The sequence below is a fragment of the Pinus tabuliformis genome, chromosome X, assembly GCF_031772625.1.
Source record: "Pinus tabuliformis cultivar Carrire ecotype Pingquan chromosome X, CPIR1, whole genome shotgun sequence".
Lineage (NCBI taxonomy): Eukaryota > Viridiplantae > Streptophyta > Pinopsida > Pinales > Pinaceae > Pinus > Pinus tabuliformis.
Window position 1 is genome coordinate 1070851038 of NC_142308.1, and position 72089 is coordinate 1070923126.

At 37.0% G+C, this 72089-nt stretch overlaps 1 protein-coding gene across 1 annotated transcript; it reads right to left on the reverse strand.

Annotated features, from left to right (window-relative positions):
- Nucleotides 1–41262: 41262 nt before the first annotated feature.
- On the reverse strand, nucleotides 41263–51108 carry LOC149143527 (uncharacterized). The gene is given in 7 exon segments (XM_089451860.1): nucleotides 41263–41430; nucleotides 41568–41962; nucleotides 42115–42551; nucleotides 42553–43206; nucleotides 43341–43610; nucleotides 43788–44200; nucleotides 49993–51108. Coding segments are annotated over 7 exon segments (3453 nt in total).
- Nucleotides 51109–72089: the final 20981 nt, after the last annotated feature.

The window sequence follows — 72089 nt, forward strand, 5'->3', positions numbered from 1 at the left end:
TTGTTTGTTTTTTTGCTTGTTATGCACCCATAGGTTTATCTCACATGAAACCATGTTTGTCTCTTGAGTCAGGCAAGGTGAAGTACAAGAGGAATTTTATAGCTATCAACGATTGGTTATCTGTTGCCCTGTCTTTTTATGAAGAGCTTATTGTTTTTAGTCGATGATACCCTAATTGAAAATACATTCTGTTTAGAGTGAGTCATGGTGAAAACACAATGCTTGCACTTTTAACTAGTACCACCTACAATATTCGATTTTTATATAATTCGGTTAACCCTTGTTAGCTCAGTCAAGTAGAGTAAACTGGGGGGGGGGACCTTAACAAGTATGTCAGCGGTATATATAACATACTTCTATGAAGGGAAAACTTCTTCTTCTCTCAATAAGTCAGGATCCCTCTTCTGCCTCTTGAAATAAATAAGTGCCTATGCACAGTTCTCTAAAAATAAAAAAATGAAAAATGAAAAATAAAATAAAGGCAAAAGAAGAGAAAGGATTCCTGCATAGCGAGGCGATGCAAGTAACTCCGTCAGGGTACTCACCAGGCTTGCTAGCAACAGAACGATGCTTGTGTTCCTACGTGACTACACTAGGGTATTGTCCAAGCCTGCTAGTGGCAGAGCAACACTAGAGATGAAACTAAAAATCTGACAGTTATATTACTTGTGCATCAATATACCCTTGTTCCCAAATCAAAACAACTCAGTTAACTTGGCTTGGTATGTGATGTAGGAGAATTAGCTCGAAACTATCATTGTATTTTAGTAGACATAAGGGGTCTTGTGTTTTCAAGGAAGTTGGATTCCTATGTATGTAATTATTAATGTTTTGAGTGGTTAAATTAGAAATTAATTAGATAAGTGTGAGGATATTTGTAAATGGTCTCAAGTGTGGGAGAACATGAGTGGTTAATGATGACGAGAGAGTTAGAAATCAATTGTAACTCTTATTGGCCTCATGATTTGAGGAACTAGAGAGGACTCTTAGGGATAAGTAGGAGTTAAAAGTGGACTTAGAGAATATTGAGGAGTTAGTTCAACAAATTAAGGATCTGAACTAGAATTAGTTCAACAGAATCTTTTTGTATAAATGTAAACCTAAAAGGTGAGAACGAGTTAGTCAGTTAGTAGTTAGAGAAATAGCTAGAGAGTAGGTAGTGAGTCAAAGAGTTAGATTGTAAGCCTAAGAGCAAGAGAAGAAAGGCCACTGACCAGAAAATCAGGCTAGAGAGAGACTCTTGTGTGAATACTTGTTTATTAATACAAATAAATCAATTTAGAGTTTGTACAATGTGTACTGTGTAATTGAATTATAATCTGTGTGTGGCTAGAGTGTTTTTGCGTAACTTATGTTGCAGGTGCAGAACAAAGGCGAAATACAGAGAAGCGTAACAGAACAAATTCCAGTTGGAGTGTTGGGTAGAAGTTGTTGAGGCAACTCCACAGTTGCGATTGTGGGTAGAGTTGTCTTAGAGACAACAATTCCAGCAAGAGAAGTGTTGGGTAGAATTGTTTGTCAACTAGAGGTTCAAGGAAAGAATAATAGAGAAGTGTTACGGCTTTGTATACATGGATAGTACATAAGAAAGCCTTTATTGTTACAGAGAAGGTGGAGGAACATAAAGGCACAAATGGAGTTAAAATAAGGATAGAGTTGTGGCGGAACGACGAAGGACCAGAACCTTGAAGGAAGCGAAACCACAAAAGAACATTAAAGAATTGGCATAAAAACCCAAGTGAAAAGAAGAGTGAAGAACGGAAGTGTTGATGCACAGTAGCTGTTGGATCTAGAAGATCAATGGATGAGATTTGTTCGTGATGAGTGGCTAGGATTTAGTCATAAGATAGAGCTAAGAAATGAACAATGGAGATTCAATCTAAGTATTGGCAGAAGGAGAAAGGCGGGAATCAATCTGGACCGTAGGATGGCCTCGTCATCCAACAGATATCGGGCCGTAAGTTGATCGGGCGTTAAATGTAAAGGTGGACCCAAACTTTTATAGGTTGAGAGTTTATAATTCCCATTGGGTCCGAAAAGGTGTTAAACCTCACGTAAGTGTCCCACCCGACATCGTTTTGGATCGTCAGGTCAAGCAGATCGAGATCAACGGTCACAAAGCCTCAGCTAGTTTGGTGATCAGGAAAAGACATTAGCTGTCGGATCGAAGACAAGATCGACAGTGGAGAAAGGCCACTATAAAGGAATTGAAAAGGTGGAACCAAAGAGGTTATAGGTGTTGAAAATGGCAACAAGAAATGCTAAAAATATAAGTGCTAAAAATAGCATTACTATAAATAGTAGTTTGGGTATTAGTGCTGGATTGAGCAACAGGGAATGAAAAATGGAAGTGCTAAAATAGCATTCTATTTTTAGTAGTTCAGGATGGATTCTTATTTTAGTGAGTCCCTGGACTAGAAATAGGAAGTAAAATTCGAATTTGAACTTAACAATTGTTTGAAAATAAATTAATTAATTCACCATGAGTTAATTAGTTGTGAAAAATCAAACATGAAGTCTATGTGAGGACATGAAACAATTTATCTATTAATTGATGAAATTATCTATCAGTTAAAGAGATAAGGATGATTTGTAATATTGAGTTGTAATCAGTTGACTTAGTTTAATTTAGTCAAGTCCAGTTAGATTAATTTAACAGTTTGTTAAATTAATGAGAGTTTAGTTAGTTAATGATTGCATGCATGTAACTACTGTATTTCATATAACTGAGTATTCACTCATGGATAACTCATGCATGTTAGTTCAGATAGAGATCCAGTTGAGATCAAAGAAGGGACAATGTACTATCAGTTGGATGAATATTTTTCCTATAAAGGAAGCTCATCCATGATGAGGATTTATCTCCTTTAGGACTCCGTAGTTGGATCAGAGGTTAGTGAGTGTGTGAAGAGGAAAATTCACACAAGTGGTTGCACTAGACCCCAATCAAAATTATGCAAAGAAATAGGAGGCTTGGAGGGCAGAACAGAGGTTAGATAGAGGCCTTTGACTATCTATGAACATCAGAGGTATTACAGAGAGAGCAAGATAGCTTTTGAGCTAATTCTTTTTGTAATACTGTCTATATTTCCACTTGTATGATAATATAGAGTTGGGGTTTTAGGCCGAGGCTTTCCCCGGGTTATATCTTCGGTGTTATGTGTGATTGGTTCCTTCTTATTAGTTATATGTATTCTTATTCATGTTGCTCATGTTCAATTAAGCTTCCGCTAAATTGGTTGTAGAAGTAGATCAAGTATTTTGCTTTAGTATATTGCATTATCAGGTGATCTACAGGTGGGAATTTCTACATGGTATCAAAGCTAGCTGATTTGTAGAAAAATTCTACAATAGGCGCAGTTAAATTTTATTTCAAGTCCAGTTGTAATCGCATATCGCATGCGAGAGGCAAAGGAGGCACATAATGATTTGATGCGATAGTGCAATAGCCATTGATATGGGTGAAAGAAATCAACGATGGTGAAGATTGTTGCATATCGCAAGTTGAAACCCTCGAAGGTATACTCTATTGAGTTTAATGAAGAGTTAAGTTATAAAGTTCTGATAGGGAGACTAATGAAGGGTTAGACTATGGGAAGTCTAATGAAATGTTTCTGGTTGAAGATAAAATGAAGGACCTTAACCTTAGCTTATGAAGGGTTTGACCAAAGTGGTCATAGGAATTCCTGGGTCTAAAGCATCATTTGAAATAACAAAGGAAGGTATGGAAAATTGTGTGAAATTTCCAAATTCTACTCCAATTGAAATTATCAAGTTATATGGAAAATTAGACTTTCAAAGAAGGGAGTTGGAAAAACAGAAGATATATAATCAAGATAGACTGTTGAAGAAGGAAGACAAAAAATTATCATGAATGACAATCATAAGAAGAAAGAGATGGTAATGGAAGTTCAGCAAATTGACATTATAGAAGGAGGAGTTCATTACTGTGAACCAGAGTAGAGAGATATCATTGAAGAAGATGGTATGGAGGAGAGACTAGCTGATAGTCTCATGAATTATTTTGAGAAAAAAGAGAAACATACTGATGTGTTTCCAAAGGAAGAAGAGGCACTGAGGCCTTATGTTTTCTATTTTAATAATTGTTTTGTGAGTGCAGGTTTAGTTGCAGATGCTGGAGAAAATTTGGCACAAATGAGAAGACAAATAAAAATGAAAGAAGAATATTATGTGGAAGTATTTAATCCATGGAATAGAGATGTTAGATTACCAGAGAGAATGCTGAAAATTCAGGATTCAATGCAGAAAGAGATAATCATGAAAGATGGTAAGGATGAAAGGGTGGCAGTAAGAATCTGACAACTTCAAAGAGAAGATAATAAACAACAATTTGAAGAGTTAGTGGACAGCAGCAACAACCTGAAGCAGAGAGAAAGAAGTAACAGTGAATGGTAGAATATGGACCAACCCAAAGATATGCTAGATATTGAGATTGAAGAGTTATGGCAATTAATGATGAAGCAGTCCATATGGATGAGGTTAACAGCACCAGGAAGAATGATCAATCAGAACTTGAAACTGATTGACAAGGAAAGGAAGATGAAATAGGAGACAGGTGACATACAACAACAACAAAGGTGCAAAGCATTCAGACAACTACAAACTAAAGTTTGGGACCCTGGAGGTTGCCTATCAACACATGAAGACACATGATCATGCGATCATGAATGTTTTATACTTTCAGAGTCTGATGTAGGAGCATTAGCTCGAAACTATCATTGTATTTTAGTAGACATAGGGGGTCTTGTGTTTTCAAGGAAGTTGGATTCCTATGTATGTAATTATTAATGTTTTGAGTGGTTAAAGTAGGAATTAATTAGATAAGCATGAGGATATTTGTAAATGGTCTCAAGTGTGGGAGAACATGATTGGTTAATGACGATGACAGAGTTAGAAATCAATTGTAACTCTTATTGGCCTCATGATTCAAGGAACTAGAGAGGACTCTTAGGGATAAGTAGGATTTAAAAGTGGACTTAGAGAATATTGAGGAGTTAGTTCAGCAGATTAAGGATCTGAACTAGAATTAGTTCAACAAAACCTTTTTGTATAAAGGTAAGCCTAAGAGGCGAGAACGAGTTAGTTAGTCAGTAGTTAGAGAAATAGCTAGAGAGTAGCTAGTGAGTCAAAGAGTCAGATTGTAAGCCTACAAGCGGGAGAAGAATGGCCTCTGACCAGAAAATCAGGCCAGAGAGAGACTCTTGTGTAAATACTCGTTTATTAATACAAATAACTTGATTCAGAGTTTGTTCAATGTGTACTGTGTAATTGAGTTATAATGTGTGTGTGGCTAGAGTGTTTCTGCGTAACTTATGTTGCAGGTGCAGAACGGAGGCGAAATATAAAGAAGCCTAACAGAATAACTTCCAGCTGGAGTGTTGGGTAGAAGTTGTTGAGGCAGCTCCACAGTTGCGATTGTGGGTAGAGTTGTCTTAGAGACAACAATTCCAGCAAGAGAAGTGTTGGGTAGAATTGTTTGTCAACTAGAGGTTTGAGGAGAGAACCATATAGAAGTGTTATGCCTTTGTATACATGGACAGTACAGAAGAAAGCCTTTAGTGTTACAGAGAAGGTGGAGGAACATAAAGGCACGAATGGAGTTAAATTTAGGAGAGAGTTGTGGCAGAACGACGAAGGACCAGAAACCTGAAGGAAGCAAAACCACATAATAACATTAAAGAATTGGCGTAAAAACCCAAGTGAAAAGAAGAGCAAAGAATGGAAGTGTTGATGCACAGTAGCCGTTGGATCTAGAAGATCAATGGACGAGATATGCTCGTGATGAACGACTAGGATTAAGTCATAAGATAGATGATTCGGATTTAAATAGGCACACAACAAATTATAGAGATAACCATAACCACAAAGATGCAGCGGAAACAATACTTCATTTCATTAATATAAAATACTGAAATATGCTTACAAACAGAAATGGAAATAAACCAGCTAGGGCGATGGTAGCTTATCTCTTAGAAGAGGTGTGGTGGCTACATGCCTCTAAATTGTGTTACAATGAGGCTTGAAGGCCTATTTATTGTTTAGAAATAATGGAAAACACTAAACATCCAAAATCCTAACCCTAGGAGATGAAACGCTAAACTGTGGGCCCCATTTTGGGTAAATTGGTACACCAAATTCCTGGGGTCTTAACTTTGGCATATGATCTCCGTTTGACATGCACAATAGCTCGTTAGAAAGATATTTCCAAGGAATACAACTTTGGGAACAGAAACGTCAGTGCATGACCCATGTTGCTCCCATTTTCCCCAAAAAACGTCGTTTAGGGCCTCAAAATGGCTCCGGAAGTTCAGGACCTAAAAAAACTGCTAAAAATAGTAAATTGTGCTACAATTACGGAAACTAAAAAAATGAAAGAGACAGTTGTGGGGGTCCAAGTGGGATAGGTGGGTGGCCACCAACGTCCACCTGGATCATTCCTCCCCCCTTAGGAAGTAATGGTCCCCATTGCATTGAGTTCCTCCATCTGCTGAACTTGGTCCCTTGTGAGTTGTTCTACAATCTCTGATGTGTCCAGTAATGGTGGGAAGCATGGTTGAGGGAATTCCACATTGAACGCTCGGTGCAAGCGAAGGAATGGAGGAATTTTGTGCTCCAAAGCATTATTTCTCACAGCCTTGGTAACGATTTAAGGACCATGTCGGAGTGGTCTGAGCTTTTGATGGGTTCTTGTAAGGCGTTATTTCTACCGATGCAACTAGACTTTGTTGTCCACCTGAAACTTGTGTGGTATCCCTGTGGGGTGAGGAGAAGTTGTTCCTTTCTTCTTTCATGACCGTATCCCTATGTTGTTGTTGTTGCTGCGTGGAGGAACCCTTTGCGAGGGTCATGGATGTGGCGATGTTATGAAACCAGCTCACAAAAGATAGAAAAGATAGATCAACGCCTTAGAAATAAGCCTCTTCGAGGGGGAAACCTCTTTTACATTACACAAATAAACAATTCTTAGATCATTCAAATGGAAAAACCTCCTTTCTATATATAGGAGTCTACAGGGTCACAATATAACCAAGCCGACCTAACAATAATAATATAAAGGCACAAAAATAACAAAAGAGGGATTCTATGGGGCACAATAATAATAATATGGGGACAATAGGGGCACAATAATAACAATAAGGGATACAATGAAAATAGTAATGGGGGGATCACTAATATTATAGGGACCTAACATGCCCCTCTCCTTCAAAAAAGTGTTGTCCTCAATGCTTGAGTAGTTCTGGATGCTTCTGTATAAAATTCTCATCCTCCCATGTGGAATCTTCAATGGGTAAGTTCTTCCACTTGATGAGATACTCTGAAATTGATATATTTCATAGCTGTCGAGTTCTTGTTTCTTTGACTGCTTCAGGTTCCAATATGATTTTTCCTTCCTCATCAAGTTCTAGAAATATTGTCTGAATTGGAAGCTTGTCACCTATAACCTTCTTTAAGCATGAAACATGGAAAACTGGGTGCACTCGAGAAGCTGTAGGAAGCTCCAATTTATATGCCATAGTACCTATCTTTTGCAACACCCTGTACGGACCATAATACTTTGGTGATAATTTGTTATCCTTCTTAGCTTTCTTGAGGGAAATTTGTTTATATGGTTGTAGCCGTAGGAATACACAATCACCTACATCAAAACTTCTTTCGTTGTGATGTTGATCTGCCTACCTTTTCATTCTATTTTGTGCCAAGGTGAGGTTATCCTTTAAGAGTTGGAGAACTTGTTACTGATGCTCGATGTGATCTACCACTGCTTCAACCTTAGAAGTTTCTCTTAAATATGATGTGATGAATGGTGGATGATATCCATAAAGTGCCATAAATGGGGTCATTTTTTCTGAAGTATGGAAGGAAGTGTTATACCACCATTCAGCTAGAGGCAACCATTTGATCCATTGTGTCTGTTTATCAGATACAAAGCAACGAAGATATCCTTCCAAACATTTGTTTACTATCTCAGTTTGCCCATCAGATTGAGGATGATAAGATGAGCTATGAGCTAATTGAGTACCAAGACAAGAAAATAATTTTTTCCAAAAATTTCCAGTGAAAATGGGATCTTTGTCACTTACAATAATCTTAGGGTTTCCATGTATCTTTTGAATTGTTTCCATAAATGCAGTAGAAACTGTACTCGCCTAAAATGGATGAGATAATGTACAAAAGTGTGCATACTTGGTAAGTCTGTCCACTACCACCATGATAACACTCTTTCCTTTGGACTTGGGTAAACCTATGATGAAATCCATTGAAACCTCCTACAAATGTTGGCTTGGAATGGATAAAGGTTGTAATTGTCCTGTAGTCTTAATTGTTTCAACTTTATTTTGTTGGCAAACCAAACATTCCGCCACAAACTTTTAAATATCCAATTTAATTCCATCCCAAAAAAAATCCTTCTTAACCTTGTGGTGGGTTTTTAGAAATCCTAAGTGCCCTCCTAAGGGAGAGGTGTGAAATTCCCTAAGAATCTTTTGTTTGAGTTGGGAATTCTAAATTCTTACATAGGTATACCCAATCCTTGTACCAGATAAATGTATCAAATGTACTGGGATCATGTTGTATATTTTGAATGAGTTACCACACTTCCTCGTCATTCTTCCATTCATCCCATGCTTCGTTTATCCAATCTGGTTGGATAATAGAAATAGCGCAAAGAAATGCTTCCACATCCTCATCCTTTCTTGAGAGTGCATCTTCTACAACATTTTGCTTCCCTTTTTTGTAGATGATTTCAAAGTCATAACCCAACATCTTTGTGACCCATTTGTGCTACTCTTTTGAAGATAATTTTTGTTCTAAAAAGTATTTAAGACTATCATGATCTATTTTTACCTTGAAGTGTCTTCCCATTAGGTAGAGTTTCCATTTATTAAGTGCATGTAGTATTGCCAACATTTCCTTCTCATAAATAGCTTTGTGTAAATACTTTCCTTTGATCGGACGACTTTCAAAAGCAATGGGTCTTTCTTATTGCATTAAAACAACACCGATTTCATTTCCTGAGGCATCACATTCCACAATAAAGGTTTTTGTGAAGTCTAGTGTAGCTAAGACTGGCACTTGGCGCGTTGCCTCTTTAAGATGTTCAAATGCCTTTGTTGCTTCTAGAGTCCATGAAAATGCATCTTTCTTCAATAATGCTGTTAGAGGTGCTGCTATTCTCCCATAATTCTTAACAAACTTGCGATAATACCCTGTCAACCCGAGAAATCCTCGTAGATGCTTTATGGACGTGGGGATTTTCCATTCCTTAATGGTTTTAACTTTGCTAGGGTCTACCTTAACACCTTCATGAGATACAATATGACCCAGATATTCCACCTCTTGTACTCCAAAGAAACATTTCGAGATTTTTGCATATAATTGTTTCTCCTCCAATAGTTTGAGCACTATGTCAGCATGTTGGACATGATCCTTCCAAGACTTGCTATAGATTAGTATATCATCAAAAAATACTAACACATATTTTCTAAGGAAGGGTTTGAAAATGGAATTCATCAAACCTTGAAATGTAGAAGGTGCATTAGTAAGGCCAAAAGGCATGACCAAAAATTCATAATGACCCTCATGAGTTTTAAATGTTGTTTTTGGAATGTCTTCAGTCTTCATTCGGATTTGATGATATCCTGAACGAAGATCCAACTTGGTGAAGTAAATTGATCCATGCAATTCATCCAATAATTCATCAATGACAGGAATGGAAAATTTATCTTTAATAGTGAGCTTTTTGAGCTCCCTATAATTTGGACACATGCACCATGATCCATCCTTCTTGCGAACTAATACTATTGGAGCAGAGAAAGAACTTTGACTAGGTTGAATTATACCAGCCTCTAGCATTTCTGCAACCATACGTTCAATTTCACTCTTTTGGGCATAGGGATATCTATACGGCCTGATGTTTGGAGGAACACTTCCTGGAATCAAATGAATATCATGATCATGATCAAAAATAGGTGGGAGACCTTTGGGAGTCTCAAATACCTTGGAATGATTGTCCAAGAATTTTTAGAGATATGGAGAAATAGATGATTTCGATGTAGGAACCTTTTGCAAACATAATTGTGCCATTACACCTCGTTGTTCCTTCTTTAGAATCTTTTTCATACCGTTAGAGCTGACTATCTTTCCTAATTTCCCTACAATACGCCTTAATTCAACTTCCTTTCCTTCCGCAGAAACTTTCATGAAAAGTTCTTGAAAATAAAAAGCTATTGTACCCAAGGATTGTAGCCATTGGACTCCTAGTACAACATCAGCACCACCCATTGGAATGGAAACCACTGGGCTATTCAATACATATTCTCCCATGGATAACTTGATATTATGGCACTTTCCAGAGAAATTTATGGTTCCTCCACTTGCAACCATCACTTGACACTCTGGTGTTGGATATAGGAAGCAATTCAATTCCTTTTCTATCTTACAATGAATAAAATTATGGGTACTTCCCAAATCAATCAACACTATATCTTGTAATGCATTGGCTAGAATTAACACTCCTCAAACTATCAAGATAGAAGGACATATCAAGAATAAAAAGGTAATGTTCGGATTCATTTCTTCTTTATCTAGGGCTTGTTCTTGGAGTATATCCTCTTCTTTTGACATTTATTGTTCCTTTTCTTCCTCCTCTTCACAATCTTTGTAGAATAATTTCTTCTCAGCACACTTATGACCTTTAGTGTATTTGCTATCACAACTGTAACAAAGCCCTTTTGCTCTTTTCGCTTCCAATTGTTGTGGTGTCAACCTTGTAGGTTGTGGAAGGTTAGGGTCAACAACACTTCCATCTTTATAATTGTGAGTGGTAGGCTTCTTGGTTGCCATAATTTTGCTTTCCATTTTTCTTGCTAACCTGAATGCCTTCTCCAATGAATCAAGTTCCCAAAGGTGAACCTCATGTTGGATATTATCCTTTAATGTCCCTAGGAACACATCAATCCTATGCTCCTCTGGAATATCTTTTACCCTTATGTTCAATTTTTGGAAGTCCTCAATGTGCTCCATCATTGAACCCTTTTGTTTGAGATTTATCAATTGGCTAAAAAAGGTGTTTCTTTTTGTATCCTCATAATGTGCTATCGTTTCTTCTGTAAAAATTGGCCAAGTGACAATTTGTTTACAAGAGCAAAGCCATCGATACCATACAAACTGGTTTGGTTCCAAATATAAAGTTGCAATACGTATCTTTTGTGTGTTTTGCACATTATGGAGATCGGAAAATTTCTCCATCTGTAGTATCCATGTTCTGGGATGCATGCCATCAAATTTCCTCATGTCGAATTTTGGAACATGGTGGGTCTTCAATCCAACATTAGAGTCTATGAAACCATGATTAACATTTATTTTTTTCTCATCATGAGTTTCCTTTACTACCCTTCCACCATTAGTGACTATTTCTTGTAGCAACTTCTTCAAACTTATCTTCAATTCTTCCATCTTATCGTCTATGCCATTCATCTTAGCATCCATGCCATTCATCTTAGCATCCATGCCATTCATCTTATCTTCCATCTTAGAGTTCATTCCATCCAACTTAGCTTCCACGTCGTCCATCTTAGTTTCCACGCCGTCCATCTTAGCTTCCAAGTCATTCATCTTAGCTTCTACACCTTTCTTTAAACCATCCATCTTAGCTTCTACACCTTTCTTTAAACCATTTATATTAGCTTCTACATCTTTCTTTAAACCATCCATCTTATTTTCTGTTACCTTTTGTGGGAGTGAAATTTGTTGCACTTGGTTTCATAATATTGATATATCATGTTGCATTTCTTCCTCTTCTTCATGAGTCATGCTAGAGCTTTCAAGTTGCTTACTAGGTGTTTCCATTTTCTTTCTTCGGGGCATCAATTACCGATAATAATGCTTCACTATTCCCTTTGAATTCCTTCAAACTAATTTTTCAAACCAAGCTTATGCAGAAATTTAAAAAATATACACCTTTTTTCACTTGTAGGAGCTCGATATCAAATCTGATGTACCTCTGTAATTTTGGATCTCCCAGTTCTGAAATTGTGACCTGCAATATCCCTCTGTGTGCTCTTTCCAATGCCACCAGTCTGATCAAAATTGGATTCTCCAAGGAAGAGTTATGCCAAATCTCCCACGGTGACCTGATTATAGACTAATTCAGTAGAGCGAACTTGTACAACGTGCCACGTGTCACTGTTTCGACCTTAGTACCTGAAAATGATACATAGAAAACTAGAGGCCATCCCCTTTCTGAAACTTCTTATGAGATTTCAATCTAATGCTCAAAACAAAAGTTATGATGATTTTCCCAAAGTCACCTGTTTGGAATGTAATTTGGGAGTCTCCAAAAACGCTGAATTCCGTAGATCATATCTCTGAAAATATAGCGAGAAAAGCTCTAAAATTTGGACCCAAAGTTCAGAACTATTTCGGCCCAAATAGGTTTTTTTTTTAGCTTCTAAAACATTGCAGAAAACAAGTTATAGTGAAAATAGCACGATGACCTGTTTGGAGCAGTGAAACCCTAGAATCCAAAGCTCTGATACCAAATGTTATGGAACCAGCTCACAAAAAGATAGAAAAGATTGATCAACACCTTAGAAATAAGTCTCTTCGATGGGGAAACCTCCTTTACATTATACAAATGAAAAATTCTTAGATCATTCAAATGAAAAAACCTCCTTTCTATATATAGGAGTCTACGGGGTCACAATATAACCAAACTGACCTAACAATAATAATATAAAGGCACAAAAATAATAATAGAGGGATTCTATGGGGCATAATAATAACAATATGGGGATAATAGGGGCACAATAATAACAATAAGGGATACAACAACAATAGTAATGGGGGGATCACTAATATTATAGGGACCTAACAGGCGACGCTCTTCCCCTTACTTTAGGAGTGAACCAGACAGAAAATAAATTTTCTAGTCTGTGAGATGAGCTTGCTGCATTTCCTAGCAGTCATCAAAGAGGTGGTGATAGGTGGGGCTACCTCTGGTATCCTGTATAATGAATTACACAAAGAAATAATGACAACGCGAGGCCTTGACTCATACACAGCATGTCACCTCCACAAGTATGGCTGGCATAATAATACATCACAAACATCTAGAGGTTCAACATCATACAATACCTCGTCTATGAAGGGTTTGATGCTGTGGGGAAGGCAACACTTCTAGGGAACTCAGAGATCTTGTCCTTCGTGAAGCCACCCAATACTGTATGGTTGTGGGTGTGGTGTAGTCAGTAGGTCCAACTGCTTCACTACCTCTACTGAAATGAGGTTCTTTTGGCTGCCAATGTCGACAATGAATTGCAGTAGCAAACCCTTCACCCACATCTATGAGTGGAAAGGATGCTCCCCCTCCTCTGGATCTTCGGGTTCATTCATCTGGATCTTTGTGATGGAAACAGTGATGTTGGGCTCTGCATCAATGATATGATTCCCTTTTCCATTCCCATTGTCTGGTTCTGACTCAGGGTCGGAACATGCATCTGATTTTGAAGCCTTCAGCTCGACCACTAGAGACTACTTGGTTAGACACTCACTTGTGTTGTGAGTGGGGCTCTTATGGAACTCACACCTCTTTCATGTGTCCTTCTTTGAATTTGTGGTGTTGTTATTTTCTTGTGGTTTCGACGGGTTGTCTTGGTTCACCCCGCCTTGTATTTTTCCTTTGGTCTTCGGATTTGCAGATCCAAAGTCTCACTTCTTCTACTTAAACTCCTGCTCGATTTTGACAGCGTATCGGTACGCCATGCCAAGCAAGGAGATGTTCAGGAACTCCATCTCTTCCTAGATGTATCTATGTAGGTAGTCGTGGTATTTGAGTACTAGATGCAACTCAGAATATTTAATACCCAACTGTGTGCGAAGGGTATGAAAAATGTTGGTGAACTCCGACACATCTTGGTCCCTTCCCTACTGCAGCATGGTCCACTTTATGTATTTGTCCTCATAGCTTTTGATAGGATAGTAATGCTCCTTGACGGCATCCCAGAATGAATTCCAAGTGGGTGCAGATGAAAATAGTGAGCCTGTACTTTCATCCTTCTGCTCGCAGTAGGTTTCCCACTAGTCCTTGACATGGGGGGCTGCTTTGAGAAGAGCGAAAACAATCTTTTCCCGACTCGAAAATTCATGATCAAAAAAATACCCTTCTAGTAGATTTAACCATTTATCTAAGGCATCTGTGTCTATCTGACCCTCAAATATGGGGATTTCAAAATTAACTTGTACCTTAAATGCTGTGGCGTTTTTAGAGTAGCTATTGGAAGCCAATCTGTCACATTTGGGTATTCGCTGAAGGATCTGGGTAAAGTTGTCCATCATCGAGTTCCTTTGTCGCTCGAGGGCTTCTTCGAGAAATATTTTGATAGGATCTCCTGATCCCTCGTCTTTCTTTTCGTTCGCCATGGGAGGCCATAGGGGTTTGTGAGGCTGGTCTTGCAAAGGTTCGACCAGTTCAAGCCCTAACTCCTTATATACTGACCTCGTTGGGGACATGCAAAGAAAAAATGAGAAAAAAGTAAACCCCTCTGATAGCACTGATCCGACTTTAAATAAGAATGCAACAAATTACAGAGATAACCATAAACGCAGAGATGCAACAGAAATAATACTTCATTTCATTAATGTAAAATATTGAAATATGCTTACAAACAGAAATGGAAATAAACGAGCAAAGGCGATGGTAGTTGTTTGTTCAATTTAGTGTCCTAAATTGCTCTACATAAATTATCAATCCGGGTATCGTAAACTCATGAAGTGTAGTGCACTATCTGTGCTAGATGACCCTTCTTACTTCGTTGTTTTTGTGTTTTATGTTGTTTTGGGGGTTTTTGGTCCTTTAGTTCCTAATAAATTGCAATGTAACTGTCACAATCCTAAATCTGACTTCTATAAAGACTGCTAAGAATCTAAAAAGAAGAAATAAAAGTGCTTTAAGTAAGATTTGGAAGTAAAGTTTAATCAATAAATGAAAACAAAGTTTCTATTTCTGCTCTTATCAATGTTTCCAAGTCATGAACTAAAATAACTAAAAGTGAAATTGAAACTACTGTCTAATCAATTACAAAAACAAGACTAAATGAAATACTAAAAAAAACTGAAAGTGGAATTGCAACAAAACTAAATGAAATACTTAGTTACCCTGCCTCTCAATTTTGGGAGAAAAATCTCCCTGGGATGACATTTTGAGGAATTTTGTACTTCATTATTCTAAGAGAAGATAAATGAAAAAATGCAGAAAAGACTCATTGCATGAATGAAGTATTCAACCACTTAGTTTAAGATGAGTTATCAACTAGAAGGGCTTTTCAAAAACATTCATCTACACCATGAGTTACTAAACTAGTAATAAAATGGCAAGAACAGTAATGGCACTAATCAGTCTAATTGAAAACTTAAAGACTAGTAAAACAGTAAATGAAACAAACTACATTACACTACTAAATTCCAACTTCTAACTACTGATAAGAACTTGAAATAAAATTAAACAAAAATAAGTTATTCCGCAATGAAAGAAGTTATCCTGCATTAGTAAGAAGATGAGAAAGATTGCATTATAAACAAGGTTAGTATGAAAATGAGTATGAACACTGTGAGAAGAAATGATAAATTTACAGTTTAACTAGAAAAGACAAAACAAAATGAAATAAAACCTCAGTCAGCGCGGGGGCCTTTGCAACTAATCAGGTTATGCATGCTTAATCAATCTCCAAGAAACTCTTTCACATATCCATAAAACTTGCAGTCTTCATATTAAAATAGGAAAATGAGTTTTTCAAAGTTACAACACAGTAAGTCTAAGCTTAATACATGAGGAAATTCAAACTCCTTCTGAGTTCTTTACACAGGTATTTATAAGAAAATTATGAAACTGTTTGTGGAGAAAAATAAGCTACAACCAAAAACACATAGAAGACAAGTATAGGTAATTTTATTCCTCGGCTGCTGGAGACATAAATCCAAGATGATGGCTGTTGGATGCAATTGCACAGACGGCTATTGGAGTTTGAGGGTTCAGGAAGTTGTTTCAGATAACGCTTCCCATCACTGTGAAACGTGTTGATTATCCATGAAACAGAGTCATGTTGCCTTCGGTCTCTATGTTTGACTTCTCCATTGACCAGAGTCTTGTACCATCTTCTTTATCGACCTGGGCTAGGTGAATAGGACACAGTCCATGTCATGATGTTTTCCAAGATGCCCATGTAGCTAGTTTCTACTTCTGACACCTGAAACATATTAAATCATGGAAGTAACTGCGGAACATCTGATTAGTTGTAGAATAGGCTGTGTTTCGTAGCTAAAAAACAAAAACTTATTCAAACAACAAAACATAAAACATAATATGTAAATCACTAAATGCCCGCCTTAAGGCAATGTATACTGGTCATTGATGATAGGAATGCATTTCTTCATGGAAAAACAAAGAAAAAGGGATGAGAAGAGTTGCTAAGGAAAGAGCAGTTTTGAGGTTCAACATACCCCCACTACAAAACCATTGCATGTCCCCATGCAATCAAAATTGTGAAATTCTTCCTCCTATCACATTTGTTCTGATACTTCTGCCAACACATCCAACTTTATCTTCTTGCTTTTCTTTGCACTGATTGCCATCCTTAGCTTCCTCATAAGAAATCTGTATTTAAGGTTAATAAGTGTTTTGTTCAGCTTCTTATTTTTCCTTTTCAGTTTCCTGTTCTGCTTGTACCATAATCCCAAGTGTAGCATAGTGTTGTCATGAATAGCTCTATCCAGCTTATTTTGTTCCCTCAAAGTTTCATTTTCTTTTTGGATGTGCCTATTCAGAATTTCTAGCTCAAAGATCTCCTGTTTGAGAGAGCTAGTTAGAGTTTCTTATGGGGTGATAGGTTGTTCTGGATTAGCTGAAGTTCCTGGGTCTACTGAGGTACTCTTTTTCTCTAATGACTCTATGTAGTCATACATTTGCTGTTGTATTGGATCTATGCCAAGAGAAGTTCTACTTGGGCCACCTTCAAAATTCTGTGGAGGAGAGTTCTATAGAATTTGTTCATATGGCATACTGTTAGGGGACTTAACTGGGGTTTCTTCCTCTAAGTTTATAAACTGGGTCTCTTTTGATTTCACCCTCTTCACCTTACCTCGGAGTCTAGAGCTCCTCCTCAAATTTTGGAAACTTATGGTTTCTTCTTTTGTGTCCTTTTTCCTCTTTCCTTTCTCCTTATTTTTCTTGATTTTCTCCCTGATCTTGGTTAGTCTTTCAGAGAGCAATTGTTCATCCTCTTGAGGTGATGAAGGTTTAGGAATATCCCTATCAATTCTTCAACCCTTTCTTTCATTTTTCTCTTATACTTAGTCTGCTTTCTGATCTCTGTTAATTTTTTAGAAATTGGTTCTTCTTCATCATTTTTCTGTGCTGAAGGTTCAAGATTGCTTTGAATGGTGAGATTTGTATTCTTTCTCCTACTCTTTTTGACACTATCTTTTCCAGGAGATTCTAGTGTCTCTTGGAAATGGTTTCTTATCAAAAAGTTTTCCTAGGTGTCCCCTATTTTCTTGAGATGATATTCAACCAGGATCTTGACCAATCCATGGTGATACATGGTTCTTTCCAAAGATTCTATTTTCTTCTGTACATTTGAGGCCATTCTCCTTAGACTATTTAGGAGGAAGAAAGGGAGGTTAATGTCCCCATTATATAAAAAGTTCATCAATAAACGTATATGATAACCATACATACATCCAAATCTTCCCTTACAGGTAATAAATTTTTTCAATATCAAAAGCATGCTTCTCCATTTATTTTTTAGGGCTGAAATAGGAATTCCTTTCCTAAACATAGTGACATCCATACCTGGGTTCTTGAGGAATACCTTCCATGATTCACTGTGGAATTCTTTATTTTTGAACCACCTTTCACCAAGTCTTGGTAGTCTTGTAGCCTTTGTTATGTACAATTCTGTGATTACAAACTTGATGTCCCCAATTTCCACTTCGGTACCATCAAAATATCTAGAAAAAGATTTTGTGATTTCCTTATGATATCCATTAAACTTTTCAATGAACTTGAGCCACCCAGTCTTCTGTAGCATCTCCTTAAGTTGGGGATATCCTTCCATGAATTTTTCTCCTACGGGCTCTGCGTTGACGATGAGTCCCGTATCATCTGTTCTCGATTACCCTTCAAAACTACTCTCACTGTCTAAGAAATACAATGACTACGTATATGGAAATGGAGTGACTGGGTATATGGAAATAGAACGAATGTAGATATCGAAACAGAATGACTGTATATATGACGATATAATTACTGTGTATATGAGAACATAATGTCTATGTATATGAAATGGTTGCATGAATATGAGAGAAAACTTGAGAGTTGGCATGTAATAAATAAGCAGTCAGGGTTTAGAGAGTTGTAGATAGATAGGTCACGTTGTTATTCCGGCTGTTAATAGGTGTAGTTGTGGAGGATCGTTTAAGTATGAGTTATGGAGTTTGAAGTGAAGATCGGTTTATGAAAGAATCATTGAATCGTTTGTCATTAAAGGCGGAAGATATGGCGGAGACATCGTGGTATTCAAATCAAATGATGGCTAATCAAGAAGTCATGTGATCATACATATTATGCATGATTATGTTTTTAAATTGCTTTTTGAAATAAATTTTTGTATTTACCTTTTGGAACCTTTACCTTCCGCTTGCTAATATTTTCATGTTTGCTCCACAAGTACTTTAGGCATGATTGGTCTTCAAAGTTGATATTTTTTTTTTCAATTACCTGCATATAATATTTTATTATGAACTGGAAACTTGTGCTTTGACTGATAAACAAATTGTTGTTGCAGAATCAGATTAGCTGCAGAACAGGATCAACTGTGGAATGGAATCAGCTGCAAAAGGTGAGACAGCTGCAGAATGTGAAATATAGAGTAAAATATGGCTTATGAATGAATGAAATGGTAATGGCTATGTAAGTTAAAATAAGACAAGATGATAAATGAAAAATGGAGATGAAAGAAATACTGGAAGAGGAAAAATTTATTGGTGAAACATGGCAATGGAATGAAATGAAACTGTAAAAATAGAGTAAAGTGAGATGAGATAATGAATTTTGCAGAATGCAGAGTGACTGTGGCTTTTTGTCACCACTTTTTACAGAAAAGAAATGTAAAATATAGGGTGTCAGAAACTTCTGATTTTCACCCTGTATTTTCTATATAAGCATGCCAATCAATGATTGGTTTTCAACCTTATACAATTTATTTATTTATTTATAGGAAAAATAAAGACTAAATTGGTGGAGAAGAAGGATTCTTCTGTTGGCATTATGATTCAAGTGTTGTCCTTGATGGCAACTCACTCAGAGGTTGGTACAGATGCTCAGAAGTTGGTACAGGTAATGGCAACTTAATCAGAAGACAGATCCTAGTACAACTTACCAAGGAAGTTCATACACGCAGGTTTGTTAAGCCCAAGTCGCGTGTACACGCAGGTTGGCTTCAGAAAAAGCGCGTGTATGTGGAAAAGTACCTTTGGTCCATGGTTAGTCCTTGGAAGTTGTGCTTATGGTTTCGGACCATTGTATCTCGACGGGCGTGTCGATCCCTAGTTTTGAAGTTGATGGTATTGTGTTTCTATGGTTTTGGCTCTTGGTATTGAACAAGGCCTAAGGCTATATAAGGAGAAGATCACTAGGAAAAGATATGTGTGTGGGTGTCTGACGCAGTGAGAGGATCTGGTATTACTGGTTATCTGTTCGGGACGCTTGGCAAGGGTCGGATCTGACAGCAAAGGCAGAAGTAATCATTTCTAGATCTGCACGCGGGTTGCCTTTGGAGAAAGCGCGTATACACGCGGTTTTGGTACAGTGAAGTAGCGTATGCATGATAAGGGTTGATATTTCAGGTTGTTGCTGATTCTGGTGGTTGTTGCAGAGTTCTAGATTCTGGTTTGGGTTCTGTGTTCTTGATGACAGGGTTTCAGTGATTCGGTATTGGGTTGTTTAATGAATTATGATGCAAGTATAAGTTGATGATTGTATTGCGGTAATGTTTGCTTTGTACTCTTGGATCCAGTCTGAAAATTGATGAAACGTGGTCCCTGAAGGTTGTAGGGTCAGCACCTACGTACTAGTAAATGGATCAGCTAGTACAAGAGCTGAGGGAGTTGTAGCTCCCTTCCAGAAGTAGTTGGAAAACGAAAGAGAGGGTTGTAGCCCTCTGCAGGTTGTAGCCTGCATACTGGTAAAGGACTGCACCAGTATATTGTAAAAGAAGTTTCTCATTAAAGAAGAAAGAGACGAATTGCAGCAGGTGGTTTTCACCCACATTGGGTTTCCACCTTATATCATGGTGTTCATGTGTGTGGCTCTTGTGTGATGTTCTGTTCTGTTATACTGCACCTGTTTACTGTTAAATTGCTTAATAATGTTCTGATGCATTTACTGAAGATAAGATTAACTGAATCATAAGATATCTGCATATACGCTAGTTGCTTTAGACACAGTCGCGTGTACACGCGGATTCACTTAACTGAAGTCGCGTATATGTTTCTGAGTATGAAATTGAAAAGGTTTTATTGATCTGATAATACTGATTCACCCCCCCTCTCAGTATTATTTCCAACAATTGGTATCAGAGCAGGTCCTTCAGAGGAAGCTTGATCGCTTGAAGGAAAAGATCCATCAAAATGGCTAATCCAGAAAGAGAGGCACACATCAGGCCACCAGTCTTTGACGGGAACAATTTTACTCACTGGAAGATAAGAACCACTGCATATCTACAGTCTCTTGGAGCAGAAGTTTGGGGACTCGTAGAAGGAGGATACAAATTCCCATCAGCAACTCCTACAGATCCAGCAGAGAAAAAGCAATATGAGCTCAATGCCAAAGTAGTTAATGTCCTATTGAGTACTTTGACTCAATCAGAATTTATGAAGATCATGCATCTCAAATCAGCTAAGGAAATATGGGACAAAATCGTTACAAGCTACGAAGGAGATGATCAGGTAAAAATAGCGAAGCTTCAAACTCTCAGAATCCGGTATGAAACTCTTAAGATGCGAAGTAATGAAAGCATAGCTAATTATTTCCTGCGTATGGATGAGATTGTGAATTGTATGAGGGATCTGGGTGAAGAATTTGAGGAAGTTGTCTTAGTTCAAAAGGTTTTGAGATCTCTGTCTACTAAATTTGATTCTAAAGTATCTGCCATAGAAGAAAAGGAGAATGTGCGAAAAATTACCATGTCACAGCTTCACGGGATCTTAACTGCTTTTGAAATGCGACAAGAGGTACCACCAGAGGCCGCATTCGAAGTGTCAGAGGAAGAAGATGAGGTAAATTTTGTCAAGAATCTTGAACGGGGAACTGGACGGTTCAAAGATAAGCTGCCTTTCAAATGTTTTCTATGTGGTAGAGTTGGTCACTATGCTGCTAGATGTCCTCATAACAAAGAAAGGATATATGAAGAAGATGGTAGAAGCTATTATTCCCATATTAAAAGTTCATTAAATGATAGTGAAGATATTAGAAGTCTCATGGCGCACAAGAAGAAGAATGCTTCATCCAATAATAGCGAGGATATTAAAAGTCTCATGGCACATGAAGAGAAGAATGCAGAAACTGAAGAAGATGCCAAATTAAAAGAACTATTGGAAACAGAAACCAGGGTAAGGGAGAGATTGCAGGATATAGCAAAAGATCAGAGCACAACTATTCAGAGACTTGAATCAAAGATCCTCTCTCTAAAAGAAGATCTTGAAGATCAAGAACATGAAGTGATCAAACTAAAGCGACAAGTGGAAGAAGGGAGAAAAGGTGAAGAAGACCTAAGGAAGCAGTATCTGAAAAAGGAAGAACAACATCAGGTTGAGGTAAATATCTTGAAAGGTAAACTAGAAGAAAAGGATAAGCTCTTACGATTTCAAGATAGTTCTAAAGTCTTGGATGATATTCTTAATAGTCAAAGATCTCCTACTATCAAGACTGGTCTTGGTTTTCATGAATATGGTGAAGGTGAATCTAGTTCACAAGGTGAGGCAAGAAACTCTAATGAGAAATCTGAAATGCTCAAGGAACAACCAAGGAAAGAAATTCCTCAAGGAAGATCCTTTACTCCTAACTATGGACGTGATAGACGATTATTTCCTCCGCTGAATAATGTTGAATGTTATGTATGTCATAATCTTGGACATGTTGCAGCCAGATGCAGAAGTAGAATGGTTCAAGAAAGATCATCGCATCCCAAGTATTTCAGAGGGTATTGCTTTGCCTGCAATGCATATGGACACAAAGCAATTGATTGTGATAGAAGGAACATGAAAAATATAAGGTGTTATACATGCAACAACTATGGGCATAAAGCAAGGGAATGCAGGAGCAGATTTCAAAATTCAAGACAAGGGGACCATACATCATCACAGTTGCAGGAATTGAAGAAGACAGAGACAGAAAGGTGTGGGACAACTCAGTCAGCTGACATAACAGACACAGGGGAATCTGAAAGTGATGAGATTCAGTATTCCATCCTGCATACGCTGAAATAATGAAGACAAGTCGCGTATATACGCGAGTTACAGGCTGCAAAGTCGCGTATATGGAGAAAGGGCAGCAGAACAGACCCAGGTTCAGTCATGGTTGGCTCAGGCTCAGGGGGAGCAGAACAGACTCAGGAAATGGTTCAGACATGGTTGGCTCACACTCAGGGGGAGAATATTCTTCAAATAATGCATTGTTGGCATTATGGTTAGAAGTTGTTGATAAAGTCTATGAAGCTAAATGATACATCTTACTGTTTAGGAATGGGATTGCAGGCTGATGCTTATGGTACAGATCATGATGCTGTTGGTGGCTTTCATAAGTCTTGGTCTAGATATTTCGTCTCTATGTCATGTACCTCTTGTGATATCTCTTTTTATGGTGTCAAGGTCATGTAACGGCCTATGTTGGTTTCCCCACTATGCCTGGGATGAATGATGAATGTATGTTGAGTCTTTTGGTGATAGGAAGGTCTTCTATGATGTATAAGTCCTTGTTCTTCTTGAAGAACATCTTTTGCAGATCTTGCCTACAGTCAAGGGGAGCATGAACAGCACAATTCAGCAAGAGCAGGATGGATAGATTGGTACACTTTGGCATACACAAAGGGGGAGCACAGTTGGAGATTTCAGCAAGTACTCAGGGGGAGTATGGACAGCAGAAGGTATACCAAAGAAGAGAATATCTTGGTCCGCCCTTTGCCCTTGATGTCAAAGGGGGAGAGTGACTTGGTGTAGTGGTTGCCATCAAGTCCAAAGGGGGAGATTGTTGGCATTATGATTCAAGTGTTGTCCTTGATGGCAACTCACTCAGAGGTTGGTACAGATGCTCAGAAGTTGGTACAGGTAATGGCAACTTAATCAGAAGACAGATCCTAGTACAACTTACCAAGGAAGTTCATACACGCAGGTTTGTTAAGCCCAAGTCGCGTGTACACGCAGGTTGGCTTCAGAAAAAGCGCGTGTATGTGGAAAAGTACCTTTGGTCCATGGTTAGTCCTTGGAAGTTGTGCCTATGGTTTCGGACCATTGTATCTCGACGGGCGTGTCGATCCCTAGTTTTGAAGTTGATGGTATTGTGTTTCTATGGTTTTGGCTCTTGGTATTGAACAAGGCCTAAGGCTATATAAGGAGAAGATCACTAGGCAAAGATATGTGTGTGGGTGTCTGACGCAGTGAGAGGATCTGGTATTACTGGTTATCTGTTCGGGACGCTTGGCAAGGGTCGGATCTGACAGCAAAGGCAGAAGTAATCATTTCTAGATCTGCACGCGGGTTGCCTTTGGAGAAAGCGCGTATACACGCGGTTTTGGTACAGTGAAGTAGCGTATGCATGATAAGGGTTGATATTTCAGGTTGTTGCTGATTCTGGTGGTTGTTGCAGAGTTCTAGATTCTGGTTTGGGTTCTGTGTTCTTGATGACAGGGTTTCAGTGATTCGGTATTGGGTTGTTTAATGAATTATGATGCAAGTATAAGTTGATGATTGTATTGCGGTAATGTTTGCTTTGTACTCTTGGATCCAGTCTGAAAATTGATGAAACGTGGTCCCTGAAGGTTGTAGGGTCAACACCTACGTACTAGTAAATGGATCAGCTAGTACAAGAGCTGAGGGAGTTGTAGCTCCCTTCCAGAAGTAGTTGGAAAACGAAAGAGAGGGTTGTAGCCCTCTGCAGGTTGTAGCCTGCATACTGGTAAAGGACTGCACCAGTATATTGTAAAAGAAGTTTCTCATTAAAGAAGAAAGAGACGAATTGCAGCAGGTGGTTTTCACCCACATTGGGTTTCCACCTTATATCATGGTGTTCATGTGTGTGGCTCTTGTGTGATGTTCTGTTCTGTTATACTGCACCTGTTTACTGTTAAATTGCTTAATAATGTTCTGATGCATTTACTGAAGATAAGATTAACTGAATCATAAGATATCTGCATATACACTAGTTGCTTTAGACACAGTCGCGTGTACACGCGGATTCACTTAACTGAAGTCGCGTATATGTTTCTGAGTATGAAATTGAAAAGGTTTTATTGATCTGATAATACTGATTCACCCCCCCTCTCAGTATTATTTCCAACATCTTCTTCACTAACTTCATTTCAGAATTGTTCTAGAATATATTGATGAACTCCTCCTTTGAAATTGGTTTTTGATATATTTTCAGTCTATGACCATTCACAAGAAGAAGAGTTTTGCTTTCATCTATTGTTTAGATCCTCACTGCTCTATTACTAAGGATTTTTTCAATCTCATATGGCCCAAGCCAATGAGTTTGAAACTTCCCTTGAAAATCTTTAAACTTTGAATCAAATAACAGTGCCCAATCTCCCTCTTGAAACCTTTTTTCCTTGATGTATTTGTCATGCCATTTAGCCCTCTATTGTTGGACTATACCACTCTTTTGAATTGCCTCTTGCCTGATTTCATCAAGTTCATTTAATTGCTCCAACCTATGTTTTTGAGCCTCTAATAATTCCATCCCCATCTGGACTTCCATCTTGAAAGTTTTGATTTGGAACTCTATAGGGAATAGGACTTGTTTCCCATAAACAAGTTCATAGGGTGTATGTCCTGTTGTGTTCCTCCATGTAGTTCTATAGGCCCATAAGGCTTCAGGAAGCCTTTCTACCCAATATCTTCTATGTAGATGCATAGTCTTGGTGAGGATTCCTTCAATCACTTTATTTGTAGACTCCATTTGACCATTTTCTTGTGGATGATAGGGAGTAGATTTCCTATGCTTGATCTTGTATTCCTCCACAAGCCTTTCCACCATGTTGGATGTGAATCGAGATCCCTAATCTATCACAATTTCTCTTGGAACACCAAAACGAGTGAAGATGTCCTCAAAAAGAAAATTAACTACAGATTTTTCGTTAGCAAAAGGTAATGCTTTGGCTTCTACCCATTTGGTGACATAAACAGTGCATACCAATATATTTTTTTTTTGCTTAGATGGAGGATTAATTGGTTCAATAAAGTCTATCACCCATTTTTCAAAGGGTTTGATAAGTACCTGAGTTTGTAATGGCACTTCATTTGAGGGAGCAAGTTTCCCTACCCTTTGGTAGCTGTCACACCTCCTGACATATTCTTAAGCATCTTTGAAGATGGATGGCCAATAATATCCTAAAGAAAAGATTTTATATGCCGTTCTCTTGTCAGCAAAGTGTCCACCACACGACTCATCATGACATGCTTTGAGAATCTCACACATTTCATCTTCCCTGACACACCTTCTGATCATAAGATCTGGCCCTGTTTTATACAATTCGTTAGTGATCCATGAATATCTTGCACTTTCTTGAATAATCTTTCTTTTCTTTCTAGGAAACAAATGTGAAGGTAACTTCCCTGTAACCAAGTAATTAGCAACATCTGCAAACCAAGGAGTTTGAGTAGTTACCACAAAAAGATATTCATCAGGAAACTTATCTTCAACTGGAGAATCCTCTTTGATATTCTAAATCCTGGACAAGAAATTAGCAACTGTGTTTTGTTTTCCAAGTCTATCTAGCACAGTAATGTTGAATTCTTGCAAAAGTAAAAGCCATCTTGTAACTCTGCCGTTAGTAATAGGTTTAATTATCAAATATCTAATTGCAGAGTTATTTTTATGAACAAAGGTTTCATAGCCTATTATATAATGTCTGAACTTGTTAATTGCATGAACAACAACAAAGAATTCCTTTTCAGTCACAGTATAATTCAACTTAGTGGGAGTCAAATTCTTGCTTGTATAGTAAATGGCATAAGGAATCAAATCTTTTTGTCCCAATACAGCTCCCAGAGATGTATCTGAAGCATCTGTGGAAATATGGAAAAGAAGTTTCCAATCTGGACCTCTTAAAATAGGTGCTTCAGAAATTTTTGTTTTCAAGGTTTCGAATGCTAATCGGCAATCAAGATTCCAACTAAATTCACAATCTTTTGTAAGTAATTTGAAGAGTGGGGATGTTATTTTAGTGAAGTTTTCTATAAATCTTCTATAGTATCCTATAAATCCTAGAAAACTTCTAACATCCTTTTGGCAATTTGGTATTGATAACTTAGAGATGACTTCAACTTTAGATTTATCAACTTTAGTCCCATCTCCCGAAATGTGATTCACAAAACAATACCTTATGTAAACATCATAAAATATTTTTCATGGCTTAGTGAAAGGTTTGTTTCTTTACATCTTTTATGAACTTTTTCCAAATTTTCCAAAGCTTCTTCAAATGTGTTTCCATAGACTGTAAAATCATCCATCTATACCTCTACACAATCATGTATTAGATCAAAAAAAATTCCTAGTACTGCTCTTTGTAATGTTGCAGGTGAATTACATAACCCAAAAGGAAGTACTGGATCGGCAAAAGTTCCCCATGGACAAGTAAATGTGGCTTTATCCTGATCCTCAGGTGCTATCTGAGTTTGGTTATAACCACTAAAACCATCCAAAAATGAGAAATACTTCTTACTTGCTAATGTATCTAACACTTGATCTATAAAGGGCAAAGGAAAATGATATTTAAGAGTTGCTTTATTCAATTCTCAGTAATCAATGCACACCCTCCATTTACCATTCTTTTTAGGCACAATTACCAAAGGAGAAACCCATTGGCTATCTGAAATTGGGTAAATGAAGTTTACACTCAGTAATTTTTGGAGCTCTTCTTTTACAATCTCCCTCAGATTTGGATTCATATTTCTCTGAGGTTGTATGATAGGTCTACTATTTTCCTCGATATAGATATGAGGGATACAAGTCTTAGGATCAATGCCTTCCATGTCGGTGTATTCCCATGCAAATGCAGCAAAATGTTTTTGTAATGTTTTGATTAGCTCTTCTTGTTGTAGTTTCTCCAATTTTTTGTTTATGTTCAATATCCTACCTGGAAAAATTTGAATTGTAGAGCTATCAAACTCTTCCATAGAATAGAGAGACATCTGCCTAGATGACAAGTATTCAACATTAGATTTTTTTTTAAATTATGCATGATCATATTCTGAAGATGTTTCAAAATTTTCCAATGTATTCAAAATTTGACTATCTTCACTAATTTCTGACAAAGGAAAGAGAGGTTGAATATCATCTTCATCATCAATCCATTCCTTATCATCTATTTCTATGATTTCTTTTGTTGGAGGATACAGAGTAAATTTCTTTGTTGAATTACCATCAGAAATATACATGTCACCAGATCTACAACTAATAAAAGCATCAGCTGTGGCCAGCCAAGGTCTTCCTAATATGATTGGGTGTCCTCCTAGATTATTCTTGGGAGTTCAGATCATGAAATCAACAGGATATTCCCAAGAATCTAAGAATACTGAAATATCTTCTAATACACCATCTGGTTGGATTACTGATCTATCTGCAAGTTGCAGTAAGGTAGGTGTGTAAAGAAGATCAGGAAGTTTAAGCTGCTCCATAGTTTGTCTACTCATGATGTTTATTGTTGCCCCTAACTCAATCAATGTATTTGGAATTTCAATTCCATTTATATGTGTCTTGAAAATTGGACTCCCTGGTTCCACATATTTTTGCATGGAAATTTTCCCCATCATTATGTCTACTATCTTTCCTACCAGGTGAATTCTTTTTTTTCCTTTTGCTTTTCTTCCTGGTCTTTTGATGCTCAACTCCTTTATTGTTTTGGCTAGAATTGGAATTTTTCTAATGGCTTGTAGCAAAGGAATATTGATACAGACATTCTTCAATTCATCTAGAAAATCATAGGTGGGCAACAATATCTGTTTTTCTATCCCTCTATCAATTTGTAGTCTCTCAGGAAAATGAGGTGTAGAAGTAGATCCTGGTTGCTCAATGATAGGAGTTGTGTTCACTGATTCTTTTTGTTTTTATTTTTCAATGTTTTGGTTTTGGAGAGATGGTTCCTCAAAAAATTTATTGACTCTTAGAGAATCTTCCTCAGAAGTGTCTTATTCTTGAATAACTATAGAAGGTCTTTCTTTTTCTAATATCCTTCTAGATATTAGTTGAACATCATTAAGATATAGAGGAGTAATCATGTAAGTTGGAAATTGTTGTCCTTCTACCATATAAGCATTCTTAGTGTTTTTATTATTGGGGTTTGGTAATGGTTTGGCAGGTAGCTGATTTGGTTTCTGCTGAAATGGCAACAAGAGTTGAGGATTTTGAGTTTGTTGTGGAAATGGCAATGAAAGTTGAGGGTTCTGATTTTGAAGTTGTGGCTGCTGATTTTGTTGTTGAATGTGTGGGGGAGCACAATTTTGATAGGATGGGGGATATTGATAATATTGAGCAAATCTCCCATAAGGATTTTGTACCCCTTGTGCCCACGGTTGAGATTGAAACTGAGATTAAGGTTGAGGCCAAGGTTGCTGCCAAGGATTCCAGTTTGGTGGGGGCTGAAGATACATTTGATTGTTAAATCCCTGATTTTGTGGCCCCTACCAAGGTCTTCTTGCAACAAAACAAAGAAGTTCTACAGAATTTGGGACTGTTTCCTTTTGAAAGATAGCCTTAAGACCTGGGATTGAGGGACAACCCTTGGTCTCATGAATTTCTGAACAAATCATACAAGTTTTTACAATTTTTGCATCTAAAGGGCATTCCCTTAGAGCATGTTTCTTTATGCACTTTGGACAAAAAATGGCTAGAGCATTAGCCTCTTTTTTCTGCTTGTTTTGAATTTTAAGGGTGTCTAGTTGCTCACTAAGGCTCCCTAGGATATCAATTTTAAATTCATCAAGCATATTACCAATTTTTGCCCTACTTACAGATCTTGTTGCAAATTTGTTTACTCTAACAAGAGAAGGATCTCTTGGTCCTTTCCCTATTTTAGATTTCCCTCTTGAGAGATGGACACACAATTCTCCTATATCATTCAATGGGAGTTGAGAAATATCTCCCTTCCCCATCATGTTAAGGATATCTATCCACTCATCTCTAATGGCCTTTAATAAAAGAGCTTTCAAAGTTTCTTCATCTAAATCATTCATTTTTGCTCTTTTCAAATTATAGTTGAACCTCTCAATCAAATCTTCTAAGTTTTCATCCTCTCTTTGTATCATTTTGAACACCTCATCTTTGTGATTGGTAGGCATGCAATAATCCAAGTACCTATCCAAAAACGTTTTTTTCATGTCATTCCAAATTCTAATGTACTAAGTAACTAACCCCATAAACCATTTCAAAGTAGCTCCTTTTAGTGTTGAAGGAAACAATTTGAGTTTTTGAGAGTCCTCTAGATAGTCATAGGTTTTGCACAAGACTTCAAACTCAAATAATAATGTTTCAGGATCCTCACTTCTCAACCCATGGAAGTTAGGGAGGACAGAAGGTGAGATGTTTCTCATTGTGGCATTTGTTTCCTCATCCACTATAGGGAATCCAAAAGAATTATCTATTTCCCTATTTCCACTGCCTCCTCCATTATTTCCTCTACCTCCTCCATCATTTCCTCTACCCCCTCCTCCAAACAGTGAGAATTCTCCATCTTGTTCTTCTTCTGCCATTATAGTTTCTTCAAAGTCAGTATAGGATTCAACCTGCAAGGTTACTTCCTCCTCCTCCTATGGTTCTTCTATTAATGGAATATGGGAGAATGGTTCTACTTCTTCTTCCTCACTAGGTGTTCCTAATTCTTCAACTACAATGTGCTCTCTCGTGGAGGTGAAAAAGGCTCTTCCTACTATTGGATATTCAAAATTTTCCTCTCCTAAGACTACCTTGGTAGATGAGGTAGGAGATTCTGTTGGTTGGATTTCTGCCCTTGGAATTCCAGGAGTCTTATGGCTAGGAGTATGAGTTTGGGATGGAGATGTGTCTTTTCTTGTCCTTGGTTGAGTAGGTGGAGTTGTAGGAATTGAACTTCTACCCCTAGCTATAAATATACCCCTAGAGTCTCTTTCTCTATGCATGTCATTGGTTTATTTTTTTGAATGTAAGAGATAAGGCTACCTAGTTACACTTCCCTGGAAATGACGACAAAATGTTTGTTCAATTTAGTGTCCTAAATTGCTATACACAAATTATCAATCTGGGTATCGTAAACTGATGAAGTGTAGTGCACTATCTATGCTAGATGACACTTCTTACTTCATTGTTTTTGTGTTTTATGTTGTTTTGGAGGTTTTGGTCCTTTAGTTCCTAATAAATTACAATGTAATTGTCAAAATCATAAATCTAACTTCTATAAAGACTGCTAAGAATCTAAAAAAAAGAAATAAAGGTGCTTTAAGTAAGATTTGGAAGTAAAGTTTAATCAATAAATGAAAACAGAGTTTCTATTTCTGCTCTTATCATTGTTTCCAAGTCATGAACTAAAAGAACTAAAAGTGAAATTGAAACTACTGTCTAATCAATTACAGAAACAAGACTAAATGAAATACTAAAAAAAACTGAAAGTGGAATTGCAACAAAACTAAATGAAATACTTAGTTACTCCGCCTCTCAATTTTGGGAGAAAAATCTCCTTGGGATGACATTTTGAGGAATTTTGTACTTCATTATTCTAAGAGAAGATAAATGAAGAAATGCAGAAAAAACTCATTGCATGAATGAAGTATTCAACCAATTAGTTTAAGATGAGTTATCAACTAGAAGGGCTTTTCAGAAACATTTGTCTACACCATGAGTTAGTAAACTAGTAATAAAATTGCAAGAACAGTAATGGAACTAATCAGTCTAATTGAAAACTTAAAGACTAGTAAAACAGTAAATGAAACAAACTACATTACACTACTAAGTTCCAACTTCTAACTACTGATAAGAACTTGAAAGAAAATTAAACAAAAAGAAGTTATTCTACAATGAAAGAATCTATCCTGCATTAGTAAGAATATGAGAAAGATTGCATTATAAACAAGGTTAGTATGAAAATGAGTATGAACATTGTGAGAAGAAATGATAAATTTACAATTTAACTAGAAAAGACAAAACAAAATGAAATAAAACCTCAGTTAGTGTAGGGGCCCTCTGCAACTGATCAAGTTAGGCGTGCTTAATCAATCTCCAAGCAACTCTTTCACATATCCATAAAACTTGCAGTCTTCATATTAAAACAAGAAAATGAGTTTTTCAAAGTTACAACACAGTAAGTCTAAGCTTAATACATGAGGAAATTAAAACTCCTTCCAAGTTCTTTACACAGGTATTTATAAGAAAATTATGCAACTGTTTTTGGAGAAAAATAAGGTACAACCAAAAACACGTAGAAGACAGGCACACAAAATTTTCTTCCTCGGCTGCTGGAGACATAAATCCAAGATGATGGTTGTTGGATTTGGTTGCACAGATGGCTGTTGGAGTCCGACGGTTCAAGAAGTTGTTTCGTATAACGCTTCCCATCACTGTGAAACGTGTTGATTACTCATGAAACAGAGTCTTGTTGCCTTCGGTCTTTATGTTTGACTTCTCCATTGACCAGAGTCTTGTACCATCTTCATTGTTGACCTGGGCTAGGTGAATAGGACACGGTCCATGTCATGATGTTTTCCAAGCTGCCCATGTAGCTAGTTTCTCCTTCTGACACTTGGAACCTGGTAAAGCATGGAAGTAGCTATGAAACAGTCGATTAGCTGCAGAATAGGCTGCGTTCCGTAGCTAAAAGACAAAAACTTATTCAAACAACAAAACATAAAAAAATAATATGTAAATCACTAAATGTCCTCCTTAAGGCAATGTATATTGGTCATTGATGATAGGAATGCATTTCTTCATAGAAAAACAAAGAAAAAGGGATGAGAAGAGTTGCTAAGGAAAGAGCAGTTTTGAGGTTCAACGGTAGCATATCTCTGAGAAGAGGTGTGGTGGTTACATGCCTCTGAATTGTGTTATAATGAGGCTCAAAGGCCTATTTATTGTTGATAAACAATGTAAAACCCTAAACATCCCAAAAAATAACCATAGGAGATGAAACACCAAACTGTGGGTCCCGTTTCCAGTAAATTGGTACACCAACTCTCCGGGGTCGTAAATTTGGAATATTATATCCATTTGACATGCACAATAGCTCGTTAGAAATATCTATCCGAGGACTACAACTTTGGGAAGAGAAAAATTATTTCGCGACCCATGCTGCTCCCAGTTTTCCCAAAAAACGTCGTTTAGGGCCTCAAAACGGCTCTGGAAGTTCAGGACCCAAAAAAACTGCTAAAAATAGTAAATTGTGCTACAATTACGGAAACTGAAAAATTGAAAGAGATAGTTGTGGGGGTCCAAGTGGGATAGGTGGGTGGCCACTAACATCCACCTAGATCAATAGAGCTAAGAAATGAATGGGGAGATTCAATCTAAGTATTGGCGGAAGGAGAAAGACAGGAACCAATCTGGACTGTAGAGTTTAAAGGCCTCGTCATCCAACGAATATCGAGTTGTAAGTTGATCAGGCATTAACCATAAGGGTGGATCCAAAATTTTATAGGTTGAGAATTTATAATTCCCATCAGATCCGAAAAGGCGTTAAACCTCGTGTAAGTGTCCCACCCGACATCGTTTTGGACCGTTAGATCAGGCAGATCTAGATTAGCGGTCACAAAGTGTCAGCTAGTTTGGTGATCTAGAAAAGACATCAGTTGTCGAATCGAAGACAAGATCGATAGTGGAGAAAGGTCGCTATAAATGAACTGAAAAGGTGGAACTGAAGAGGTTATAGGTGCAGTTTAATTTTATTTGAAGTTTGGTTGTAATCGCATATCGTACGAGAGAGGCAAAGGAGGCACGTAATGATTTAATGTGATAGTGCGATAGTCGTTGATCTGGGTGAAATAAATCAATGGTGGGGAAGGCTATTGCATATTGCAAGTTGAAAGTTCTGAAGGTATACTCTATTGAGTTTAATGAAGAGTTAAGTTATAAAGTTTCAAGAGGGAGACTAATGAAGGTTTAGACTATTGGAAGTCCGATGAAATGTTTCCACTTGAAGATTAAATGAAGGACCTTAAACTTAGCTTATGAAGGGTTTGACCAAGGTGGTCATAGGAATTCCTGGGTCTGAAGCATCAATATGTGTGTTGGCCGATCAAGAGAATGGTAGGGACTATATCTTTAACTCAAGCTAGTGAAGAAGCCACAACAATAAAAGAATTGAACAATACTTCTAGAGGAGTTAGACTTACTTTTCACAAAACAAGGTTTGTACAGAGAGCTGGAGTTCTACCAGTGTGTCACCAATGTTGTAGCGGCTACAACCCCCCTCCAAAATTTTTCCTTCACTTTATTTTGGAGCCTCCCTCCTTAAAATCTCAGAAACATGTCTTGCACTCCTTAGGTGCTTGTGTTTTATTTGAAGTTATCTTTCACTTTGTAGCTTGTGTTCGCTAACTTGTTTTGTTGACCAACCACAAGAAGACCCCATGACTTGGTTCACATCTCGTTCTCGCAATGTCTTGGAAAACTGTGCAATCCTAGAGGGCAACCTGCCTTGCTCTCAGGAATTGTGCAGAGCAGCCCAGCAATCAGCCCTTCTCTCTAGAAATGTGCAGAGCAGTCTGGCAAACAACCTTTCTTAGAGAAATTGCGTAGAACATCCAGACACTACGCTTCAGCTCAGGAATTGCGCAGACGTAGCCAGAATCTTGTCTTCAGATGGGAAATTGCACAGAGCATGAGAGGCAGCCAGAGCCACTAAGCCCAGGAATTGTTCAAAAGAATTCATCATTCTGTTTTCCGATGAATGTGTCGGCAAGTTTCCCGGTTCCCTCCAGAGCTGCACAATATTATCATGCATGCATGACAGTCTTTCCTGGAAAGGAAAAAAGCAACCCTGAAAAAGAAGGATCTATTTTTAGCACTCGAAGTTACATGCAAGTTGATTTTAGAAACTTCCCACTGAGTGTCATTTTTTCCTAGATTTGTGGCATGAGAATCATAAATTCTAAATATACCAAATATATTTAAATAATGCCCCAGAGCTCATTATACACATTCAATCTTGGAGCTCTAGCATTCCCAAGGGATCAAGGAACCTTCGGCACAATCGGCACAACTTTTTCTGGTAATTTTTTCTTTTCAAGTCTTTTGCTTCTTTTTCTGTTGCTTTTATTTCTTTGGCTTGTGTGAGTGATGTTTTGCATGTTTTATTGAATGACCATTGGTGTTTTAGTTTGTTTTAACTTGTAGAAGTGTTGTTTCAAGTTTTGCATTGTCTTTCTTAAGTGTCACATGCATGACACTGTCTTTGCACTAACGGTTGTTGTTGTGGTAACCCTCTCCACCAGCTTCGTTGTTCGTCCATTTATTGATTCTTGCATTGGTTTTGATTGCATGCATGATCATTCACTCATGTCTACACCATCCTTCACTCATGCATTCATATCTACTCATTTGCAAGTTTCCCTTGGGCAGATCTGAGTTTCCTTGGCTCAAATCTTGCTTTTCCCGACATGCTCTATGCATTTATGAACATCAAGGTTTTGCCTTGGCTCCAAGAATTACACAGAGGCTACTTGTCACTGGACTCTAGCTGTGCTCTACACAGTTCTGGGAGACATTGCCCAGTATTCCCCACTGGGATTGCACAATGCGCAGTCCCATCCACATTCAAGTCAAATTGAACTGCGCATTGTGCAGTTCCATTCCACAGTCAACCCAGCTGGATTGCTCTCTATGTAGTTCCAGTTAGCAGCAGGTCTCACAAGCAACTGAGAATGCATAATGTGTAGCTCCAGCTGACATTTTCCCAACAATTGAGAGTCACTAATGTGTAATCTTTGCCAGCAGTCACTCAGATTGTGGCATGATCGATCCTTGAAGTGCTTTGTGTTTTTAAACTGACATTCACTTGCCATGAGTGTCTTCTCTGTATCCAGGTACATTAGTTGTTGAGCAGTCTCTCAGTAATAGAGGCATCATGGTTTTCAAGAGAGATGGATCAGAGGAAACTGTAGAGAGAAAAATTGGATATGTGGTTGAACAAGTGCATTTGAAATTTCCCATCGCTGCAGACACACAGTGGTTCGTAGAAAATGACATGAAGATCACATGGCAAGAAATAAATGACATATTTGTAGGCACTTTCAAGGAAGATCTAGAAGATTGAAAAGTCTATGTCAACATTCACAAGTCAGGCTTATAAAGGGTTGCATGCAGGTACCCCACCTTCTTATGCGTCGATATCATTCAATGGGTTGTCTCAGATAGCGATCTTGAGATGATGACATTGAAAAGCACCAATGGGTCATATCTTGCCACCTTCAGGATGGAAAACTACCATCAGATGTATCATTTGCTATAGCCGGTGAGCTACATGGATGCACTTTTCTTCACTCCCAGCAACAATGTGAACTCAAGAGATCTCTTGAAGTGTTAGGTAAAAGAGCCATCGAAGTTCAGGACGACACCGAACTAGGTCTAAAAGACGAAGTCATTCAGGAAGGCTTACCAACTCCTGGTCATCTTTTCATGCCACTTGTATGGCCAAGAGAGCATGGAGAAACTCCCAAAGAGTTGAGATGTTATGTTGAATCAGTTGGAAAATGAAGGAAGTCCTTTCAACCCGTTGGACATGTTGGATTTTCAACTAAATTACATGTGTCAAATGCTCGGAATTGGCCTAACGATGGACAAGAAAGATTCTATATGCCTGCATACCTGTTTGATGCAATCTGTGCCCAACAATAGTTCCTGGCATGTGTTGGACATGGACACCATTAGAGGAAGTTGTGAATGTTTATTACAAGTTTCTCTCCGAGTGCAGCTACCCATGAGTCATGACGAGGCTAACTAACCACTGCATTTCCCCACTATACAAGATGATATTTGAACAGGACCCACCTTGCATGTCCTAGGAAGCAATGCAGGCATTGCTCAACATTGCAGATTGGTATGCCTGGCACCTTCATTAGGATGTTTGGCGCGGAGAATCCTCTGCATGAGTTACCTAGGTTTTCCATGGACAGGCTAGTCATGCAAGAGGTTGTGTACTACATCTCCATAGGGTTATCAACAACACTGCATAGGAGGAAGAAGGCACCATGGCATACTCTTCCTTTGCAGATTGGGTTGTACGAGATCCGTATCTTAAAAGATGTATATGTCGAGACCAAGGACATGAAGAAGTTCGGATTCGACACCAAGAGTTTCAATACGTATGATCCCCACTGCATATGCAAGAACCACTATGTGAAGGTGTACTTCCCATGGGTCCACGGGGCATGTCAATGGCCAAAGGAAGATCCTTGGAGGTATTGTTATAACTCCTCTAGGCTTAATGAACCGGTCAGCATGGTTGTATAATGGAAAGCGGCATTGTAGGCAAAAGCACCACATGAAGCAACAACAACAACAATAGTGAGAAGCAAACTGACGCAATACAAAGGTAAGAAGAATATTGTCGAGAGCGCAGAGGTTGAGCAAAGCTACAAGTTCAAAGAAGATCCACTTGTTGAGATAGTAGCTTTGGAGATAGATGAGAAGTGGTGACAACACGATAGGAGAGTAGCACAGAGAAAGAGGTAGAAACAAAGTTTGGAAGAAACCGAGAGGAAGATGTAGGAGAAGGAGAAGAAGCTAAAAGTAGAACAAGAGCTCAGGAGGAGAGAAAGGGAAGAAGAGAAGAAATAGGAATAGGAAGAAAGACAAAGCACATTGACAGAACAAACTGCGGAGATACAGGTTGAGACGGTAGAGTAGCCAGCAAATAATGAATAGGGTGAGCAAGTGCAGGTTGAGGAACTTGCTCAGCAGGTTGAGCAGTTGGTTGTGTCAACATAAATGGAAATGGAATAATAGCTAGAGGACCAAGACATCGATCTCATGCCAAGGGAATATGAGGTCGTACCACAGTCTCCGCCATCTCCAGAACCATAATTAGTCCCAAGAGAGCAAGGAGAAGTTGTTCTCCTTGAAGATGATCTGGAGATGGATGTGTACAATCTGGCATTTGAAAAGACACAACAAAGGATTATACATGCACGGAGAAAGTAGCTCCCAAATGATCATACATCACCTGCGCAGATAGAAGAAAAGGTGATTGTACCATATGATAGAACACATCCAGTTGCCATGGTCGAGGCTTCTAAGGTTTATGCAGAAGCCACGAGTTCAACGGTCATGTTCTTGATAGCAGAGAATGATCGAATGGCGAAGGACTTGCAAGAGGCCGAGTAGAGAACAGAGCAATCCACAAGATCCGCCATGACAGAGATGAAGAAAGCAATAGTGGCAGAGATATCAAATTTGGAGGCCACTATGCAGACAGTGTATAGAAGATTTGTCACCATGCACAAAGTGGTTGTCCATCTATACGACTTTCAGCAACAGTGCATGCAGACAACCCAAACTTTCAAAGACATTCACACTGCTATTGTGCACATGCAAGAATGGACAATGAGGTACAAGGGAGCCCAAATTTACTTGCACAAGAAGATGAAGCCACAGGCTGAGTTAGACAAAGCATGAATTCATATGCAGCTATGGAATTATAAGCAGCTCCCTCTGCTCATCACTAGCATTGAGGCTTACTATGCACGGTTTTTCAGGAGTTTGGATGTCATTGTGCGAACGCATAAGATCCCTTCCATTGGAACCCTCACCCAGTCCATGAGGAAGAACCAAGTCATGCTAGATGTTGATAAGTACATAGAGTAGTTGATGCACATAGCCACCGACAATGACTTGCAGTTTAGTGCAGAGAACATTCAAAGGTACATCAATGGCACATGCTTTAGGATGACCTAGATAGAGGTTTCAAAACCATATACCTGGAAGCAATGGAAGCAAGGGTCCGCTTCGACAAATATGCCATCAAACATTATGGGGACATAATAGAGCAGTACCAAGCTTGGTATTAGTTCATCACCGAAGATCACTGCGAGGAGGTTACTGAGTTGGTGTTTCCCTAAGACCCTGAGTGATGATGTTTGTCTTGTCAGGCTGACTCAAGCCTATTTTTGTCCCACATGGTTATATGTGGAAATTTGTATTATTGGAAATATCTTGTTAGTGAAATTCGAAGTGTCATTAGTGGAATGTGAACAGTTACTATTGTAATCTGAAGAGTCATGAGGGTAGTCCAAGTGTCAAAGGGGAATGCCAAGGGTCACCCCACCCTTTGCTATATATAGATCCTCATAACTCATAGTAGAGGCTTTTGGGAGCCAAGATTTTAACTAGACATTTCTTAAAGAAGACTTGGAGAGTATTGTGATGAGCCTTGTCTTCTCCACAATGCAGAGAGAGTACACCTCTTTGAAGGAGCAAGCGGTGTTAACTGTAGTGTTCCACTATAGAGGCTAGTGGCTATCAATGGTATATGTATGGATGAAACTTTCACATTATATATATATATATATATATATATATATATATATATATATATATATATATATATATAGAGAGAGAGAGAGAGAGAGAGAACACGTTTTCATGCCTATGTTGTTATTGGAGTTAGACTATTCTAGTTGTTTTAGCAATATATGTTATTTAACTTACGCATTTGTGTATGAACTATTTTGTATATGATTGTATGAATCTTGTTGAAATCGCATTGTTTGTTTAACCTGTCACTTTGGATTGTGGACTATTCTGTTTTCCAGCTTGTGATGTCATTTAGCTCTTGTGTTCCTTTTAGGCTGCGTACTATTACAGGCTTCTAAGGGACACACTTCATTTTCCCTTTCATGTATTAGAACCCCCATGCATCTCACTTGATTTGTTGCAAGGTCACACGCTTGCTTGTAACAAATATATCACACTTATCTCTATGCACTATCGCAGTTAAGGCATTGCTTTACTACCCATTGCTGGGACTCCTACTCCAAACGGTTTAAGGTCTAGTTGGGACTTCTTACCGAGGAGATCCACTGACATGTTGGTGGGTCCAACATTATCAACAAGGTCTTGGATAGATGGTGATTGGGTGCTCTATTAAGGCACTCCTTGATGTGTAGTCCCTAGTTCAATCCCATGCCTTGATGGGGGTGGTAAATGAAAATTTATTTTTTTCATAATTTTAGAGGATTTTTTAAGTATTAAATTAATTTGTTTATATAAAAAAGTGTTGTCTAGTAATTTAGTCTCTAACATTCAAATTAAATAGGCACATTTATTGCTAAAATTATTTGCATATTCAAGATCAAGGACTTACATAAATTTTAATGGATAATAACCAAAACTCTAAAAAAGTTTGTGGAACACATATATAATGGTGACAGTGACTCGTCATAAAATATTTATTTCCATTTTATTCTTTTCAATTTTTTTATAACAAAACTTAACCCAGGAGACAAAATATAAAATTTGCCTATTTTAATAAAGTAATTCTAGAAAATTTTAAATAACAACTTTATTATTTTCTTAATAAAATCTAAAGTATATTTTTTAATAATATTTTAAATGTAATTGATTCAGATTTTATTTTGTAATAACTTAATGAAATCAACCATTTTTAACATTATATTATATATCATGAGTGAGAGAGAAAAAGGTGGGATTTACTTTCATCAGATTTTTTCATTGGACGGCAGGAAAGAGACAATTACTAGTAAGTTATTGCTTGGATTGCAACGTACAAAATTATTCCACAGACAAGTGAATTATTTAGTTTAAAAATAATCGTAGTGGATGCGTTTGTAATGAAAGTATAAGCATTGCAACAAACAGCGTCTCCATTTTTCATTTCGACAAGAAAAACACAAATATTCTCTACGTTTTCCACATTAAAAACAAACAACATACAATTTCTACAAACCGTCAAACTTACGTTGACTAAACGCCAACAAATGAGTCTAGAGTTGTCTTGACCGACCGAGTGCATATTGGAAGGCTAAAGCCACTTTCTCATTGGTAGCAATGAATCGGAGACGGACAGCTTCAAATTAGTTCCTCATTGGTCCGGGATATTCACAACATGTAGAAAAACTAGGTTAAGATGAGTCTCAATTTCAAATATGAATTTTGTTTGTGAAACGTATTAAATCTCCATATCATCAGACAAAAATTAAATATATTCATAACATAACATAATGCACGAGTTTAAAATTCATAACACATTGTGGAAGTTTGAAATTTATAAAATATTATGAGAAGAGATCTTCAAGTCGTATGTAGTAATAACTTGAACTGATTTTAGTAATGATGAACCAAATTCAAATCATTCGAGGCATACTTTTTGTTACATCCAATAAAGGAGATCCATGAGAAGGGATATTCACGATCCGTGAGGAGCGATATTCATGGACAAGTGACTGTAATGTTTTGGGTACTTATTTTGAGCCAATTTTGACAATATAGGTATTTATTTTTTTAGTTCTGTAAAGCTATAAAGACGTGCAGATATAGCAAATATTTCAACAAAATATAGGCAATTGCTAGTGATTTTTTGGTAGTTTTTGTTGTTAAGATTCAACAAATTACAGTAATGATCAGAAAGAGAAAAGTTAGTGTGTGTTAGTTTTATTTTATAAATTTCCAAATTTAAATTTAAAAGTCAAATATAATATAATGTTACATGAAATCACATAATAATCAAGTAATAATAACTTTTTTCAGGTTTGAAAATTTAGCATGTTTGGTAAATTGTTGATGAATTAATATAGCATCTTTGGTAAATTGTTGATGAATTAATATTTGTGGTTGTGAAGTCTTTCCATAAAGTTAATCGTTAAATCGCGGAGATAGATAGATTTAAGATGGTGCATGCACGGTCGGGTCTTTGTTTTCTTTTGGAGTAAGATTTTATCCAATCCACACAGCATTTTTTTGGAATATCTATCTTACTTAACAAAAACTCATTCACAATTTTAAGCCATAATATCGTCTATTAGATTTAAAAGAAGTCGTTGGAGACCATTACAATCGCCATCGCTGGAGGCGAAGTTGCTTGCTCCAAGTCCACCAACTCGTAATGGAAAATCTGGATAAAAAGCTCCAGCTCTCATAACACCCATTGGGAAAATATGACATGAAAACTAATACGGACATGAACTTAACAGCTGTAATTAAATGCTCCCAGGGAGCGGAGCCAGAGGGTTTTAATCTCAAAAGCCAACCAATATCTGCGAAGTGCAAAAGAGTTCCAATGTAGGGAAAAAAAAAGATTAAAAACCAGGGTAGTTGTGTATAAGTGCCCATCACATCTTCGTATGGACTGCAACATCTCTAGCACTTGTCTCATGGATGGCCGCCGATTTGGTAGCCTGCCTGTACACATTAACCCAATTCGCAGCATACCCAGCATTTTATCTCTATAACGACTGCTCCCATCTTCAGCTTGTAGAATTCGGCAGTCCAATATCCCCTGCACCTCCTCTTGCTGCAGAACCACTCCCCACTTGTCCCGCTCTCTGATAATTATTTTGCTGCGGATCCATCCCACGATGTCAAGACTTACTCCATATTCCATTTCGCCTGTCGCTCTCTTTCCAGTTACAAGCTCCAGAATCACCACCCCAAAGCTGTATACATCGCTCTTTTCGTTCACCTTCATGCCCATACAGTACTCTGCAAATGAAAACCAATACCGATGATGTATGAGCTCTCATGCCTGTTTATATTGTTTGAGCAATCGATAATTACTTATGTTACACTACATGTACGAAAACAGACATTGAATTGAATATATAGGTTTTTTGGAATAGCGCACAATACTTTACCTGGGGCAATGTACCCATGAGAACCGGTGAAACCAGAAATTGTCAAACCATCCCACCCACACTCTAACGGATGTTGAAGATATAATACTCTCTTGGCTACACCAAAATCGGCAATCTTGGCTTCAAACTCTGAGTCCAGCAATATATTACTGGATTTCACATCTCTATGCAATATTGGAGGCCTACAATCATTATGCAAATAGAAGAGCCCACGAGCTACACCAACTGCAATCTTTTGGCGGACTGGCCACTCCAGTATTGCCATTGATTCTGATCCATGAAGGCGATCAAACAGGCTTCCATTTTGTATGTATTCAAATACCAATAACTTGAAATCCGAGTCGGCATTTGACATACAACACAGGAGTTTTAAGATGTTGGCATGTCTGATCAAACCCAGGGTCTCAACCTCTGCTTCAAATTCTTTTCTTGTTCTTCATAATCTTCTTCACAGCCACCTCCTGCCCGTTCTGGAGAGTGACCTTGTACACTTTGCCAGATCCTCCAGATCCGATCACATTCTCCTTCGTCAACTGCTGCAGGATGTATGCCTCGTTCAGTTCCACGCCAGAGTGAAAATATGTCACTTCCCATCCCAACGTTGAGTTGCTTGGCTTTCCCACAAACAAAGTTCTCACTCTACTATTGGTAATGAAACACAAAAACATTATAATTACCATGGCTAGTATCAGAATTACGACCAGAATTATCGGCAAATAATGATGTAAATCTCTCTTCTTTGAAGAACATGATCTTAACCTATACTGGAAAGCTGGATCACCACATAGGTCTGGATTGCCAAGAAAACTATCTTTATAGGGCAAACCCTTGTAAATTCTTGGAATTGAGCCAGACAAGTGGTTGCCAGATACATTGAATGGTCCTAATCTCAGTTGCTCTAATTCAGGAGGAATTCCCCCCACAAGTAGATTGTTTGACAGGTCTAGACTCTCTAAATTTGACACAGAGCCTAACCATGCTGGAATTTCGCCCGTTAACCGGTTATTGGCAAGATTGAGTATAATAAGCTGTGCCAACGACATATTCCCTTTTGGAATTTCCCCAGACAACAAATTGTGGTCAAGCAGGATGCTATTGACTGAACTCAAGCATCCGATATGGGAGGAATGATTCCACTGAACCGATTGTTGGACATCTTTAAAACAGAGAGATTCCTCAGCTGTCCGATATGGGGAGGAATGATTCCACTGAACAGATTGTTGGACATCTCTAAAACAACGAGATTCGTCAGCTGTCCGATTTGGGGAGGAATGATTCCACTGAACCGATTGTTGGACATCTTCAAACTAAGGAGACTGCTCAGCTGCCCGATATTTGGAGGAATGATTCCACTGAACCGATTGTTGGACATCTCTAACTGTTTAAGCTCCTTTGCTCCACCAATCTCTGCGGGAATGTGGCCTTCAAGCATATTTGTATAAATTATCAACTGTACAAGTATTTGAGAGCTCCATAACGCCAAAGGAACCTCGCCACTTAGTGTGAAAATAATGTAGAAATAGATTTAGTTATGAAGCAGTTGAACAGAATTAGTTATGAGCAGTTGAACAAGAATTAGTTGTGAGTTTTCCTATATAAGTGAGATGTCATTAAGCAATTGATTTAATAAAAATTGTGTGAGCTTTGTCTCACGGTTGCTGGTGTTTTTCTGCCTGTCTATTTGTGTGAGTTTTTGTTTTAAGTTGGTATCAGAGCTCTGTGCTCTTTTGTTTGCACCTCTCTTCTCTTCGTGGGCAGGGAGTGACTCTGCCATTAGAGTGTGCAGTGAGCCCTTTTCGCTGTCAGCGCTGAACCATTTGAAGACCAAGTCGTGGGGAATTTCGTCGAGGTGTGCTGTCGAAGACTGTTGAGGGAACCGCTTGCTGGTGGACGCGAGACAGTGAGGAGTGCTGTCGAGACGGAGCAGATCGCCGTGAAGCAGATCGCCGTGAACCAACTCCGAGGCAGTGGGCAGTGTGCCGAGGATTGCTGTGTAAGTTTGCTGTTTTAAGTTGGTATACTGAGACGGCATTGGAAAGTTGACCAAGACTGCTAGAAGTCTTCCTGGCGAGCCAGGCTCGGTCATCTGGCTATAAAGACAGAAAATAGCACTCATTTTTTTTTTTTTTTTTCATAATACAGAGAAGCGACAGGCTTATAACCGCTTAGCATTTACAGTTATTTGTAAATGGACCATCTACTTTAAAAAAAAGAATGCATCGTATGATAGTGTAAACAAGCGTGTTTTAGTTTCAGTGCATTGGAGCTTTCGGCTTGTCTGCCATTTCTCTCTATTCGAGCAGGATTCCACATTAACAGTGCAGCGTTTTATGTATGCGGTTTATGTATTAACAGCCCAGCTTTTAGATTGAAGCAGCGATTTAAGTATTACCCAGTTTTCTTGGAGCAATTTTTTGGAGCAAGCTTGCAAGTTTTGTTTGAAGTTTTTTTTGAAATAGCGTGTGTAAGAAGCTTGCCATTTTTTGTTGAATTTGGTCATTGGTGGAGAAATGGCTAATCCCCTTGCAGATTCATATTTAAATGAGTCTTCAAAACTTGATGGAGAAAACTATGTAAATTGGAAATTTAAGATCATCACAGTACTGGAGGCATACAATCTCTGGCCGATTGTAAAAGGTGACGAGACCAAGGCTCAACCTCCTACTAACACTCAAGATTGGGAGAAGCGTGAAATAAAAGCAAGGGTGCTGCTACGCATGTCCGTGAAGGACAATATTATTCCACACATTCGGGACTGTGAAACTTCAAAGGCAACATGGGACACTCTCAAAGGTTTGTATGAAACCTCTAATGCAAACCGTATTTTATTTTTAAAAACAAAGCTGCTATCTATCAAAATGGATGCCAATGAAAGTATTAGCAACTTTGTTTCCCGAATTAAAGATTTTAGTGATAAGCTTGGTGATATTGGTGAAAATGTTTCTAGTACAGACTTGGTAACTGTTACGTTAAAGGGGTTAGTCCCAGACTATAAAGTCTTTATTTCAGCTCTCTCAGCTAGACCGACACCCCCTACATTTGAAGAATTGGCTGGAATTCTTCTTCAAGAAGAAGAGCGCATGAAAACTTTTGAACTGGAGTCAAATGGTTCTGATTTGGCTTTGACTGCAAGAGGCCAAAAACCATTCCGAGGGAGACCATGGGACAGAAACAGAGGCCATTTTCAAGCAAAGCAGAAAGGTAAGGCACCTCCTGATTCTTATGTTAAAAGGAACATTGTATGTCATTATTGTGGAAAACCTGGACATCTGGCAAAAGATTGCTATAGGAGAAAGAATAATGAATCAAATCAAAGACATAGCAGGCATAATGGAAACTACATAAACAGAGACACCTCAGTGAATGATGGATTTAAAAATCTTAAGTTATTTCTTTCTGATGCTGCATTGTCTGCTGAAACTGATGATGAGAATACTTGGTTTATAGATTCTGGTGCATCGGCACACATGACTTGTAATAAAGAATGGTATGATAAATATTATGAGAAATCTGATGGTACACACATTTACCTAGGAGATGATAGGTCACTTAAAGTTCAAGGCTATGGCATAATAAATGTGTACTTACCTAATGGACAAATGCGACAGATTCATAATGTGATGTATGTACCTGCTCTTAAAAAGAATTTGCTATCTGTTTCTGCTATCACTGATAATCATTTAAAAGTAGAATTTGGTAAATTGGGGTGTATAGTGAAAGATGTCCAGGACCACTACAAGGTTGTTTCTACAGGTACCAGGGTTGGAGGATTGTACAGATTGGATGTGACAGTCAAGCGCCATGTTGCATTGACATCTCAAGAGACATCGACAGCAGAATTATGGCATCACAGGTATGGGCACCTCAATTACAATGATTTATCGTTGTTACAAAGGAAAACAATGGTTGAAGGTCTTCCTGAGATGAAGTGTGAACATTTACCATGTGAAGCTTGTGCACTTGGTAAGCAGCATAGAGAAGAGTTTCCTGTTCATACTGAGAAACGGAAGTATGATATTCTTGAATTAATTCACACTGATGTATGCGGACCTATGCAAACTAGGTCTCTTGGTGGTGCTTCATACTTTGTTATTTTTATTGATGATAGATCTAGATATACCTGGGTCTATTTCGTTAGAAGGAAAAGTGATATATTTGAGTATTTTAAAGAGTTTCGAAATATGGTTGAAAAACAAACAGGAAAGTGCATTAAAATACTCAGATCTGATCAAGGGGGTGAATATAAATCAAAGGCATTTAACACCTATTGTAAATCTAATGGAATTCAACAACAATTCACAGTGCCACATACCCCTCAGCAAAATGGTGTTGCTGAGCGATGGAATAGAACCTTGGTGGAATCTGCTCGTAGTATGCTGCAAGGTAAGAACATCTCTAATGGTTTCTGGGCAGAAGCCATTAACACTGCTGTTTATCTGAAGAATCGATGTCCCACTAAGAAATTAGTTTTTCAAACTCCTTTTGAGGTTCTTTATGGTTATAAACCTGATGTGAGTCATTTCAAAGTCTTTGGATGTACTGCTTTTGCTCATATTCCTGAAGCTAACAGAAGAAAACTTGATGCCAAGTCCATCAAGTGTATTTTCATTGGATATTGTACGGATCAGAAAGCCTATAAATTGTTTGATCCAAGTTCCCATAAACTATTTGCAAGTCGTGATGTATTGTTTCATGAGCAGACTGATAAAAGTAATACAAAGAATGATACATGGCATATTTCTAATGATGATGCACATATCAAGCTTGATACTTTGGTTAAGCAGGAACAGGAACAGGTACAGGTACAGGATCAGGATGATAGCAGCAGTACGAGCACATCTAGCAGCAGTGAGTCATCACAAGGAGGTGATACACCTCAAAGCCAACGAATCATGGATGGAACACCCACACCAAGAAGGTCATCCCGACAGACTCGGCTTCCTAAAAGGTATAAAGACTATGCCTTAATGTCTAATATAATGAATGTTGAAGAACCAATTGATTATGAGCAGGCTAAACAACATGAACCATGGATTAATGCTATGAATGATGAGTATGCTTCTATTATGAAAAATCAAACATGGGAATTAGTGGAACTTCCTGAAAATAAAGTTCCAATTGGAAGCAAATGGTTGTACAAAACAAAATTTAAAGCAGATGGTACAATTGATAAATTTAAGGCAAGATTAGTAGCAAAAGGATATGCTCAACAGGAGGGCATTGATTATGAAGACACTTTTGCACCAGTAGCTAAGTTGAATACAATTAGATTACTGATTGCCTTAGCCACAAAACATAATTGGAATATACATCAAATGGATGTCAAATCTGCTTTTCTAAATGGTGATTTACAGGAAGAAGTTTATTTGGTTCAACCTGAAGGGTTTGTCAAACAGGGACAGGAGCATCTGCTTTGCAGGTTAAGAAAGGCCTTGTATGGTTTGAAACAGGCACCAAGATCATGGTATGTAAAGATTGATACTTTCTTTCTTCAGAATGGGTTTGTGAAAAGCAAAAATGATCCTAACTTGTATGTTAAGAAAGATGAAAAAGGACATGTTGCTTTAATATCTTTATATGTGGATGATCTCATTATAACAGGCAGTGCTCACAAGTTAATTGAAGAAATTAAAGTTCAGTTGTCACAGGTTTTTGAAATGAAAGATTTGGGTGAAATGCATTACTGTTTAGGCATTGAGGTATGGAGAGAAACTGGTAAAACATTGATCACTCAAAGCAAATATACAAAGGAGATTCTTAAAAAGTTCAATATGACAGATTGTAAAGCTATGTCAACTCCCTTAGAACAGAATGCAAAGTTGTACAAAGAAGATGGTTCGAAAGAGGCAGATGGAACATTATATCGTCAGTTAGTGGGAAGTTTGAACTATCTCACCACTACCAGACCAGACATTGCATACTCGGTCAGTATCCTTAGTCAGTTCATGGCTAAGCCTTCAGGAAATCACTGAAATGCTGCAAAGAAAGTTCTCCGATACTTAAAGGGAACAGTGAATCTTGGTATTATGTATACTGATGTATCTGATGTTGTACTGACAGGTTTTTCTGATTCAGATTGGGCAGGAAATCCAGATGACAGACGATCTACCTCTGGCTATGCATTTCATATTGGATCAGGGGTCGTATCTTGGAGTAGTAAGAAACAGCCAACTGTTTCTTTATCTTCAACAGAATCTGAGTACAAAGCTTTGACCAATGCCACCTGTGAAGCCATTTGGTTGCGAAGAGTTCTTGCAGATCTTGAAGAAGCGCAAAGTGGTGCAACATGTATCAATTGTGATAATCAGAGTGCTATCAAATTAGCACATAATCCAGTTTACCATGCTAGAACAAAACACGTTGAGTTACAGTACCACTTTGTACGTGAGAAAATTATGTCAAAAGAAATTGGATTGATATTTTGTAACACCAAGGATAATGTGGCTGATATATTTACTAAGCCCCTTGGTAAAATCAAATTTGAAGTTTTTAGAAGTCAGTTAGGTATTGTAGAGAATCCATTTCTCCATTAAGGGAGGATGTGAAAATAATGTAGAAATAGATTTAGTTATGAAGCAGTTGAACAGAATTAGTTATGAGCAGTTGAACAAGAATTAGTTGTGAGTTTTCCTATATAAGTGAGATGTCATTAAGCAATTGATTTAATAAAAATTGTGTGAGCTTTGTCTCACGGTTGCTGGTGTTTTTCTGCCTGTCTATTTGTGTGAGTTTTTGTTTTAAGTCTTAGCTGATTTTGATAGAGATGTGTGTATTGCACACTGTTGCAAGAGTCTAAGGATTCCAAACTCCCATTGAAATTAATAGAGTTTAGGCTTCTGTGATCCATAATAAGTTAGAGAAAGATTTCGGCGAAAATCACACCTAAGTTTTTCTTATTTTGTTTATTATTATTATTATTATTATTATTAATTTATTTAGTTATTTGATTATTTTTATTTGATTATTATTGTTATTCCATTCAGTTATATCCCCTTTTGGTTATTCAATTTTGTTCCACTTTTATTTTTCGTGTTTTGTTATTATAGTTATTATTTCTATTTTCAATTATTATTATTATTATCTATTTTTAATTATAATTATTATTATTATTACTTTTATTATTAATATTATTATTATTATTAATTTTTATTAATTAATTTTATTTATTATTTAATTCATTTATTTATTTTTACCATTATTTTTATTTTTATTCCTTCAATTAGATTTTATTCCCCTTTTTGTCATTCAATTTTATTATTTAATTATTTTGTTTCATTCTCATTTTTATTATTTTTCGTTTTTTATTGTTTTATCTTTATTATTATTATTCATTTTTAGTTTTTAGTAATTAATTAATTAATTAATTTATTATTACTTATTTTATTTTACTTTATTTATTTATTTTTTGAGTCACGTTTTAACCCTTATTCATATCGGGTTATTTATTTTATTATTTTAATTATTATCATCTGATTTCAATCTTATTTTTATTTAATTTATTTGTTTGTGTATTTATTCGAGGGTTTTTTATATCTATTTAATTTGTGATTTTTATTATTTTTTCATTCTCACTTAATTTTTACTCTTAGAAGCGGTCCGTTACAACTAATTTTTCTTTTAATAATAATTTGACCTTTATATATTTTTTGGTTATTTACTGATAATCTATTTTTTTGATCCTGGTCCTTTGGTCAATTTTAGCGGATGGTCAAACTAGCCGTTGGAGGCTCTGCTCGGTCTATATAGCATGCCAATCTGGATCTGTTTCTTCAACTTGTCCTGACGATGAACCACACTGGTTGGTTCCGACAAATGACATTCCATGTGATTTTCGCCGAAATCTTTCTCTATCCCATTGAAATTGTTTGAAAATATAACCAGCTGATAAAGACTTCTTCCCTTGAATAGGTTTCTAGCCAGCGGACCACTGAGATTATTTTCTGAAACATCAAGAAGCCAAAGAAGAGAATGTGTACCCAAATCCGGTGGCAACAACCCAGTAAGCTTGTTACTTGAAAGAACCAAGGTTGTCAAATTAGCAAGCATTCCTAGCTGTGCAGGGACAGACCCCGTGAGGCTGTTATCCCACAAAGCGAGGTTACCCAAATGACTCAGATTTCCAATTGTTTCAGGAATCCTTCCATTCAGCTGATTACTTGAAAAGTCCAGAAGACGCATGCTGCTCAGCTGGCCAATATTGTCCGGTATTTGTCCAGACAGCTGGTTTAGCCATAGTTCGAGTTGTGTCATCTTGGTCAACCTCATCAAACTAGCAGGGATATTACCCCACAACTGATTCTCAGAAAGATCCAAGCTCTCCAGCTCCGTTAAATTACCCAACGAAGAAGGGATTTTCCCTTCCAGACTGCAGTTTTGCAGCCATAGCTGCTGCAGGTGCGTCAAATTGCCAAGAAAAGCAGGAATTGATCCAGACAAGGGATTACTATTGAGAGACAGTTTCTCCAATGTAGGTAACATGCCGAAGCCCTGAGGCATATCTCCAGAGAAATTGTTATCGTCCAAGTACAAATTGCGCAACTCACCCAATTCATGGATGTGACGCGGCAACTTTCCGCCGAACAGGTTGGATGACAAATCCAACGTCTTCAAATGCTTGCAAGCCAACAGTCCATCGGGAAATGGACCTTCGAAATGGTTGGATTGCAGTATCAAATCCGTCAGATTTTGAAGGGCGCATATAGCAGAAGTCAAGCGTCCCGTAATGAAAGTGTTGGAGAGATTAACCTTTGTAACAACATTGAATGGAATATTACAAAATACTCCATTCCAACCACACGGATTTTCATCAGACGAATTCCAGTGGCTCAAAACATTTTGTTTGTCAAACCAATCCCTCTCTTTTAAGCGCAACAGAATTTTTCCTTCGTCAGAGATGGTATTGCTTTGATGCAGAAGTAGCCAGAGAGTTAAGAAGAAGACGACAGCTCTAAGCAATTTGGATTGGAAGGAGGGGACCACGCATAAGCGAGCCATGGTTGCTGGGCATTTCGATGAGGTTTGGGTTGGCTTTATATGCCACTACACAATTCTGTCATTCGGTACACGATTGAAAGAAGAAAGGTCCACCTTCTCGACCGGGGTTGTGTGTCCTCCACTTTGTGTATCTTAGTGGATGGAATGATGTTGATTTAATCACAATGAAAACAGTGAGGCTGGACTGGTCCGGATTTAGTTTCTGTGGAGTTGTACGGTTATTGAATAATATTGACTGTGATTTTTGCAAAAGTATTCAACAAATACAATTGTGGAAAGTTGTTGGGTCACCTTGACTTAGTTTTATGAGGTGGTAAATTTATTGACTAATATTAAGTAAATATTGTCATTATCACAAGTCAAATAAAAATTCTCACAAAGATGATTGTCTGGAACGAAAATGTAGAATACATGAATTACGTCTATTATTGTAACTTTAAGAAATAAAAAATAATCGAGTATAGTGATGGTAAAGTTAGTCATTCATAAAGATGATGGTTGATAAGAAACAAAAAAAAAAGGGGGTGTCTTAAAGGTATCGTTTCATTGATGTGTCAATATAATAGGTTGATATTAATCAAAGTTTACGTATTTTTTTACAAAGAATATGTTTGAAAATTTTAATAAAAAAACGGTATGTAGTTATAAAGCTAGTTAATAATTGCTGATTTATCAATATAATAAATTTTGTATAATTTTTTAATTAGTTACTTGGAAAATGGTTAAAATTAAATAATTAGATAATTGTTTTTTGTTTTATAAATAAAGGATTGTGAACATTAATTTAATATTAAATTTGTTTATGCTCAGAGGTGGGTGTTAGCCACGTAAAATGGTTAAAATTAAATAATTAGATAATCGTTCTTTGTCTTATGAATAAAGGATTGTGAGCCCAAGCCTCGTCGTTCGGGAGGTCATAGGGGGACGTCATAAGGTCCATTATGCCCGAAGCCCTTGGGGTTAGGCCTTGCTAGTAGGCGGCGGGGTCAGATTCCCTTTGGTGTCGGTTAGCGCATTTTTCAGTGGATGTAGCGATCACCCGTTGACCAAGGTGTCCATGAACCACAGCCAAAAAAAAAAGAAAAGGATTGTGAACATTAATTTAATATTGAATTTGTTTATGATCGGATGTCAGTGCTAGTCACGTAAAGGTCTTTGTGTTGGGAACAATTTTGGGCTTTTAATTGACGACGAAGGCTAAAAAATGTCAAGCTTTCGCAATAATCACTTTTTTGATCATTTATGGTAGGGAGCTTCACTTGGGAGTTTAAATAGATGGAGTGATCTTCTAGTGACTTGGTGAGGATTTCTTTTTAGGGGAAAAAACACTAATTAACATAACTTCTATTGTCAGATTGTTCGCTTAATGAACGACCTAGATTGATTATGAAATTACAATATTTTACAAGGTAAATTTTCATCTATTTTTAGCTTTAGGGAGGCTGCCCCGAACCCCCTCTAGGGGGGGCACATAAAACTTATTGTTGCCCCCCTTGGACCACCCCGATGGCGATTAAATGAGAGGTGTTGTCGCCTAGTTAGGAACTATGATTGGGACATGGCCGAAACAAAACCTCTGAGTTAGAAAGATAATCAAGATCCACACACAACAATAGAAATTATTGAAACGTTGTGCCTATAACATCTGTTGTTAGAGGGAATCTTCAACGAACACCTTTTAAAATGGTTTGGGCCTTGACTATACACAAATCACAGGGGATGACTTTACAACGAGCTACTGTAGATATTGGAGATAAAGAGAGGCAGAGTTTAACATTTACAATTATATCAAGAGTGAAATCATTATTTGGTTTATGAATTTCCCCACATTTTTCTTTTCAACATTATGCTAAAATCCAAAAATAGTGCATGAGGGAAAATTTTAGGGGCGATAGCAAATAGATTATTTTTGGATCATTTTTTGAAATTCATTTTTGCTAATTTCATTAAAAAATAGCCTATTTTTTTACATGTATATGATTAAATGGATTAACTTCACCAAAAAATTACCGATGTTAATAGTAAATTACATTTATTTATTTATTGAATATTGGCCTACATTCCATAAGTATGAATTTCGATCAGAATAGTCACCTACAATAGTGTATATACGAAAAATAGTAAATCCTTAAAAATATTGTGCAGTGCATATGTCACACATAGGAAGAAAGAGGAGGAACGATTAAAGCCCATATCATTGTAACATATTTATTTTCTTTATTTTTATTAATTTCCCAAAAATATGTTTGTATGTAATGTAAAAAATAAGAGACTTGAAAAGAACATATCTATAAAACAAGAGAAATTTAGTGCACTATAGTTTGAATATCATGCTTCATTATCAAATAGATATGCAATCACATAATAGATAAAAACTTTCTTTGACAAAGAAAATAAACTGTAACATATCCTAAGAAGTGTTTAACAAAATATCCTAATATTCAACCTGAGATAAACATGAATAAAGTTAAGAATTGAGTACGAGATACATCCATTAAGAAAATAAAGTGATGACTGGAAATCAATCTCATAGATCAGTACACATTCAACTCTAAGTTTTGGTCTTCAAAACTCTTTCAAAAATTGATTGCAAAATACAAGTCTTGCTTAAAAAATATTTGCATGTAATGTCAGAAATAAATTACTTGAAAATAGCCTATCTAGAAAACGAGAACAATTTAGTTTACTATAGTTTGAATATCAGGCTTCACTATCAAATAGATATGCAATCAGAGTACAGATAACAATTTTCTTTGAAAAAAAAAGTTGTAACATCTCCTAAGAATTGTTTAACAAAATATCATAATATTTAGCTAGAGATAAACATGAATAAAGTTAAAAATTGAGTACGAAATACATCCATTAATAAATTAAAGTGATGACAGAAAATCAATCTCATATCTCAATAAGTATTCAACTCTAAGTTTTGGTCTTCGAAAATATTTCACTTCAAAAATTGAAAAATAGAAGTATTGAGCTTCATCCAATTATAGATCCTTACTCCAATGTAAGAGGTCAGTAAATACTAATAAAAATAAGATAAGTTTGTTTAATTTCCAAAAATCACAAAATCTATAATATTTTCTTTGATTAAAACAAACAAACAAAAACTTCTAACAAAAAATTTGAACCTTGTTGAAAGGATTTTCTCGAGAAAAATTTGGTAGGTTGTTCAAACTAACTCCTCCTTATTGGATTCATTATTCTCCATGCTAAGAAATACGGTGTATTTATCTAGATGTAGTTAGCCCAATCTGAGAATACTTGAAGAACTACTAAGAAGTCAATAGGATGAAAATGATTTGACTTGGCACATTGATATTAAATTTTGAACAAGTCTTTTCTTTTTTTATATATTTAATTCTAAATTTAGAAAACAACTTGATTTGAACAAAGGGAAACTACAAAAATCTTTGAAAATTTTGTTCATTCCAAGTTTTAAGGCCATCTATCACTTTCTGATCATCTATGGTGTTGTTTTTCAGATGATGTTTCATTGACCTAGATATTGCTTCTTTTAATGATTTGGATCCAGACGAATATAATTATTTAATAAAATCTATTCCCATCTCCCATACTGACAGAAAATGTTCATTGGTCCTTTTGATCCATTCTTTGATTTATTTTCCGTCTAACTATAATTGATTCACAAAAGAATTCATTAGTCATTTATCCATTTTAGAGACTTTCGGAATGTTCTCAAGCTCAAGTTGTTTGTCCCATTCAAGAATTAATGTAAATTTTTCTTTGATGTACTTATCTTCTTCGACTAAAGATTCAATTCTCTCTTCCATATTCAAAGTTTGTTGATAAAATATTAAAAAATTACCCAATTGTTTATAAAACTTACCCTGATCTTTCCTCAACATTCGACTAACTTGTATTGTTTGCTCTTTAAAAACCTTCAAGCTATTTTCCGCTTCATGAATTTGACTTGATTGAGGCATAAGAGTTTCAATTTGTTCCTTCATTTCTCAGGTCATGGTTTCAATGTTGTTATCAGATTCTTCCTTCGATACTCTATTATGGTGTTCATGTGCCTTTAGGATTTCCTCAATCTCTGTAGAATGCTTGAGCTTCAATTCATTCAATTAATTTTGAAATTGGTTCTGTAAGTTTTATCTTTCAATGGTGAACTTGCCTACAAGTGTTGCAAAATGGTTTTGCCAACTGTCTTCACTGAATTCTTTACTTTTCTCTATTTGGTTTTCCAAACATTTGTTCTTCTGCACGCTGTTTTGATATGTTGTGGCAAGTTCACCAACATGATGTTGATTATAATTGACAAAGGCCCTTAGAGCCTGTGAGGAACTTTTTGATCAACATTTCCTATTGCTTACCAACTAAATTCTAAAATGATTTCAAAAATATAAAACTTTCTTTACTTAGTTCTTCTCACAACTGACTTAGTTTGAAAATTAAAGTAGTTCTTCTCACAACTGACTTAGTTTGAGAATTAAAGTAATACTCAGTCAAGGATGTAACATTTTGAGGAATAGTTTCAAACTCAGTCACAAGTTTGAATAAAAAGGAATTGAGAGGAATTTTGGTAGAAACGAGAGTTATGGAAGTCTCATGAGAAGTCTCTGGAATAGAAATTTGACTAGTTTTCTCTTGCTACTCAACTAACTCTTTTTCTTTGGAATAGAAATCGGTCAATGTTGATTGAGAGGTGCTAGTAATTTGCTCATCTTTATTTGTATCGATGTCCATATCTTTGACTTTCTCATCAATTTTTTTAGACTCTATATATGCATGATTGGTGTCATATGTACCATCATTAATAATGATACTCTTGGTAAAGGAAGTATGTTTTTTGTTACCTGTTGCTTCTCTGCTTTCTATTGTTTCTAATCTTTAAATTTTATGACCTTAGACCCTACTGGTCTATTTGACTATCTGGCTCTTTTTATTTAATAGTGTTTTCTTTTGTTGTACTTATCTATGAACCTGTAAAAGAAACATCAACACCATTTTCAACTTGAGATTCTTTTACTTTTCAGAAGAGGAAATAGGGTTTGAAATAATGTGATTAAAATTGTATTTCAGAATCTCAATAGATTTCATCTCTTGAATTGGAATATTAGTATGAAGACTCTTATTTTTAAGGAAGTCCTCATAAATATTTTCTCTAAACTGTTGCCAGTTTATTTCTATCATCCCTATTCAATAGCTTACCTCTTTCACAAGCTTTCTCAAAATTATCTATATCAATGAATATCTCATCAAAAAGAGGCTTCTCATGTGTGAAGGTTTTGATGTAGCTCATAACCTTATAATGTTCATTAATGATTCCTATAATATCATAATAAAAACGGGGTGGTGAATAAAACCAAACATGTTGAAGTTCTCCAACCTCCTTAAATGCATGTCCTCGATCCTTGAGGAAAATTTTTCCAAAGTTAATTGGGAAGTTTGGCCATTTTTCTTTTGAAGTTTTGTCATCTTCTGAGCTTGACCATTCAAGGAAGTTTGATTGACTACCCCTCTTAAAGAAATCCTCTCTGGAATATATCTAGGAAGAAGATGATGGCCAACTTCACTTCCATAGACTTTGATATATGTGAATAATTCTTCCACAAACCAATATCTTATTTCTTTTAATGCCTCCTTAAGGCCTTGACTAACCCTAGGAGGGTATTTTCCAAACAAAATATCATGAAAATGGATAATCTCATAATTACAAATGTCATAAAAATGGAATTTGAAGTTACTTTCCCACAAAATAGGGGCATAATTCTGAATAGGGAGTTGTTGGTAAAGTGGGTAATTCCATTTCGTCAAAGGAAACATAAAAAAAGAAATTATAATATCCATAATATAGCCTTACATGCAAAACATCTATTCATATCCTTGAGGAGATAAAATAGATAACTTTAGGGTACCTATTAAATTCTGAGAAAGAATAACATCTCGATCCAAATTCTTTGAATGATTAAGTAGACTATGTATTAAGCCATCCATTGCAATTTTCAATGCTCAAGGTCTTTCTCTCCATATTAATGATTTGAATGATTGAGTAGGCTATGTATTAAATCCATCCTTGCAATTTACAATGCGCAGGGTCTTTGTCTCCATATAACGGGGATAACATTTTGATGAGAAACCTAATGGGTCTTTTGAAAATGGCAACATGATATTCTTTTGATGACTTAAGTTTGAACCCTTCTCTATCTTCTCATAGCCAATCTTTAACAACTTTATCATAATTCCTTTCACAGTTCTTGAATATTGTGTTGTTGAAATTATCTAGAAACTTGGTAGTAAAGAAAACTTTGGGAGGACTAAGCTTATAAATTGGTGAAAGTGTTTCCAGTTTCCAAGAGGTTATAACATTTTTATTTCAGTCTTCTATAGTTTGGGTAGGAATATGCACATGTCCCATAACCCATGCAACCATGTCATGATAAGGAAATTTTTTAGCTCTAACAACAACTTTGTGTAGTTACGTGTCTCTAATTTTTTTCAAACTGAGTTATTTTCTCCTTAGTCAAAGTTTATGAATTTAACCAGCTTCTATTCTCAAATAAATTATAATTTTCTTCCCACTTCATCATACCTTCCATCTGAGATTTGAAGGTGGTGTCGGAAATCAAAGATGGTTTGAGATTATAACCTTTTGGTTCTAGAATTTATGTTCCCTTTAGTCGTTCATTAATATGTTGAAAAACCTACTTTGAAACGGTAGATTTACCTTTCTTTCCCATCTTATGTCCTAGAAAAAATAAAAATAAAAATAAAATGAGCTTTATATAACAAATATCCAATATACTAGTCGAATTGTTTATCAGAGTGTGTGTTTACCATACATTACAAGCCTTAGAGTGGACTTGAACTTATTTCTTTGTAATCACAAAGAAGTTTCAGACAAGCAGTGTAAATAGGGTGTGAAGAGCATATTGCAAAATAGAAAGCGTAAAGGAGGAAACTAATTAAATTTTGTTTAATCCCCGAGGATGAGTAATAATAAATTTCCATGATAGGTATTAATTTGTCATAAAAGTGATGAGATGTTTCACCTTCTTTTATGTGAAAATCGAGGTGAGGTTGGATTATGGAAGATCAGGGAAGTTTTTATTGAAATGTAAGCGATTGCAATTTGCAACCTTTTTTATAAAAGGAAAAAGAAAACTAAAAGAAAGTGATGCTTGGCATGCAAACCAATAAAATTAATATTTTATACCTAGTTGGAGTAGAAGCCAATTGGGTAGTCGAAATTTGGGATGATATTACACACAACTTAGTGGCACGGGCAACCTTGACTCTGACCTTCTAGAGTTTGGTGTGATTGTGGACCACTTAGTAGAGATATGACAACCATTCCATTGAAATTGGACTTGATATGGCCTAGTATGGTGTTTCCTTTGTCTCTATTTGTGTGTTTGTTTTTTCACCTAGTCATGCCTCCTGGAGGCTCTGATTCTCTTAGTCTTTTTATAGTTCTATTCTTTAGTTTTTCTATATATAATAAATTATATCAATGCCACATTTTACAGTAGTGAAGCATAGATCCTTATGGACTAGAATGCCACTAAAATGTATGTAATGAATGTACAATTTTGATACATAATGAAAACATTACCTTTTGTATATATGTGTGTATTGTTGGGAATCATGATTTTCGTTAGACCAAAACCCATAGGTGTTAGTCAACGATCACATCCCCAAATATAAATATCCATGAGAGGTGGTTAGTCCATGTCCCAAAACACAGAGGGAGCACTGGTTTATCCAATGTCCAACAATCTTCCCCTTAACGTGAGCGGGTTGTGTATTGAACTCGTGACCTACGCTCTAATACCAATTGTTGGAAATGTTGAGAGGGTGTTGGGACTATTAATTGATTTAAAACAACTTAACCATCAAACATTAATTTATCAACTAGGGTTTCATATTTTTATTCCAAGGCAATCAAAAAAATATATGCAAGGGAATTACCACAAACTAAGACTAGTGCATATACTAAAATGGCCTAATGCTTTTCCTAGAGGAATGAATCAATTTTATCAAGAAAACAACAACTAATTTAAAGGTAGATTCTATGTTCAATGAGAATGATCTTTTACTTGCAAAAACGAAATGTAAGCGCACAATTAACTTCTAAATAAGAACTTTAATCAAGAAACAACATAAAGACTATTCAATCATAAGTTGAACAATTACTTGTTTGTTTATAAAATAAATCAACACCTATTTAAATAAATATTGTGCTTTAAGAAACATCAATAGAGACTAAAGGAAGAGCAATGGAATAAACTAAGGAACAATCGTACAAAAACTAAGGAACAACAAGTGTTCATTCAAGAAATAACAATGAGAATAAGTTCTACTACTCTTGAAAATGTAAATGCAATTCCTAGAAAATTGTTCGCTATTCAAAATAGAAGAATATTGTTCACACAGGAAATAATAACAACACATAATTATACTAAGTCAAAAGTATAGATGAAAGACAACGCTTTGTCTAGGAAGCGGGCCCAAACCACTAGGAGTCAGACTGTCTTCTAGAAATGACTCCGATCAAAAAATGATTAATGAAAAGTTGGAACTAATCAAGAATTCCTTGCATAATATTTGAAAACATAAATAAAATTAGCACCTGATTTATTTTTTTGTCTCAAATTACAATATCTGCATCATATTTTTAGAGGCAAGTTCCTCTGTTTTGATGATCCAGAAATTTATCGTGAATGATTTCAAACAAAAATCTCCATTATACAATAACTTTTACTCACACTTATATTTGCATGTGAAATCATGAGCAATGTGAATTCTTAAACAAAACTTCCATAAACCAACTACATGAAACAAGGAACAAATAAGAAGTAAACATCACATAAGATATGACAACGAAGTTTGTCCAGTGTGGACTACGTCTCTAGGCCCTGGGTCAAGAGTGGGGAGGTCACTTCATTAGTTGCTGCAAGAATATGAGTACATAATGCATTCATATCTATCAACGAAAGGATGAAACTCTTATCTAGAGTGGCATGTATCTCCCAAGTGACGTTCTCCTACAAGAACTCTCACTCACAAGATGCTCTCCTGCTACAATTTGCTAATATGATTAACATCCTATTTTCATGTGCCTCAACTTTTGTTTTGGTGAATAATATATTGTCTCTGCATACCCACCTTCATAGGTATATCATGCAAGGGTGTACATTGGCCCCTTATCTTTATGTATTTACGTTGATGCTCTTGGATATCTGTTGGAGGTGAACCATTTGAAGGGACAACTTATAGGTATTTCTATCTTAAGGGGAATGAGATGGTTAACAACCATTTTGCACGTGACTCTCCTTTGTTGGTAATTGTTGACCAGGAATCGATCTCAGTTGTTAAGGATTGACTTTCAATGTTTTTTTGAGGCATTAGGAAATGGTAGACATTAGAATTACACAGATCACTCGATCACCTATTGTTAGATTGAAGGTCAGTGAGTTTCTGAAGGTACCTCTGTGTTCATTCTAGGTGCAATACATGTTAGTCATTGCAAAAAAATTCAAAAACAAACAAACAAATAATTAAGCTTTATATAACAAATATCGAATATACTAGTCGAATTGTTTATCAGAGTGTGTTTACCATAAATTACAAGCCTTTGAGTGGATTTGAACTTCTTTCTTTGTAATGACAAAGAATTTTCAGACAATCAGTGTAAAGAGGATGTGAACAACAGATTGCAAAATAGAAAGCATAAAGGAGGAAAATAACTAAATTTTGTTTAAGCCCTGGGGACTAGTAATAATAAATTCCCATGATAGGTATTAATTTGTCATAAAAGTGAAGAGACATTTCACCTAGTTTTATGCAAAAATTGAGCTAAAGTTGGATTATGGAAGGCCAGTGAAGGTTTTATTGAAATGTAAGTGATTGCAATTTTCAACCCTTTTTATAAAAGGAAAAAGAAAACTAAAAGAAAGTGATGCTTTGCATAGAAACCAATAAAATTAATATTTTATTCCTAGTCGGAGTAGAAGCCAATTGGGTAGTCGAAATTTGGGATGATATTACACACAACTTAGTGGCACGGGCAACCTTGACTCTGACCTTCTAGAGTTTGGTGTGATTTTGGACCACTTAGTAGAGATATGGCAACCATTCCATTGAAATTGGACTTGATATGGCCTAGTATGGTGTTTCCTTTGTCTCTATTCATGTGTTTGTTTTTTCACCTAGTCATGCCTCATGGAGGCTCTGATTCTCTTAGTATTTTTATAGTTCTATTCTTTAGTTTTTCTATATATAATAAATTATATCAATGCCACATTTTACAGTAGTGAAGCATAGATCATTACGGACTAGAATGCCACTAAAATGTATGTAATGAATGTACAATTTTGATACATAATGAAAATATTACCTTTTGTATATATGTGTGTATTGTTGGGAATCACGATTTTCGTTAGACCAAAACCCATAGGTGTTAGTCAACGATCACATCAATAAAATATCCACGAGAGGTGGTTAGTCCATGTCCCAAAACACACATGGAGCAATGGTTTATCTAATGTCCAACAATTCCCCTCAATGTGAGCGGAGTGTGTATCGAACTCGTGACCTATGCTCTAATACGAACTTTTGGAAATGTTGAGAGGGCGTTGGGACTATAAATTGATTTAAAACTACTTAACCATCAAACATTAATTTTTCAACTAGGGTTTCATCTTTTTATTCTGAGGCAGTGGACAAAATCTATGCAAGGGAATTACCACAAACTAAGACTAGTGATGGTACTAAAATGGCCTAATGCTTTTCCTAGAGGAATGAATCAATTTGATCAAGAAAACAACAAATAATTTAAAGGTATATTCTATGTTCATTGAAAATGATCTTTTACTTTCAAAAATGAAATTCCAGCACACAACTAACTTCTAAATAAGAACTTTAATCAAGAAACAACATAAAGACTACTCAATCCTTAGTTGAACAATTACTTGATTGTTTATAAAATAAATCAACTCCTATTTAAATAACAATTGTGCTTTAAGAAACATTAATAGAGACTAAAGGAAGATAAATGGAATAAACTAAGGACGAATGGTAGAAAAACTAAGAAACAACAAAAGTTCATGCAAGAAATAACAATAAGAATAAGTTCTACTACTCATGAAAATGTAAATGCAATTCCTAGAAAATTGTTCGTTAATAAAAATAAAAGAATATTGTTCACACAGGAAATAATAACAACACATAATTATACTAATTCAAAAGTATAGATGAAAGACAACTCTTTGTCTAGGAAGCGGGCCCAAACCCCTAGGAGTTAGAATGTCTTCTAGAAAAGACTTAGTTCAAAACACAATTGATGAAAAGTTGAAAATAATCAAGAAGCATTTGCATAATATTTGAAAAAAAAATACAATAAACACTCTATGTATTGTTCTGTCTCAAATTAGAATTTCTCCATCATCTTTTCAAAGGCAAGTTCCTATGTTTTTATGATCTGGGAGATTATTGTGAATGCTTTCAAACAAAAATCTCCATTATACAATACCTTTTAATGACACTTATATTTGCATGTGAAATCATGAGTAATGAGAATTCTTAAAAAACACTTTTGTAAACCAACTACATGAAAGAAGGAACAAATAATAAGTAAAAATCACACATGATATGATAGCGAAGTTTGTCCAGTGTGGACTACGTCTCTAGGCCCTGGGTCAAGAGTGGGGAGGTCACTTCATTAGCTGCTACAAGAATATGAGTACATAATGCATTCATCTCTATCAACACAAGGATGAAACTCTTATTTAGAGTGACGTGTATCTCCCAAGAGACGTTCTCCTTCAAGAACTCTCACTCACAAGATGCTCTCCTTCTGCAGTGTGCTAATATGATTAACATGCTATTTTCATGTGCCTCAACTTTTGTTTTGGTGAATAATATATTGTCTCTACGTACCCACCTTCACAGGTCTATCATGCAAGGGTGTACAATGGCCACTTATCTGATAATAAAATGATCCTTGATGACTTTTAATGATCAAAAATGAAAGTCAAAGGATGCTCTTGGAAATAGTCTCATTGCATAGATCTCTCCATTCTGAATCTACTGCAATTTGAATGGACCAAAACGGACTCCGAATGAAGGAGTTATTGTAAAATGAAAATTGTCCATTGTCCTTAGAAAAGGAGGCAATTTCATTAATCTTCAAACTATATTGAAAATGTTGATTTTGGTATAGGCTCACGGGCCCATCCACATCTGACACATGGCAGGCCAGGATTGGGCCACGTGGCCCTGTTTGATTGGTCAAAAAGGAAATAGGGCAATATTATATCGCATCGCAAATGTGCCAAAGGGAAGGACTTACCAAAGGCATGAAGACTTGCAATGGGATGATTGCGATGAGCATTGTCAGCCGTTGGATGAAAAGGAGATCAACGAATTTTACAACCAAATCTAAAAGCAAGTGGATCCAAAGAGTTTATAGAAAATAGACTAAAACTTTTGAGTTCTGTAAGGAGGGAAGTAAATAGTATTTCGGGCGAGCTCTAGGCGGTAAGTGGTATTGGAAGGGCTTCACCCGATTCCATACACTAGTCGACATGTAGAACGCCACAGGAGAGAGAAAACTTCTTTTTCAGGCGGGTAATCTCCGTGCAAGTGGGCCACCCGAAATGGCTGTCAGCCGTTGGATTAGAGATCGTGGATCAAACAGTGGAGATTGAAAAGCTATTTGATGATTAGGTTTAGCGCGAACCGTTGGATTACGGGACAAATCGATGGTCCATGATGAACCCGACCGCAAAAGCTTATTGAATGCATGTCCCTAAATGCCGGGGTTAGATCGCCCATATGCGTGCCCAGTATTTGCGTAAAGCCAAATGGCTACCCCTAACTGTCAGCCTGGGGAAACAACTAAAGTTAGCGAATGTGCTAAGTTTAGAGAAAAGTCATTACGATAACTAAATTAGGTTAAATCAAATAAAAATAAAAGAGAAGGAGTCGAGGAGGCAGAGCTACAAAAGAGATGATTCCTCATGATTAGAGACAGAGGAATGGACAAAGAAGCTTAGAAGTGCAAAGCCAGAGAAGCTTAAGAGCGGCAGAGCCAGAGAAGCTTAAGAGCCGCAGAGCCAGAGAAGCTTAAGAGCCTGAGGGTGAGAGAGCCAGAGGGCAGACTGAGCCAGAGAACAGCAAAGAGATCAAATTATCAAGCTATTGCTGATGTTTGATGTGTGCTGAAGACATAAGAAGGAGTTCCAGAGACAGTTAACAGAATTTTGAGGGAGTTGGTGCAAGCTAGAGCTCATGATAGCTCAGAGCACTAACTGAAGGAGTAAAGTCCAGAGAAGCCTAGATCTGTCTGCAGAGTAAGGACAACCAGGGGTAAGATGGTATTCTAAGCCTGTAGGTACAATTTTAAACCTATGGATTTGAGTGTGGAACATGTAAAAGAAGCATTACCATAATCCCAAAGAGCCTAATCGAGTTGACAAGAGCTCAAGGAGACGTAGCCCAAGATATCAGGGTGAACTCCATATTAAACTTGCTGTCTATGTGGTTTGCTTATTTGTTGCATCCTTCTATTATGTGTATGATGCTTATTTGCTGCATTGTTTACTATTATGAGTTTTATTTCAGCATAAGCAAATGAAATTAAAGCACATAAACATTTAAAGACAAACACAAGCATACACCTATTTCAAGCACTTTTAATTCCACAATTATCAATCATAAGCATAGATCTTGGGAATATATATAAGCTTTGGAGTGGGAGAGGTTCTTGTAAGTTGCCAAGAAGCCTTTAGGTCCCCATTTCAGATCAGGTGGTATCAGAGCTGGTTATATCAGAGCCTAAGTTATACCAGAGTAGGTAGTATCATGAAGGATGTGGTATCATGATGCTTGATTGATCAAAGCGGGATGCTTGATTGATAGAGAAATATATTTTCTTGCTTAACCTGAAAGGTGTTTGATTGTTTGTAAATTGACTGTTGTTTGAGTTTGTTGAGGTGAAGGGAAAGCTATTGATAGCTAAGTCTAGGAGAGGCCAAGAAGGAAGAAGGGCTGAAGGAATTATTCTTATCCCAAAGGACCTCAAAGCAATCCTTGAAGCACAAGAGGTTTGTTACAAAAGGCTGCATGAATAAGAGATTGAATCTCAAGTCATTTTATTCAGAATCTAGTGAAGTACTATTCTGAATTGTATTGAAGTTCTCTATTGCATTTCGTTGAAGTTCTTTTGATCATTTTGATAATGACTACTTCTATAAGTGAGTCCTCAAATCCTTCCTTCATCACAAGATTCTTTGATGAAGACATGAAGCAAGACTCATTCATCATGATGGATATGGTGAGAGAAATGTATGAGGATGGAAGGAAAAGCATCATACTTCGAGAGCAGTTGAATTCCATGAAGGAAGAGAATCAGTTTCTTTCTGACAAATTGCACGAAATGGAGAGACAACTTCATATTGCAAATATGAACCTGGAAAGGATGAATGAGTTGAAGACACAACTTTTTGTTGCCAAAGAAGCCTTAGTCAAGTATCATCTTGAAGAAGTGGTAAACAATTCTAGTTTTTCTTCAAAATCCTCTAATAATGATTATGTTGGTTCTTTTGAAAAACATACCAGAAGCATAGGTTCCTAGTTAATGTCCAAGATGAGCTATGAAGGAAAAGGATTGGGAAAACATGCACAGGGTATTGTTGAGCCAATAATGGTTGAGGAAAGGCTTAAGTATTTGGGTCTTGGCTATGGACAATCTTATGGAAAAAGTTTCAAAGCTACCATGAAGGCAATTGAAACAGTTCCAAGAAGGGGTTTCATTTCAGGTCTTCAACCTCAAGAGTGTGAATATTGTGTTCTTGGGGAATGCAATAGTGTGAAGCATACTTTTCATAAAGAAGGTGTACATCAGCATACACTTGAACCAGAGAATTGTGGAAACCCTAACAACATTGAAGAGATTGATGGTGTTCCAAAGGGAGCCACTTCTTCTTTCAATTCACCCCTTCATGAAGGAAATAAAGGTGAAAAAGAAAGGTATAAATCTGGTTCTAATCATATTCCTTTTGATTATGTAAAGCATGGTAATTTCCATATAAGCATGGGAAAAGAATTGCATGTTCCTTTTTTGGTTTGGATAACCATAGTGTTTCTAGATGTTGGAAGAGAATGGCCGCATATAGGAAACTTTTGAAGGAAAAGAAGCAAGAAGACAAAGGTCCCTTGGACAAGGCAAATCATGCTATTGAGGAGATGCACATGTGTTGTGCTTATTTCCATAAGCAAGGACATATTGTTGAAAGGTGTTGGACTCTGAATCCAACAATGCTTCCGCAAAAGTTGAAGAAGGTGGAAAGAGAGAATGGTAGGAATGGAAAGAAAGATTCCATGAATGATATGTTTCAAGATGATTCACATGTTGATGTTGATGTGCAGACAAAGGAAGGACCTTTGAAATGGATTGGTAAGAAATGTTTAGAGTTCTTATCCAATTAAGGTTGCATGTCTTTTGAAAATGCATCAAATCAATAGAATGCATTTCTTTGTTAATGGAATGCAAGTTGCAGGGTTTTACCAAGAAGGTGAATGGAAAAGTTGAGTAGGAGACTCACTTTATTGCTGCAACATTATATTCATTTCAACTTCAAAAGTACAGTGTACTTAAGTGAAAGTTGAAGGATGAAATGCATGCATGAGAATGAGGTGCATGAACACAGGGATGTTGATGATTTCCATGTATTTGAACATGTATGTGTGATTAACTTGAAGGGTTGATTTCTTTGGTTTTAAACATGCATGTAATGTTAATGTTGACTTGTAAAAAGTTGATTTGGTCTCCAAGATGGAGATAATGATGAAGTGTTTCATCTTTGAAAAAGAATCTTAAAGTTCTTTTTCTACATGCTTGACTTGAAGGGTCAATTGTTTTAAAGGCATGTTTTGTTGGCTTGTTATCTAGTCAACCATTTGTATGCAGATGTAAAGACATGGAGGTGGTCACAAGATGTGCAATATATTTCTTTTGATGAAGAAAGAGTTTAGGCCATCCAGTTGTTGTCTGTAATTCTGTTGTTGTTAACAGTTGTTGTTGAAAATATGTCAAACAGATACAAATGTAAATTTTTGTGAAGAAGATGTAACTTCACATTTTTTTGAGCCACCTTGGATCAATGATCTAGCAAGAAAGGTTTAAACTACCTACTATAACCTTCTCAGTAGGAATTCTACATGAAGACAAGGAGGAACACAGTTCTTAACCAAAGGACAAGCACATCTAGGAAGAAAAGTGTTAACTATCTTCGAATTTGGGCTCAGAGGCACTAGCTATGCAAGGCAAGTGTATGGAGGCTGAAAGAAGAAGGTGTTGTTACTCTCATCTACTGTTCAGATCAGTATATCAGTCTTTTGGGGTCCAAAAGATTTCCAATGGGGAGGCGTGATTAGAAAATGATCCTTGATGACTTTTAATGATCAAAAATGAAAGTCAAAGGATGCTCTTGGAAATAGTCTCATTGCATATATCTCTTCATTTTGAATCTAATACAATTTGAATGGACCAAAATGGACTCCGGATGAAGGAGTTATTGTAAAATGAAAATTGTCCAATGTCCTTAGAAAAGGAGGCAATTTCATTAATCTTCAAACTATAATGAAAGTGTTGATTTTGGTATAGGCTAATGGGCCAATCCACAGCTGACACATGGCAGGATAGGATTGGGCCACATGGCTAGGTTTGATTGGTTAAAAAGGAAATCGGGAAATATTATATCTCATCGCAAATGTGCCAAAGGGAAGGACTTAACCAAAGGGCTGAAGACTTGCGATGGGCCTATTGTGATGATCATTGTCCCCCGTTGGATCAAAAGGAGATCAACGCATTTTACAACCAAAGTTACAAGCAAGCGGATCCGAAGAGTTTATAGAAAATAAACTAAACCTTTTGAGTTCCGGAAGGAGGGCAATAAACAGTATTTCAGGTGGGCTTTAGGCAGTAAGTGGTATTGGAAGGGCTTGACCCAATTCCATACACCAGCTAACACGTAGCACACCGAAGGAGAGAGAAAACCGCTTTTTCAGGCGGGTAATCTCCATGCAAGTGGGCCACCCGAAATGGCTGTCAGCCGTTGGATTGGAGATCATGGATCAAACGGTGGAGATTGAGCGGACTGTTTGATGATCAACTTTAGTGCAAACCATTGGATTACAGGAAAAATCGACGATCCAAGATGAACCCGACCGAAAAATATTACTGGCTGCATGTCCCTAACCACCAAGGTTAGATCGCCCATATGCGCGCCCAGCAGTTGCGTAAAGCCAAACGGTTACCCCTAACGGTCAGCCTGGGGAAACGGCTAAAGTTAGAGAATGCGCTAAGTTTAGAGAAAAGTCAGTACGATAACTAAATTTGGTTATCAAATAAAAACAAAAGAGAAGGAGTCAAAGAGGCAGAGCCACAAGAGAGATGATTCCTCATGATTAGAGACAAAGGAACGGACAGAGAAGCTTAGAAGCCGCAGAGCCAACGAAGCTTAAGAGCTGGAGAGCCAGAGAAGCTTAAGAGCCACAGAGCCAGAGAAGCTTAAGAGCCTGAGGGCGAGAGAGCCATAGGCGAGACTAAGCCAGGGAATAGCAAAGAGATCAAATTATCAAGCTATTGCTAATGTCCGATGTGTGCTGAAGACAAAAGGAGTTCCAGAGACAGTTAACAGAATTATGAGGGAGTTGGTGCAAGCTATAGCTAAAGATAGCTCTGAATGCTAATTAAAGGAGTAAAGTCTAGAGAAGCCTAGATCTATCTGTAGAGTAAGGACAGCCAGGGGTAAGATGGTATTCTAAGCCCATAGGTACAGTTGTAAACCTATGGAGTTGAGTGTGGAACTTGTAAAAGAAGCATTACCATAATCCCAAAGAGCCTAGTCAAGTTGAAAAGATCTCAAGGAGATGTAGCCCAAGATATCAGGGTGAACTCCATATTAAACTTGTTGTCTATGTGGTTTGCTTATTTTCTGCATCCTGCTATTATGTGTATGATGCTTATTTGCTGCATTTTTTACTATTATGAGTTTTATTTCAGCATAAGAAAATGAACTTAAAGCACATAAACATTTAAAGACAAACACAAGCATACACCTATTTCAAGCACTTTTAATTCCACAATTATCAATCATAAGCATGGATCTTGGGAATATATATAAGCTTTGGAGTGGGGGAGGTTCTTGTAAGTTTACAAGAAGCCTTTAGGTCCCCTTTTCAGATCATTATCTTTATATATTTACTGATGATGCTCTTGGATATCTGTTGGAGGCGAACCATTTGAAGGGACGACTAATAGGTATTTCTATCTTGAGGGGAATGATATGTTTAACAACCATTTTGTGCATGCCTCTATTTTGTTGGTAACTGTTGATGAGGAGTCGATCTCAATTGTTAAGGATTGACTCTCAGTGTTTTTTTGAGGCATTAGAAAATGGTATATGTTATAATTAGCTAGATTGCTCGATCACCTATCATTAGATTGAAGATCAGTGAGTTTCTAAAGGTACATCTATGTTCATTCTAGGTGCAATACATGTTAGTCAGTGCGGGGCCATCTCAACACCACTTGAAAGTATGAAAACCCTAGGTGGAGTCAATTCAAACTAATTACACTTATAAATGAGTGATACGGTACATCTCCCCAAACTTCTATAGGTGGTGTCCTCTTATTCTTCTTACAATCTCTCACATAAAGTGGCATAAAAAGATCCTCTCACACAAGATCGCATAAATGGACCTCTTGAATCTATTGATCAGATTCAAATCATAAGCTCAGGAAATGTCAAATGAAGACATGGAAAAATACACCTTATACCTCCAAATTGGGGATGATCTAAAAATAGGCTACCTGGATGAATAAACAACCAATGCCATTTCATTTCTTGTGAAAAATCGTGAAATTTGAGTATAAACATGACCCCTTTTGGCATGGTCAAATCTGGGCTCTCTAAGAATCTTTTAGATTCCTCACAAGATTATCTTCTGAAGATGGTCGAAAATTTCGCTGCTCAGATGAATAAATGGAGTGCACCATCAAACGCCTCGCAAAAGACCAATTCAAATGAGTATAAACTTGGCATATTTATGACACCATCAAATTTTTGCCCCTAGGGAATCTTAATATTCCTCAAAGATTCTCTGCTCATGATTCCACTTGGAACTAGGAGCATCATGGTTCTACCCTGTCAAGGATCCTCCACCTGGTCTCGATTCTACTACTATTTTGGGTTTTGTGCTCTCCTCCTTTGGTTTGGCGATTCTTTTTAAATTGGGAGTCGTTGGATGGTGTTATGTATAGGGTCGCCACTTAGGTGGGTCAAACACATGGTTGGGCGGGTTCGATCCACATGGTCAGCGGGTTCGATCCAGGTCAGAGCTGCCAACCCCAACCCTTAATTATATTTTAGTATATTTTTTCCATTGGAGGGTTGATGGGGTTGGTGGCCTGCTAACTTGTAATTTCTATTTTTTTTTTTTGAAAAAAAAAGAATCAAAATTGCTACCTAGATTTTCAAGGGTCACCGAAAAAATTAAACAGGCAACAAGTTGGCCATTTCTAGCCACCGATAAGTGTCAAAACATCGCTTGGTTAGGCTCCACCAAGTTTAGCAGTTTCCGCCATGTTTAGCCTGATTTCCATATTTAGTGAGCCTTCCAAATTTCACTAGCGATAAAAGTATTTCTCCCTTTGCCTTGAAATTTGATTTTCAATATCTTGCGCATATGTAGTCATATTTGGGTGTTGTCTGCACCATCTCTCACCCAACAAGGTGAATGGGTCTTCTTCCTGTAGCTGGCGTTTTTGAACAACTTCACCAACTAGTTCCTTTGCAGGTGCTTTCACATGCTCCTTGTCACTCTTTGGTCGTTGCTATGGATGGAGCCTCCAACATGTGGCTCTCTGATGTCCATGCTTGTTATGATGGCCGAAAAAATTCTTCTTCTTCCAGACTTTCCTTATAACACACATCCTCTCACATCTACCCAGTTTCACCGGCTTACCTGGGGTAAACATGAGATGAGGGGCTACTATGATATGACTCCACCTCCTAGATGACCTTAAGGAAATGGAGTCGACACAACAAGACCTTACTAACTTCCCTCAGGTGCCACAGGATCTCCAAGATTAACCCAACCCCTTAGAAAACTCACTTTTTCCTGACCTAGAGTCCTAGTCGCTCCCTTGCTAAGGCCTCCATGCGACTATGGGTTCCCAATCGCTCCCATAGGCCTGCATCAGTGCGACTGTGGCCTTTTTATACTAGTTTTGTGCTAGTGACTGCAAGAATTAAGGCTTATTTCCAGGGTTGGGGCTTAGCCTCCACCCAGAAAACTATGAAACTTCTATAACTCATAAAATACATGAAGACAATGTTTGTAAACCAAAAATTGGAACCAGGACTTAACCTGATCATCCCCAACCGGGACTCATATTTTGTCAAAAACTTGCTAGATATGTAACCTAGAGGTCATGAATGAAAGTTTGAACATAAGGGACTAAAAACTTATTTGAGGTTTAACAAGAAGGGTCTCTACCTTCTCACATTAGTTTTCATAACATCAATTAGGTCTTTCATCCATTATTCATTCAGTTACAATTAAAAACTTGAATAGAGTCATGACTGAGACTTATCATGTAATCATGCTTATAACTAGCATATAACTAGCTAAATAAAAATGAGATAACAACCATTAAAGCCACATAATAATAAGTACATTTACACATCAAAGTAAGAGAAACGTAGCTTTTATTAAACATAGGAAAAATCCAACCAAGTTTAGGACTTCCACGAACCACCCAACATATAGATTTGCTGAACCAGATCTTTCTTTCAGCCAATCACCCCCATCCCATATTCCAAGCATGAATGTGGGATCTTATGGGATAAATGAATCCATAAACAACCAAGGGAATCTAGAGGTTAAAGCACCTCCAAACTCCCCATATCGCGATCTCACCTAAACTAGTCTCGAGATCACAA